Below are 67277 nucleotides of genomic sequence, written 5' to 3'. Positions count from 1 at the left end.
GCTACAAGATAATTTTTCTTCTTGGATGATAAATGATCTTGTTTAACATCCTATTTCTTTCTCTACAGGCTTTTCAGCTGCAGTTATCCCTTTATTAATGTAATTTGCTTTAAAGAGACCTGACACAAAAGTAAAAAATGCTGTAAATGAAGCTCTGCAGACATTAAGTCTCAGTGTTTTTCCCCTCTAGGGTTCTTAAGGAAAACAAATTAAAGATGATGCATGGCTGATAATTAAACAAAAAGATGGAGCATGTAGAATGACATTTTTATTTTATTTTCAGGCCTACAGAACATTGGTAATGCAATTTTTAAGAGTAAAACTAATTTTGACCTTTTCTAATTAACTACACCGTCTGATCTGGTTGAAGTCATACCTTAGTTAAAAACAATTAAAAATATTTGTGTTTTAATACTAATATATTCCCATCTGTGATCCAATTATTGTTGATTCTCTGTTAATATAGTCACGGTTTGTCTGGCGCTTGTGTCAGAGCCGCAAAGCTGTTCATGCTTGAGCAGTTTTGTTTATTTCTATCTTTTTTTTAAAAACAATTGGCAAGCTTGTCCCTAAAGAAAATACTTTTATAAGATTAACAGTTAAAGGTACATTTGTCCATTTTAACCTATTTAAAAATCCTTTTTATCCTGCATACAGGCAGCTGATTTCCTCCATCCCTTTAATGTTGTTTAGGCATGGTCTTTAGATTTAAACTGATAATTTTAAAATAATTAATTAGGCATTTGGCGCCTGTAAAATTTACTTAAACAGCAGCTGCTCTAGTGGGAAAAGCAGCCATTTTTAGAAAAGACCCCCCTCCTTGAATAAAATTAAATATGCAGTAAGTAAATTAAAAGAACATAACTTATTATTTAGAGTAAGAAGCCTAAATGAGTGTGCACTCCCACAGTTTCTCCAGACTCTTTCAGGCTTTTCTCCAGGCTCAGGAGGAAGATTAAGAGTATGAGGGTGAGATTCATGAATCCTCAAATGTCCACAAGTGTTTGACTTGAATATAAATATCTTGAATATTATTTCTTTTCCCCATCGTCTATCATCATAACCCCCCTCTGCTGCCATTATGTCCTGAGCAGGTATTTTTTTTTTTTTTAAACTTGTCCTGTCCAACAGCTGGGCAGACAGATGAGAGCTGAGGGCCTCTTGTGTTGGACATATTTTACTTTAACAAGAGGGGTTATTAATCTTCAGACAAACCAAAGGTATGTCTGAATAAACCCCTTTTGTAATTGAGGCCAAACTTTATTAATTTCAATCATGTTTGAAAATCTTTGGTGTTGGACCGGACAGAAAAGGAAAGAGGGGAAGAAGAGAGAGGGACGTTAGAGAGAGGGGGGGGGCTAGGAGGGTGATGATAGGAGGGGAAGGGGGGATAAGACCATGAAGCAGCATAAAGCAACAAGTTTACTGGTTGTTAATCATTATGGTAAGGTTCAAATGTAGTACAAAAGGGGCGGGGCCTGTCCACACACACACTCAAATGTTATAAACACACCTGCTAGCTGCAAAAATGTCCACCTGTCAACATGTACACAAAACAGGTAGTGTTCACACGCATACTTATGCCTTAAAACCAACTAGTGTGAAATATTTCAGTCATTCAATCATGCATGTTAGTGCAAAGGTGAGCTAACACCTGTGCTCAGGTGAGTGTTTATGTTCTTCTAAAATGGATGGTGGAACGTGAAAAGAAGGAGGGAGAGTGCCCAGCCATCCCCACCCCTAAGACCCCCACCGCTGCAGCAGCGGCAGCCGGAATCCCCCCAACGCCACATGGGAACCGGCAGGGAACAACCGCCGCCCGGGCGACCAAGCCCGCCACCCAGGCCAGGGCCAGCAGGACCGCCGCAAGGCCCCCAGAGCCAGAGAGCAGAGAGGCACGGAGGGAAAGAGAGCGCCGCCCCAGCCCAACCAGGAGAGCAGCCCCCCCGCCGCGCCGGGAGAGCCCAACGCAGGGCCCCACCGGAGAAGGACGCCCACAGCCCCAAACGAGCACCCCACCACCACCCAGGAGTTCCGGGCATCCCCCCGCCCCAACCCCAGGTACGAGCCAGGACCCCCCAAGGGAGACCCGCTCCGCACTCCAGGCAGCCATCCGCCCGTCCCGCAGTTGGTCCAGGGAGGAGCAAGGCAGGGGCCCGCCGCCCCCGCCCAGGAGGGGGGAACCCCGGGGAAAAAAGAGGGCCCACAAGGGGTGAGCAGGTTGACTGAAAATGTTAAATTATGACCCTGACTCTTGTAGGCCCACACTGAGATGTAGACAACCTGGGGAACTGGTAGTAAAATAAGGTAATTAAAAGTTATTTTGACCTTATCTGGAAAAAAAAAAAAAACTAATGGTGTAGAAACAGAAACTTTGCATATAGTACTTTCAAATCACAACTCCAGCATTTATGCAAAAAAAAAAATTAAAGTCACACTAAGTGTAACAACATTCACTGGTTTAAATTTGGCAGATTCAAAACCAGTTTCTTAACGGCCTATCACACAGACGCTACTTACAATTTGTGCACATATTGCACAGATGAAAACTGGTCATGTGTGAATATGTGGAAAAAGTGAAAAAAGTTATGGTTCTTTACGTGACATTTTAACAGAGGTGTCGCGAATGAACCACGTTAAAAGCACAGAAGACGTACAAATAAACCACGCGAACACGTAAACCTGCAATTCATTGAATTTCTTTACTTTGACATTCAGAGTACTGGGCAGGAATCACATCGTGTCAGCACCATGGTCAGCACCATGCGGGCACTCACGATCCTTTGTTTGAACTACTCTCTTGCCACGCAACAGTTCTAAGTATGCTGCTAGGGACCAGCGGAGGCAGCCCGCCGAGACGGGGGACCCCCGGTGGGAACCACAGCTTGAGAAAGGCCCAGTTTGTGTCCACAGTCGCATCCGCGTTCAGCTCCTGCACCCGCCTTCCACATGGCGCCGGACACCCACACTTCGTACGGACTGCTGGAGGGGTGAAAGATTTTATTTTTATATTTTTATACCCGTCACACAATGCGGCAATTGTGCATGAACCATGCGTGATTATTGTGCTGTTTAGATGCAGATTTGAAGTTTTTGTCATTGTAATTCTTTCACAATTGTCAATTTATTTGCAAAATTGTTTAAAAGATTAAAAAAATATGCAAGTGACCATATCATACTGGGATGTTGCCCAAAAAAGTTAAAAGTGTCATCATATATGAAAAACATTATAATATATACCATCTGTATTTAAAAATAAAAACTATGTAAAATCATAAATAAGTAATTGAAATAAGTAGGTACGTTATTAGATATTCATCAAAAGCTATTAGAAACTGTTATGTTTCACAGTGAGAATATAATTTGATATCAGGTTTTCTCTTCAGAAAACCCAGCTGGAGGATGTGCGCAATATTGCCCGTCTTCACAAACTAAAAAGTCATTCAAGTTCTGTAAGCTGCATGGGAGGCCTTTTTTCCAGATGAGCAGCCATTCACAGGCGCACATCATTTTCTGGGATTTTTTGGCCCATTGCTTTTAATCAACATAAATTCCAATCACAATATGGTGTCAGTCCGCACAACATGGGGAAAATTTTAAATGCATGGAATGCATGTTCAAGGTCAGTAACACCCTTGTTGGAGATCACTTGTTCAAAAAAACGTATAAAAAATTGTAGTCTCTAAGTGTTTGGTAGGTTTTAGACAAAATTAATAGTCAGGCAAGCTTTTAAACCCTGTGATGAAAATATGTCTCTGCTTCCAGTTCTCACTTTTATTTTGAGCATTCACACTGATTTAATGATGGCTTTAATTACTCTGAAGTAACTCTTTTCACACGTATTCCTGCATTCCATCATCAAAACAAAAAGGACCACAGCTTTCTTTTTTTAATTAGTATGTGTATGAGAGTTCTTGTAGTCTTCAGGCACAACTGTATAGAATCTGCAGCTGTGTTGTACCAAGCCCCCACCCTCTGTTCTAAAATTTGATGCAAACCAGGAAGTTTCAAATGTTGCAGTTCCTCAAAAGACCACTAGAGGGAGGTTTCAGGAGGGAGCTTTTCTATTGTGGCTCTAATCCTTAAAATAAACATTCAGAATGTGCATTCTGGTTTCTGGAGCTTTTGGTTCTTTATTGCTTTAATTATCATTTTTAACAGTTAGGGGAAGCTTATTTTGATTTAATTAGATGTTAAAATTGCGCATATTAAGCAGTGTTTTTTTTTAAATTAACCGACGGGAAAACACAACAGACCTTTAAACTTAAATTTATCTTGCCAAGATGCTGTTTTCTGAACAATGAGTTGAGCAAAATAAATCCCTGTCAATGCTCTTCCCTCTTCAGGTGTCAGAATCCAACAGGTGTCGTCAGAAATTTTCCATCTACTTCATAAATGTCTATATACAGTATTTTCCTGTCTACATCTGCAGCGAATGATTCTATATTTATTTAGTTTGAGACTTTCTGAAACACATCAGCTATGAGGCTAAAACACAGACAGGCAAAGGCTCTAAGATTCAGGTATGGGTTTATCAGTGTTGGGCAGTCAGCCATTCTGCAAGTTGTACCACCTAAAAATATGTGAGAGTTCTGTAATGTTTAACATAGATACACTTGACTAAGAGAGCCAGAATATAAAAAAGAATCCAGGAAATGACAATGCATGACTTTATTTGTATAATGGCTTGATGATAAGAGATTAACTAACTGAACTGAACAACTAAAAGTTGTCTTTTTACTGACTGTATGCTCATTAGAGTGAGTTCTTTCTCAAAAAAAGAAGAAAAGACAAGATATTTTCTGTATGATGAGAATACCAGTTTAGATGTTTATGTTAACTGCTCATCTTTTTGTCACTAAGCAACATGTTGATATTCACAGAAAGGTTTACAAAGTAGCATACTGCTTTTCCTTCATTAGAAAGTTACATTTACCCTTTGGTAACCCCCAAATTTGATTGCTACAACAGGTTTAAGCAGAGGCTAAAAAAAAAACATACTCTGTTGGACTGGAAGATCTTGAGGCTCACAAGCATGTAAGGAATGTCTGTGACATGATTCCAGACATATTACTGTGAGACGCCAAACTAACCATGAGATATATATATAAAAAAAAAGTAAAGTCAACCAAAGTTTGCAAAAATTACATTTCTTAAGTTTACATTTTCAAAATGAACTTCAATCTTCAGGAAACCAAACTTTTCTTTTGGCTCCCTTTGTATCACGGCTGAGTGCTCTGATCATGTTTCTGTTTCCTCATAAACGCCTCGTGCTGCTTCCATAATCACAAGAATGAAGACTCTGTGGGAGCTTCGTTAGTGCACATAGTCTTTATGGTAGCAGTTGCTCTCACAAAAATAGATCTTAAAGTTTCAACACTTATACGATGATGGTCTTGGATTGACTAACAACTATCCTGTGGGTCTTGGCATTGTGAATGGTATTATTCTGGAACAATTAGATCCACCCTAAGTCCACTTGCTGATTTAGGCCTACATTACTTTTTTTCAATGTATACCCAAGCACACAAGCAATCTCCACCATGTTTGAATGTTTTGTGCAGGTTCACATAGCTGGGAAGTTGCCTATGTTACCTCAACATTAACTTTAATTCTGTGTTCACATGTTTGATCACTTGCAGTAAAACTAATACAAATTAAGCCCTTTAAAATAACTATTTAAATACATTTTATTTCAGTCAAATGAAACTAATTGTACTACTTTCTACTTGGGGCTTGTTCTTGATTTTAATCAATTCCTTTTATTTTTTAGACATCATGCCCTCTCATTGTTTTTAATCACCATGTAACCATTTATTTTTCTATTTACTTATTACATTTAAAAATAAATATATTTTTTGCACATACTGGTACTTCGTTGTGTCTGAACAGAGAAATCAGTCTTCACCGTGTCAAAACAGAGCCCAGTACAGATAAAAGGAAGAGATGTGCTGCACTGCATGTGGTAAATGGTGGTTACACCAGATAATGACTGGTTTTCTGAGTCCCCCGACCCCCTTGGTAAAAAATAAATAAATAATAGTCTCGATCCAGAGTCGCCTTTCATTGTGGCCACCTCCATGCTTTCCATGCTTTCTCCAGTTCTTCTCTGAGTCCCTGGTATTTCTCCAGTTTCTCATGTTCCTTCTTCCTGATGTTCTCATTGCTTGGCACTGCCACATCCACCACAACGGCTTTCCTCTGTTCTTTATCCACCACTACAATGTCTGGTTGGTTTGCCATTAACATCCTATCAGTCTGGATCTGGAAGTCCCACAGGATCTTTGCCCTCTCATTCTCTACCACCTTTGGAGGTGTTTCCCATTTTGATCTTGGGGTTTCCAGTTCATATTCTGCACACATGTTCCTGTATATTATTCCAGCCACTTGATTATGATGTTCCATGTATGCTTTCCCTGCTACCATCTTACACCCTGCAGTTATGTGCTGGATTGTTTCAGGCGCCTCTTGGCACAGCCTACACCTAGGGTCTTGTCTGGTGTGGTAGATCTGAGCCTCTATGGTGCTGGGTCTCTGGTGCTCAGGGCTTGTTCCTGAGCTGCCAGGATGAGTGCTTCAGTGCTGTCCTGTAGTCCAGCCCTTTCTAGCCATTGGTAGGACTTCTTGATATCAGCCACTTCAGTTATGGTCCGGTGGTACATCCCATGCAGGGGTTTGTCCTCCCATGAGAATCTGTCCTCCAGCACTGCATCCTCTGCTCTCCATTGTCTGAGACATTCACTGAACACACTGTCAGTTGGGGCCTTGAGCTTGATGTATTCATGCATCTTTGATGTTTCATCCTGGATAGTGGCTTCCACGCTCAGTAGTCCTCGGCCTCCTTCCTTGCGGCTAGCATACAGTCTCAGGGTGCTGGATGTGGGATGGAACCCTCCATGCATGGTGAGGAGCTTTCGTGCCTTAACATCCGTGGTCTGTCTCTCTTTTTTTTGGGGAATCTTATTTTTCCTGCAGGGTATCTGATAACTGGCAGTGCGTAGCTGTTTATTGCCCGGGTCTTGTTCTTGCCATTGAGCTGGCTTCTCAGGACTTGCCTAACCCGTTGGAGGTATTTGGCTGTTGCAACTTTCCTTGTTGCCTGCTCTAGGTTGCCATTTGCCTGTGAAGTTCCAAGATACTTGTAACTGTCCTCAATGTCTGCTATTGTTCTTTCTTGGAGTGTATATATATATATATATATATATATATATATATATATATATATATATATATATATATATATATATATATATAAAACATATCCAACTTAAATGAATTACTTCAATTGTTAACAAGTAGTTGAGTTAAATGTATTCAACCTAATTTCTTATGTCTATAATAAAGGGTTTTAGAACTCAAATTTCCATATTTATGTAAGTAAGTAAGTAAGTAATTTTTATTTATATAGCGCCTTTCACAGATAAACTCACAAAGCGCTGAACAATAAACAATATACAATCCAGTAAAGACAGAAAAACAATCAATTAGATATAGTGTAAAGCAAAACTAAATTGACAAAAAATAAACATAGAATAAAAGTAACAATAAAACCAGTCAGCTAAAAGCATTTTTGAATAAAAGTGTCTTCAGTTGACTTTTAAAAGAATCGACGGTGTCGGCCACACGAAGGGACAGAGGGAGGGCATTCCAGAGTCTGGGGGCTATTCCCTGGAATGACCGGTCACCTCTGGTTTTATACTTGGTCTTAAAAATCTTTAAAAGATTTTGATCTGAGGATCGGAGGGCACGGCTGGAAGCGTAGGGACAGAGCAAGTCTGATAAGTATTTTGGGGTCTGTCCATTTAAAGCTCTATAGGTTAAAACTAGAATTTTAAAATCAATACACCACTTGATTGGGAGCCAGTGCAAGGAGGATGAAATGGGGGTAATGTGTGCCCTTTTGTCTGATCCTGATTTATCAAACTAAATATCATATTTTTACAATTCAGTTAAATGTTTTTCCATCTTAATTTATTGTACTTCTCTCTGAGGAGGCTACAGATATTCTCCTTTTTATAATAATAAAATACATGATTCATGTAAATTTGCACCAGGAAACTTCCTTGGAACTTCATTTCATCTGACACTGACAGACAGTAGGGGTGCTAAATAACCTTATCATCATCTCCCTCCCTCTCACTCATGGTACAGAAAGAATTAAACATAGTAGGACAAAATAACTTGGCAAAACACATTAAAACAGCTTGACAACAAAACACATTTGGACAAAAACTCACACTTAAACCCAAATCTGTCCAGACAGGCAAAGGGAATGGTATCCCACAATTCCTTGCACTGCCAGTCTGACAGAAGCACTAAAGTTACAACTACTTAATTGAATTAATTTGAATAAAATTAAAATAACTGTCTGATAATACATGTTATTTTTAAATTGACTGAACTCCAAAAAATGTTTTATCTTAACTGAAGCAAGTAATTAAGTTAGATCAATGTGATAAAGTTTATCTTTCCAACATCCATACGTGGTCTTATCACCCTCTCACGGTGGAAAAAGTATTATCTGAGCTTCTTCATCCACTAAATTATCTTCAAATGGACACGCCATGCTCCTTCACCTCTGTGAAAACAACTAACCTTCAACTAAACCTAAAGCTACATTTGTTTAATGTGTGTTTGTTGAAAAAAAACACGCTTTTCTACTGTGATCTGAAACTCATTCCTGACTTAAACTGGAAAAAAATGTACACCTTACACTTTAAAGACCTCAGTTCCCATGCTCCATAAAATTTTATAACTTTCAGACAAAGACCAAATGGACTTAAGCCTTCTTGAGAGGTAACAAGGAAATGCAATTTAAGGATTTGTGAAGTTGCATCACTATACCACAATGATTTTACCCACTCTTAAGCACTTATCTATCTATAAAACTGTTTTTTAAGGCAATGCTTGATATCCATCTTTTTAGAACAACCTAAGCTTATTTTTTATAGATATCATTTTGATTATACAACAGAATAATTCCACAATGAACATAAAACTGTCCTAAAACTCAATTGTGAGTTAGTAAATTTGGACATATTTTTAACTGCAAAAATCACAACACTTAAGATCAAATAGCTTGTATGCTGAATAACAGAAATTACAGGTGTTGAGACAAAAAATGGTATAAATTCACAAACAAAGCCAAGACAAGGTCAAAACTATGGGAAATTGTCTACTCTAGAAAAAACAAGGTGAAGCTCCACTCAATGTTTCAAGGATGTATTTAAAATTCTTTGTTTTAAACGCAAAATTTCAAAGCTGAAAGATTTGTTAAACTTTTATGTTAAATTGTGAATGAAAACTCTACTAATGGGGAGGGCTGGTGTCATTCTTCATTGTAAAAAGCCAATTTGATTGATAAACGAACCAATGATTTCAGGGACTCCTTAGGTTTTAGGAAAGACCTTTATTAACAGGTAGATTATACAGATTGTCAAATCATGAACTGTGTTAATTTTGTCCCGATTATACAAGTATAATTTTAATAGAGTTTACTTACTTACTAATCTTTCATCGTGTTGGAACCGGTTGGAATCTCCTTTTTTCCAGCTTATCCTGTGATTTCACAAAAACATATATAATTATATCCTACAATGTAACGTTGGTGTGTGCAGAGAATGTCTCCTCTTCATTCCTTTTTCCTTGTGGCTTTTCTACAAAATTAGGAAAATTAGGAAAAATTACAGTCCTTTTTGCAAAGGGTTCCAACAAGCACCAACCTTTTTGTCTACTATGTGACAGCCATTGTAAAAAACATTTACCGGTAACTTTTTTCGTAACGAAATATGAAAATATCACATTATAATTTATTCCAAGGTTATGTTCTTGGAAGATGCAAATTGATACCATCAGTAATAACAGGTTTGGTCTTTTGACGTGGCTTGTTAAAAAGTCAAATATTTCAGAAAATTGACCTGCTTTTTTATAACTATTATTTGGTCAGAAAACAACATTGTTATTTACAAGTAAATGCCCAAAAAAATCCCCCTTTTTATTTTTATTTTATTTTATTATTTTTTTTATTTTAACTGGTGGTTTGGAGAATCATGTTAAACATTTTCGCAGATTGTAGAATCACAAATTACATTCATTTTTCTTCCATTGTTTTACAAGTTTCTCTTAAATCTAGTTTTTTGTTAACCTGTTAACTACAAATTTTTAATTGTGGTAAAAAGCATTTTTTTGTCTTTCTTTTCAGGCTACCTTTTTGCTTGACTCTTGCGTGATTTCACATGACCTTATAGAAGTCTGCTGTAACATGTGATCTCAGGGTATGCAGAGAATGTTCTCATGTTTTTGTTATCTACAAGTTTTTCTGCACACGCTTGATGAGAGTTGAAACAACCTTTTTCCTTTTGCTTCCTCCTTTTTTCTTTTTCAGATCAGCATCACTCCCTCAGGGATCACATGCATCATCACTTGATTTGCTTAGAAAGTCAGGCACAAAAGAGTCCTTGTGATCTCATGGCTGGAGAGGATTTGTCTGCTGTTGATCAGAGCAGAGAGATTCTTGTATTATTTACTGTATACTGATTGTCTCAGGATGACGGAGAACGTCTGAGTTTGTGTTTAGGCTTTTAGTACATTAGTTCTGCAAATACACCTTATTTAAGATGAGGAAAAAAAGGTTTTCTGGGCTTTATGACATAAAACTGTGCTGAGTATTTTAATCATACATCTTATATAGTTAAAAATACTTTTGGTGCTGGGTTTTTATTCCTTAAATGCCTTTTTGCTACAAAAGTAACACTAAATTCCCAAAGAAAAGAAAGCTGGATGTTTTAACCTTTTCACCACAAGATTCCTTACTGACAGGGGAAGTTATAGCTTTTAGACTTAAAAAATAACTAAATGTCTTTAAGAAGCAAAAAAAGAAATCCACTTACCTTTTATGTAGAGATGAAAGACTTTGGTATGAAACGGCACCTAGAAACACTTTTTTTTTCAATGAAGCAAGAAACTAAACTTTGGGGAAAATAATAGTCATCTTAATAAAATAAGATGAATGAAATAAGATGTTTTTAAAACCTTTTGAAAAAGGGGTTAAGTTAAATTTGGATCGTGCTAATGAGAGTGGAGTCTAAAAAAAGCCTGTATCAAATATTTTATAAATGTTCATGATGCAGTAGAATACGGATCCTCTGGGAACCCCTCCAACGACCCCAATAAAGAAGTCTATGGGGAAGATAAACCCAAAGACCCGGTCAGAGCAGACTGGGATTAGACTGCAGTAGAAACTTAAAGCAGGCAAAGGGCAGACATTGTGTGGCAATGCCTCCTCCTTTAATCTTTTCTGGGCTCCCATTGTAGATAGGCTCTGACCCCATCTTGTTGTTTGATGTGTCACATTACAACAATGGAGAGGAAATAGTGAGGAGATTGAGGTAAGTGGGTAAGTGCAGTGAGGTAAAGAAACGTCTGGAGAACTCACTACTTCTGGGTCTGGGGAAGGTATTAACAATTCTGTTAATAAAAACAAGGCATTATCACTAAATATATCCTTTTCATTCAAAGTGACCCTATTACATTTTCTATGATTGCCAACTCTAATTCATATCCATCCTCTTTCAATTCTATCTTCTTTAAGCACAACTAGAACATCAGAATTGTCTCACCCTAAAGACAGTTCTCTTAATCCCAACCTGACCTTTTTCTACTGTGAAACAGCCTCATACGTTCATAGCCTCAGGCATTTTTAACACACCAAAGACAATAAACTTCGTTATGACCACTGCGCTATTGTTCCTGGTCTCCTTTCACCTTTATCAGATACGCTTCAACAGCACTGCAGTCTCATCCCTACAAGCTTAAGTTGCTCAACGCTTCCTGATTCCACACTCCATATTGCTTCTGTCTGGCCACAGCTTCAGGACTGCCTGAGGATTTTCTGTGGTGGAAAGAAAGCTCCTTATTATTGGAGTTGTGTCTTCGTAATCATGTTCTTCATAAATATAATATATATATACATGGTGAAAATCTTACCTCGTTGATGCCCCTAGATATTTATACAAGGAGTGGGTTGCTTCATATGTTGATTTTTTATTTGTATCTAGGTCAGCTGTACAATCAGAATAACAAAAGATTAAAATCAACATTAATATTCATAAATGCAAACAAAGACCTGTGTTAATTTAAACTCCACAATCTTATCATCAACTTCAGAGACTGTCAGTTTTATCTTATTGTGCAAACTTGTGAGCACAAACCAATCCATTATTAATTAGCCGTGACACCCCATTTGACCCTGTAATAGAAAGGAGATTTTAATTGATTTTTTATTTAAATCAGAGATTGTCAACATGTAGTTTTGGCACTTCAACAGCATTGATCCACTAATAAAATTTACCAGCTCAAAGGAACTGGATGTGAAACTTTAACACAATTCTAAAATCAACAAGTAATCTGTAATTTTCAACAAAACATGAACAACAATCATTTAAACAATCTTTTCAGTTATTCATACGGACTCTAATTTTTTTTTAATTGTATTCATTCAATACATTCCCTTTTATTTGAGTAGGCACAATCATACCTAATTTAGAAGGAGATGCAGGAAAACTTAATCAGTAATTTGTTGCATCATTTTTTTTGTTGTTTTTGACAGCCTCTGGCTGTTTTAATCAGAAGTTCATTCTTTGCCTGTGATTTGGTGCTGAATTGGTGGTTCTTAGCAGCCTTTGGTGCACTATATCTTCTCGTCTTAGGAGAAGCTTGTGTCCAGCTTGCGCGTAATATTCTAACTGCTCATGCACTCCATCTTTCATAAATGCCGTTTCCTTAATTACACGTTGTCAGTGTTTTTAAAGGCGCGCAGCTTTCCTCGCTTCATCAATGTCATGTGAAATACTATGTGAGGCTCTGTGTGAAGAGGGAAAACCAGGCCTGATGCATAAAATTGTCAAGACTTGATTGAGTTTTACAGATAAACTGTGGCAAAAAAGGTAGTCAGACTGTCAAATTAAATCCTCTTCTGCAATAAAATACTTCCTTATTCAAACCTGCAATTACCTTTATTCCATGGTCCGGGTAAAGACTCGATTCTGATTGGCTGCTGGGTGTGTGTTAAAAAGTGATAACTGCACGTCCCAAAAAGAAGTTCCGGTCACCTATCTTAAATCTTCTGTATCACTGCCCCGGCTTCTTTAAAACAACTTTTAGCTTCATCAACTGGAACAAAAAACAACCAGTAAGAGGTGAACTTTCTCTCTGAACTGATGCTTTATCTAACCCATTGGGACTATCGCTTTATATCGCCGAATCTTGACTGCAGCGGTGGTGCAGCGCCTTGTCAAGTTACCGTGACAAGGCGCCGCACTACGTAACAAATAGTCCACTTTTTGTGAAAAAGCAATCCAAATCAGGAAAAAAACAAGAATTAAGGACTAAAAACTGGTTAATATTTATGTCTTTTGTAAGTGACCATGGTATAAGCGGGTTATTGGCCTTCAAAGTTTGCAGTATCACTTTTTATACCATGGTCCGGGTGAATACTCAATCCTGATTGGCTGGTGGGTGTGCGTTAAAAAGTGATAACAGCACGCCCCAAAAAGAGATTCCGTTCACCAATCACAAATCTTCTGTATCACTGGCCCGGCTTCTTTAAAACAACCTTTGGCTTCACCATCTGGCAAAAACAACCAGTAAGAGGGGAACTTTCTCTCTGAACTGATGCTTTATTTAACCCATCGGGACGATCAGCATATATATTTATCGCTTTATATCGCCGAATCTTGACTACAGCGGTGGTGCGGTGCCATGTCACGTTACCGTGACAACGCGCCGCACCACGTAACAAATAGTCCACTTTTCGGGAAAAAAGCGAACCAAATCGGGAAAAAAACAAGAAGTAAGGACTAAAAACTGGTTAATAATTTTTTTTTTTAAGTGACCACGGTATGAGCTGGTTATTGGCCTTCGAGGTGTGCATTTTCACTTTTTTAACGCACTTCGCGGAAGAAACCGTTCAGGCTTCCACGGGTGCATTAAAAAGTGATAATGCACACTTCGTCAGCCATTAACCCCTTTCTTATACTATGGTCCGGGTGAATACTGGATTCTGATTGGCTGCTGGATATGCAGCAAAAAGTGATAACCGCACACCCCAGAAAGGGGTGTCCGGTCACCTATCTCAAATCTTCTGTATCACTACGCTGGCTTCTTTAAAACAACCTCCCCTTCTCCCCCCCTCCCGGGCTGCCTGGGTCCGGGTGTCGGGGGGGCTCTTGGCCTGGGGGTCTCTCCTCCCCTCTCCTGGTCTGGCTGATCTGTCTGGGTAGGATCTGGTTCATTTTATGAACACACAGTTCACATCGGCAGCATGCATGTATCTCGACCCCCACGTGCACGTGCACACTGCCACACTGCTCCCTGTCTGCTTCATCCCTCCTCCTAATCCACAGTGTATTGATGGACAGATATTTTCCGCTCATCCTCGTGTCAGATTTTCACCTTTGATGTAATATTTGTCTTTCCAGCAGATCTGGTATAATTGTTACAGCTTAAAATAATAACTTATTCAAATCAGTACTTGTATCTCCCCTCTCTTCCTTTTACTCTCTTCCACCCCCCCCCCCCCCTCACATTTTTCCCCTCTCCCTCCCCACACACACTTAATGTAACAAATAAATAAAAAATAATACAGCAAAAAGGGGTTTATACAAATCTACACTCTGGTTTCTAGCTATATAACCTCTTTTTGTGATAGTAAAACCTGTCCAACACTAAAGGCCTAAAAAAAAACCCAGAAAAAACCTTTAGCTTCATAATCTGGACAAAAACAACCAGTAAGATGTGAACTTTCTCTCTGAACTGATGCTTTATTTAACTCATCTTGACGATCAGCATAAATATTGCTTTCCCTTGCTACTGCAGTTGAAGTCAGCTGGCTAAGCGGTGCTATGTCACGTTACCGTGACAACGTGCCGCACCATGTCCCAAATAGTCTGCTTTTTGTACAAAAAAATAAGAAGCAATCCAATCTGTAAAAACAACAAAAAAATAAAGTACTAAAAACTTGTGGAATATCGATTTCTTTTGTAGGTGACCTTGGTATAGGCTGGATAATGCCCTTCGAAATTTGCATAGTCAGAAATTAACGCACTACGCGGAAGCAACCCCACGGTGTGGGTCAATTTCTGATAATGCACACTTCATCAGCCAATATCCCTTATATAACTGCCTATGATTATAGACTTATTTCATGCGCATTTTTCTTTTAACACCCATAAATATTTACTCTCATTCCTGTGATATCTCCCCTTATGGAAATTGTTTCTCCTCACAGATTAAGGTAAAAGATATCATAGCACATAGCTATAGAAAGAGATTGTGTCATGGTTGATTTTACTCCAACACAGTATTGCTAAAATCATGTAAAAACTAAACACAAAAAGAATAAAAAAGTCTGAGTCCAGCGTGCCATGCTGCTCAATTTTACATGCTCTCTATCATTTTCAGCCCTGTAGGAATTCTTATTGTATGTTTAATATCTATTACTAAAAGATTTATCACAGATTTAATCATGTATTCTAGGCTAAATAATTTATATGGATTTTTTTGAATGTACATTTAATGTATCTAAACAGCTTGGTTTACATTCTGAGTTCACGCTGCTGAGCTGCTAATGACATCTGGAACACTTGAAGCTGGAGTTTTCATGCAAACAGCGCATTGATTGCAGCTGTGAACAGTATGTGTGGAATCAGTAAAATTTGATTAGGATTTCCTGACATACAGTTCAAGCTGTCTGGCTGAGAACTGGGTAAAAAAAAATTTCACTTGTAGATTCTCCGTGAAATCAGGAAAACAACACATTAAAGCCAATTTTGCAAAGTGCTCCAGCAAGCAACAACCTTTTTAGCATTCTACTGTGACACCCTTTGAAAAAAACATTTAAATTCTTTTGAAAAAATGTTTTTTAAATGTCACAAAATTTGCCCGTTAGTCTTTAGTAATGACAGGTTTGGTCATAATCATTTTCAACTTGGTTTATCCATACATTTTTGAAGGAATTTGATTGATAAACAAGTTAGATGATGAAAAACAATATTGCTATTAATAAGTAAGTGCAGACAAATCTTCCCTTTAGTTGAATTTTTTTACATTTTCTCAGTGCACAGCCAAAATTCTCTCTGAGAACTTTTCAAAACCCCACCTATTGTTACAAAATTTCAAATCAGCATTTTTTTTAAAACTGGTAATATAAGAGGAGCAAACAAGCCAGAGACTTGCTTATCCAATTAAGCCATTTTCTAACTTAAAATTCACTCTAATTCACTCCCCCTTCAATTTTTAAGTCAAATGTTGGTGTAGCTACTGAGAGGCAAGTGGGGCAGGTGCCCCCAACAAAAACCTTTGCCCTCCTACTTGCCCCCAAATTTTTGAGTCAGTATTAGTCAAAAATTGAGTCAAAAATTAAGAAATCATCAATGCAAACTTCTATGGGCATTGCAAATGCTTGAGGAAGCAATAAATAAAAAAAACAGTTTGAAATACACACTCTGCTGTTCTTGTTTGCCACCCTTTGAAAGTCTTCTGCCCCCCTCCTGCTCGCCTTGCAAAACGTTTTAGCTATTGTAATAGCTAACTATTACAATGGCAACATTTATAAAAGAAATCTCTTCTAGTACAGCTGTCATGTTTTTTTAATATTGCCTTAGAGGTTAAAATAAATCAATTTAAAACAAGCAACAAGTCTGTTTCTTCCTGTTCCAAAAGTGAAACATGTAAGATAGAAGTCAATTTTAATCATTTAAGGGTACTTGTTGAACCACGCCTGGCTCTAGTACACACACATATACAGTACAGACCAAATTCAAATGAATGGGAAGGTGTGTCCAAACTTTCATTTGAACGATCCTTCTGACTTTTTGGGTTTTAAGCAGGACGTGTCAGAAAAGTTACCTTCAAATGAATGGGAATTCCCTGCAGATTTTTCTCAACTAGTATAGGGCCGAACTGTTTCCACAAGCACAGAAAAACAACGCAAAAAGATTTTTTTTTTAAATCTTGCATTTTTAGGGATCCTGGTAAAATTACTTTTTCCAAACAATTTTTCTTATTTTATTTTATTTTATTTTTATCATTTTTATGATTTTTTTAGCAAAAACAAGTTCCTGGTATTTCTCCATTTTCTCACGTTCCTTCTTCCTGATGTTTCCTTCGCTTGGTACTGCCACATCCACCACAACGGCTTACCTCTGTTCTTCATCCAGTACTACAATGTGTGGTTGGTTTGCCACTACAACTCTGTCAGTCTGGATCTGGAATTCCCACAGGATCTTTGCACTCAAAGATCCTGTGGGACTATATATAAAATTTAGAGTTTTCTGTTCTAGAACCTGAGATTTTCTCAATGGTTGCCACAGTAACTCACTCAATGAACCCATCATGTTTGCCCGCCGACATGTTTTTCCAACAGGCTCTGCTTTTTGTGTCTTTCCTGTCAAGTCTGCTGGAGCTGTTGGACAGTTTCATTTCTGCATTTACATAATTCACATCGACGCCATGGTCAGAGAAAATTAATTTTGATGCACTTTTATCAAAAGATATTGTCTGACATTTCATGTCCTTTCACTGTTTATGATGTTGACAGAAAATGTATGCAGCTTTAAGTCTGAATAAACGATCAGACCATGAAATTGCTGTCTTTATCTGATGAATTTCCTATCAAACCTTCCATTTTTTTTGTTTTTCTGACATTCTGATCCATTATCTGAACCTCTGTGTTCTGAGCCTTGATTTTACTTATTTCTTTCTTGGGGTTTTCAAGAAATGAAATAGGAGTAAATAAATGTGTAATGTAAAAGATTAACATAAGTTTTTTTCAAATCAATTTTTCCTCAGAAATTGTTATCAAATGACAATAATTAACATGTACTAAAGTATCTCCTGTTCTATCAAATGATGGTTGAAGCACCTCATGTTATCAGCATGTGAAAAATACACAACTTCTTTTCTACAGATGTGTTGTAATCAGAGGGGAGCAGCATCTGTGAGAACACAGAGACCCTCATCAAGGGACCCCAGTTTGATCCTGAAACATTGTTTCGGGATCAAACCGAGGACCTAAAAATGGTTCCTCACGCTGTTAGAGAATTTATCGAAAGCCACAAAAAGTAAAAGTAAACAATTGACTTTTCTGATTCTCAAAAATTTGATTATTTTTAAAGGAAAAGTTTGGAAATTCCTGTTCTTCTGTGATAAAAATCATTTTTGTTCATTTGTTGCCATGATAAAAGGTTGAATCTGAGCTCCACTGATGATGGTGTTCCCTTTCTTTCTGTTTGGGTTATTCATATTAATATGAATATTATTATTTCATATCATATTATCCATAAAATGGAATAGGGTCTTGTTGTTTTCACGGAAAATACATTTGTAATTGTGTTCAATCTTAAATCTCACGATTTAATAGTTTGGTGGCAGCCAATAAATGAGTAATATGTTTTCTTAGTTCAGTGCATTGGTCTCTTAATCCTGGTTGAGAAGTAGTGTTACTTAAAGAATAACCTCTTTCCTCTTTACTGAGTCCGACTCTGTGGTGTTCTGTCCACAGACTTCCTTCTGTGAAGTTATGCCTAGTTTCTGGACTCTTTGCTCAGCTATGCAATAAGAAAGAGGATTAACGGAGCCGAGCAGCAGGAATTTGGCCTTTCATCCATCACCTGGTTCCCTCAAAGAAAATACTCTTCCTCTCTTTCCTTTCTTTCTTTCTTTCTTCTACCCTCTTTCCAGCATGACCCTGCTGTCAGAGGACCAGTCTGCCAGGCCCCAGCCCTGTCTGCTGTCAGAACCTGACAAACACATCAGCACTTCTTTAGACCAGTACAGACCAGACTACACTAAAGAGGACTACATGGACAGTGTGGAGACCTCAGTGTTTGGGACTGTGGAGCCCCCTCGACGTTCTCGTGGTCGCCTGATCCTCCACAGTATGGTTATGTTTGGTCGGGAGTTCTGCTATGCGGTGGAAGCGGCATTTGTCACACCGGTGCTTCTCAGCGTAGGTCTCCCCCGCAGTCTGTACAGCCTGGTGTGGCTGATCAGCCCCATCCTGGGCTTTCTGCTTCAGCCCATCATCGGCTCAGCAAGTGACTACTGCCGGTCTTCCTGGGGCAGGAGGAGGCCCTACATCCTGGTCCTCGGTATCCTCATGCTGGTGGGGCTCAGCATGTTTCTCAATGGAGATGCAGTGGTCTCAGGTGAGGAACATTTTGCATATTTTGTAGAGACTTTAGATTTAGCCAGAGTCAATATACTAGTGTTTTTTCCAACCCCTAGCACAAACTAAGTTTTTGTTAGCTGGCAAATATATTTAAAAATATATATGTATATATATATATATATATTGGCACTTTAATCTTTTAAAAAAATATTGTGAACTTGTCAAGCATCTAAAGAAAAACATAAGAAATTCGTTTGTAGGTGTAACACAACAGATGTGAAATTCATTTCTGTTTGAATTTAAATGCTAACTTTGAAGGAGGCAGAACACGGAGGAGAAAGTAATGTTCAGTGTGAGGCAGGGTGCCATGTAACATTTAAGATTTCTGGATTCACTCTGTGAGACTCTGGCAGGCTCCAGTCTGTAGCATGAGAAGGTGATTATGAAATCCAATTGGAAAAAAAACATTTTTGATCATCTTTATTTCTAACAAAAGTTGGAACCTGTTATGTTTTCGCTCGTCTTTGATTGGCACTCATTTTTAGTCAATATTTAAGCGTTATTGCCATCTATATGCTTAAATTAAGTCTTACAGAGATTTAACACTGGGTGTGGTTACAAATTACAAAGCATTAAATGCACTAAATTGTTGTTTAAGCATAATTTTTGGGTTTGAAATTTAAGATACTTAAAAAAGAAGAAGAAATTCTTGACATTTCTTTCAGTCCTCAAATGAACTGTTTTCTTCTTCCAACTTTTAGAAGATAAGCTGATTATCCAGCAAATCTGTGCTTCTCAAGCTTGTAGTAAAGGCCTCAGAAATCATGTGACCCAATGTTTTGCATTACTATAACCACCCTCAGTTTCAGGAGGAGCAGCTTCACATCCAAACAATACGAGTTTTCTCTCCGTTTGACGACTGCTCAAAGCATTTTCTTTTAAACTAAAATGCTAAAACGTCGGGCTGCACGGTGGCGCAGTGGTTAGCGCTCTTGCCTCACAGCAAGAAGGCCCCCGGTTCAAGTCCCGGCTGGGGGACATGAAAAACACAACATCAATGGGGGACCTTTCTGTGTGGAGTTTGCATGTTCTCCCCATGCATGCGTGGGTTTTCTCCGGGATCTCCGGCTTCCTCCCACCGTCCAAAAACATGCTTCATAGGTTAATTGGCAACTCTAAATTGTCCATAGGTGTGAGTGTGAGAGTGAATGGGTGTGTGATTGAGGATATTCTACCCTGCGACAGACTGGCGACCAGTCCAGGGTATCCCTTGCCTACGCCCAAGTGGCCGGGATAGGCTCCGGCAACCCCGTGACCCCGAAAGGGAATAAACAGTCAAGAAGATGAATGAATGAATGAATGCTAAAACATCTTCTGTCCTCCACAAAATTAACTTGCAGCTCCAAAATACTTTTATCAGCAAAACGCTTTGTGAACTCACAATTACATTTTCTCAGGTTCGTGCCAGCCTTTATTTCATCTTCTAAGGCAAACAATGATGAGAATTCATGCTCTTGTTCAGACAAGCTTCACAATATAATTGCTGCATGTCAGACAGCCTTGAAGTGTCCTCCTGACATGCTCTAAGTACCTTTCACTGCATCCTGTTACTCTGCAATTCTTGCCTTTGATGTGTATTAGGACCAAATAAACCAGCAAAATGTTTTGCTGTTATGTGATAAGAAAAGCTACTGAGAGATGAAGGAGAGGTGTAGGGGAGGAAGAGGGGCTGACAGAGTAAAGGGAATAAAATAAATCTGACTCCCAAAGTTTGAGGTCAGTCACTTCAAACACACAGTATCCCAATTCCTAAATTAAAGAAGGCTCATTTTCAACATCAAAGCCTAAGTAAATCAGTTCACTGAGTTCCTAAATGGCAACATTTTAGACATGGACTGCCCTATATCTGGTAATGCTCTAAAAACAAAGCTATTGGCTCCTGTGCAAAAATAAAACATTCATTAAAAAATCATTTGTCCCTTCTCGAAAGGACATCCATGTCAGTGAAAAGAAATTCTTTCCAAAGTAAGTCTGCTTTATCAGCACAGAGCGCTTTTTATTTTAATTATTCAAGTAACCCAGATTCAGACTTCATCAACTCTCCTTTTGATGTGAAGTTTCATTGTGCTTACATGTGAAGACATTGATGGATTTTAACTTGTTCAGTGTCATTTTCTGGAAATCTTCAAACATTCAAGAGGCTCTAGGTCAAATTGACCAACAGTTTAGTGCTGCTATTACATGTTACCCTACAAAATAGCGCTTTAAGGCCTGTACACACCCGGACGAATATCGCCCGCGATGTTCGCCGACGTTTAACGCCTCGTGACTAAACAAAGGGCACCAATGTGAGTGTGCACACCGACGCGAAAAAACGCGACGCATCAAATCGTCACTTTTTAAAAAACGCCTCGGGTTCGTTTTTTTGGTTTGACGCGCTGCGTCGAAAACTATACGACCAATGAGAATGGCGCTTTTGCACACGTGTCTGGAGCTTCTGAAGTTACAGTAAAACACTACTTGGGGGCGCTCAAACACAAAACTGCCTTGCTGAGCACACATACCAGCGAAGAAGATAACGCCAAGTAGCGTCTACACTGCCGCGAAGAAATAATGACGGACATTCTAAAATATCCCCGAACCAAGCACCAGGTGGAGCAACTAGTGCTTGAAATATTCATGTTTTCTTTGTACGATTCTGACAAGCGCGTAAATACTTGCTCTCTTCTTCTGAGTGACAAGCGACTTTAAGAAGCGTAAAGTTGTGCAGCGCCACCTTGTGTACAGGAGTATTTCTGTTTTACATTAAGCGCCATCTAATGTCAGGGAATGAATTTGCATGTTCGCTCGGCTCATCGTCAGCGAAAATCGCCTGGGTGTGAACACAAAAAACACCTGGCGAATATTCGTCCCGGTGTGTACGGGCCTTTAAGATGTCTCCAGAAATGTAAAGGTTTCAATTTACATTTGAAAGGGTGTCCTCAAGTGGAGCTGGATGAATTAAGGAGAGTTACCTGGTGTCAGCTCTAGTGAAGCTCTGACAGGGCTTTTAATCTAAGTGTGTTATGCTCCACTGGTGTGTAAATTTCATCATGACAGGAAACAAACACTGCTTTCTACAAGTACCCGTCAGTTTAACTGTGCTAGTGTTGGCTGCTGGCAAGAGTCTCAACATAAACAATCTGAAGAAACCGGTTCAGGAATTGTAAACCTATTGGATTAAGGAGTTAAAAGAGCTAAATGTAGGAAGATTGAATAGAGGGTTGACTGTAAAAACATTAGTTTACTAAAAAAAATAAATCTGGATGGTGTAATCGCCTATAATACCTCCATGTTTTTTTGTTTTGTTTTTTTATAGTCCAAGTGAATTCATCACCGGCTAAAGTATCCTTTTCTCTGATGCTGAGCTTAGGCCCCAGTTGTCATGACAATTGTCAGAATGAGTTTTTTTGTTCACATATATAAATGACTTTATTTTTATTTTAGTTCATTTTGTAATGGAATTTGCTTGAAATGTTTTACAAAGGTTTTTGTAAAGTCAAAGAACTGTTAATTATGCGGGTGACTGTTATAGAGAGGAATTCTATGTCTTACCATTCAGTGCACCTGAGAACCCGCTGTTCCTATGTCTGTCATCATGCAGTGGAATGTCAGAAGGCAGACGTTACACATGGTGTGTAGGAACAGGAATGTGGTTTTTTTTTTCAGTGTAACTGTCTGGTGTCCCTGCGTGAACATGCCACTCGTCCATTCCATTGGCAGAGTTGCAGAGGTGCTGGTGACAGACGTTTCTGTGTTTAGGGCTGTGGAAAAGCTCAAAAATATGTTCCTGAAAGTAGTTGAAGTGTACCCTGATGGGAGGACTGCCAGAAAAATATACATAAAAAAAGACTTTTTATGTTCCAGACCAATAACAACATCCATCTTTGCTCAGAAGAAATTGACATTGCATTTTACTGATTAATGTAGCAAGTTGGGTTGATTTTAAAGCATGTTTCTGCAACACAACATGAGTAATCTATATATTTTGCAGAGCTCGTCAGTGACAGGTCATCCAGAAGTACGTGGGCCATCGTGGTGGTCATGTTTGGGGTTGTGCTGTTCGACTTTGCTGCAGATTTCATCGACGGGCCAATCAAGGCCTACCTGTTTGATGTGTGCTCATACCAAGACAAGGAAAGAGGTCTACATTATCACGCTTTATTCACAGGTGCGTACTACACATGCTGTCCCTGTCCTAATGTCTAATTTGCCTTCAGTTTAATTAGGTAATTCCCACATTACCCACAGGTCATAGTGACCTGACCTTTTTACTTTATTCAACACACATAACAGCTATTGTGGCAGTTCAGGGCATCCATGGCAGGGACTCATTATAACAGATGTCTGTTATGAATGAGTAGGTGGAGCACAACAGATGTGAAATTGTGTCAATGCTTTCATAAAGTGAGCTGCTATCTTTTCTCAGTAAAACTGTGAACGAAGTGTCTGGGTACACACAGATAATTTCCTGGTAAACAATAAGGGATTCAGTGGGCAGTCTGGAAGGTAAACATGTTGACTTTGTAAATCCACTGATTAATGCTGCACTTTCGCTGCAGATTGATGGTTACTTTGACTTGAACGCTAAACAGAGGCAAGGGTCCTAGACAAGAAACTTTACTTTATTTGCTAGTTAAAAGTTTGCAGTTGGGGCACAGACTATGAAAGTAAATATGTTCTAAAAAGAACGCACTTGTAGATTTGATGTAAGAACTTGTAATATAGAATGTGAGAACTTGCACACCAAAAAAGTGCATCTGTGTGTAAAAATCTTCTGCTGCAAAGGTTGACAAACTAAATTACAACTGACAAATTCTCATTTGCATGTGTTCATTTAGAGTTACCAATTCAAATCTGTGATTACAACTGCTCAAATGCGCTTCTGCTTGTGCTCAAATCGGCTGGCGCAAATCACAAGTGCGCTACAACTGCGCTCTGAATTCTGACACATTCCTTGCGAGAAACTTGTGTCAAAACTGATCTGTGTCCGACAATGGAAGTAGGGGGGGAGGGAGGGTTAGAGGAGGCGGAGTCAACCAATCAGAGTGCAGCACTCAGAGGATTTGGTAAAGTTAGAAAGGTCTTCACAGATTCGGACTTCCTGCTTCAATAACTCTTCTGATAAACGTTGAAACGTGACAAAGTATCTCAATCATTTTGTATTAACACAGAGAGTGAACTACAAATGCGTTTCTAAAGTAAAAGTAGAAGACCCTTGTACGTGTATCTCCTTAGCTGACTTACCAAACCATTACACATTGGTGGGTTCCTGAATAAAAAATCTGAATACTTGCTTTTTTGAGGAATTTTTAGGGATCTCTTTATGTTTGTTTGTTGGTGTTTTTTTAGGCCACGAGCACGGTGAGTCAGATTAATGCCTTGTCAGCATGTAATAATGGTTACACCAGAAACTTGCCCAACATCTGAGGTAGATACAGCAGGGGTTATTTTGCTAAATCAAAACTCTCAGAAAGCACAATGGCTGACAGTAGTTTGTTCAGTTGATTTCTCATCGATTTTCCACACACCGCTTTTGTATTTTTCTCAGAAGAAGAAAGAGCACCGACTCCGTAAATCAGTAGAAATACATGGCATTTTTTAGGCTATTTTTTATCCAAATGTGGAATGTTCTCTTTTGGTTGCTAAGATAAAGAGTTATTTGTGAAGACACGTTCGTGCTTTAAGATGCTTTAAGTGGGAGTTGGTATGCAATTAAAAATATGTCTTCTTTGAGATAAAATGAAGATCAGCCATTTTTATTTTTAATGTGTAATATAATGACCTAAAGAAGTTGTCTTAAAAAAGCTTGACAATGGTATTAAAAAATTATGATAGTCTCACCTATGAATGATCCGATTGTTAAAGTGTTACACCTTACAAGGTTGTGTTTATTGCTATCTTGGAGTTTGTTTCAAAAGCTTTTTCTGCATTGTAAGGGGTTTAAAAAAAGCAATGCACTATCTATGTGTGGCATCTTATTAAGAGCTCTGCGTGACACACATCTAAACACTAGTTCACATTCTTTCTAGTGGATGCTTGCATATCTTTATCATGATGGTGACTTGCCATGCATGAACTTTTGAAATTAAAGAAGCGCCTTTTTTTTTCCTGTCACGACTTCCAACTGGGAGTGGAACTAACCACTTTTTCTGCTGTTAATGGATTATGAATGGTTTGTCGGATCAAAAGCGTGAGTTGTTATTACTTTTCTCAGGGAGCAACTGGTGTTGCATTCAGTGACTTGACTGCAAGCTGTGTATGAGTCAACTAAACAGGTTCAATCTGCAAAAAACTGTGGAGGATTAGAATTACCTAACTTCCACAATTACTTTCTTGCAAATAGATTACAATACATCTTAAAATGGTTAAAAAATAATCCAGAAACCAACTCATGGTTAGACTTGGAACAGGCGTTATGTGGAAAGATCAACCTGTCAGATCTTCCATTTATTAGTCAAATAGTTAAAAAAACAGGATTGTTTCAAAAGTATTAATATAAATGCCACTTTAACAGCCTGGTGGGAATTTCTCAAAATATCAAAATCATCAATTCAACCGTGCAAAATGACACCCATCTGGAACAACCCAGACATCCTCATAAACAAAAAAATTATCCACTTCCCAGCTTGGCAAGCAGGGGGCATAAAACAACTAGAGCACATAATTATTGATAGAAGATTCATAACTCCCCAGGAACTTCAAGACAAACATGGAATATATAACTTCTTGGAATATCAGCAACTTAAATCAATTATTACTAAAAAGTTTAAATACAGAGACAACGATTTAAAGCTACCAGATGTAGTTACCACTCTGATCAATTTCTCAATGAATAAAACTCTCTCCAAAATATACAAACTTTTATGTAATTTAGATAACAATATTTCACTTCCGACAACAAAATGGGATGCGGATTTGAGCATCAGCACAGATGAAGGTTTTTGGTCAGAACTTTGTCTAAACACCTTTAAAATGACAAAAAGTCCAAATCTGCAGCTAATCCATTTCAAAACTCTTCACAGAATTTACTACACTGGACAGAGGATGTTCAAGATGGGTCTCAGTAACTCAGACATTTGTCAGCACTGTGACAGTAATCTACCCGACAATTACATGCATGCACTATGGTTCTGCACGCCTGTCCAGGCTCTCTGGCAGCAGGTATGTGCCGATCTATCAGTCTGGCTTAAGGTTTCAATCACAGCTTCACCGTCACTTTGTGTGCTTGGTGACATGAGTGCCATCGATGTAGAAGGAGGATTAGGCTCTATCATTTTCATAACTCTTTGCATTGCTAAAAAAACTATTTTAATAAATTGGAAAAGCAAAAAAAATATAAATATAAGTCAACACAGAAATCTGCTGCTTGATCATATCAGCTTGGAAAAAATGTCAGCCCAAAGTTCAAGTAACTTTGAAAGAATTCGGTCTCTCTGGTCTCCCATAGCTAACTCCGTGACTTAGGGGGTGGGGGGGGCATGGTCGTCGCTGCTCCTTGCCCTTCTGCCGTGGGCCGGGGTGGGGGTCGGGGCCTCCGGTGCCTGGCCGGGGGTGGTGGGGGCTCCGTTGGTCGGGGGGTCGGGTCCGGCCCCTGGGTGGGGCGGCCTGGGGCGCTGCGTGGTCCTCTGGGCTTGGGTGTGGGGGTGCGTGGTGGGGGGGTGGGGTGGGGGTCTGGCTTGGCTTGGGGGGGTGGTCCCTTTGCCTGTGCTGGGGGGGGTTGGCGGGGGGCGCTGCTCGGGGGGGGGGGGGGGCAGCGGCGCTGGATGGGCTTCCCGTCTACACCTGGGGCTGGGATCGGCCCTTCCCTGGCTCTGGGGCGGGACGGGACAACCCTCTTGGGGCCCCCGGTCGCTCTGGGTGTCATCCGCTTCGGCTGCGGGGTCTGGGGGTGGGGTGGGGTGGGGGTCTTGTCGGCCCTGTCCTGTGGGGGGGCATTCTGGGGGAGGGGGGGGGGGGGACTATTGGTACGGGGCAGGGGGGGTTGATGGGTCGGGGTCTCCGCTGAGGCCATCGGCGGTTTCCCCGGCCGGTTGGCTGCCTCGGTCCCGTCGAGGCCTGACCAGAGCTCTTCTAGGGCCGGCGTTTGGGGGTGGGGGCCTGGGCTTGCTCCGGGGGGGGCCGGCGCTTTCTGGCTCCCCTCTCTCTGTGTGAGGGTGGTGGTGCTGGGCCTGGGGTGTCTGCGCCTCCGGGGGTGGGGCCCCGGGGCTGGGTGGGCCTGGCCCCCTTGCTGGGGGGGGGGGCGGGGGACAGCTGTGTGACCACCGGGGGACAGTCTATCATCTGTCCCCAACTTACCCCCTTCCTCATATAACCTCATAATAGGGTGAGGGGGTGGGGGGCTTAGCCTGCGATGAGCCTTGGGGGGGGGGGGTTTACTAGGCAGTGGCCCCCCTCCTGTGGTTGCCGTATGGAGTGGGCCCCCCCTCTTTCGGTTTTATTTGCACCTTAGACATGTAGGGCCCTTGGTAGGGGGGGTGCTTGGACATCACTGCCAGCAAGCAGCGGATGTCCTCCTAGCACCCTACCCGCCAATTTTAACCGCACCTTAGACATTTAGGGCCCCTTGGTGGGGAGGGTGAGGGGACGTCACTGTGAGTAATCAGGAGATGTCCCCTTAGTGCCCTACCCGCCAATTTTAACCGCACCCCCCTTAGTTCACACACCCCTCCCCCCTCAATATATACATCCCAACATAAACACACACACATGCACACACACACTCTCTCAAACACACATACACGCACACACATTTTGCAAGGAAGGTGGGACCTAGGACCATCTGTCCCCTGCCTCTTCCCTGGTGGGGGGTACGGGCCCCTTTGCAACGGCGGCTGTGTCCCCGGGGTGCCGGCTTCCTGGGCCCGGCGATGCTCTCTCCGCGCGGTGGGGGGGTTCACATTACATCTGAGCCGGGGGTGTTCGTGTCCCTGGGGGGTGGGTTCTGGTCCTTGCTCCTGAGTGCTGGGCCCCGCCAAATTTCCAACTGTGGCCGAGCCTGGTCGGGCCATATTTACAACACCCCTTGTGGGCCCTCTTTTTTCCCCGGGGTTCCCCCCTCCTGGGCGGGGGCGGCGGGCCCCTGCCTCGCTCCTCCCTGGACCAACCGTGGGCCGGGCGGATGGCTGCCTGGAGTGCGGAGTGGGTCTCCCTTGGGGGGTCCTGGCTCGTACCTGGGGTTGGGGCGGGGGGATGCCCGGAACTCCTGGGTGGTGGTGGGGTGCTCGTCTGGGGCTGTGGGTGTCCTTCTCCGGTGGGGCCCTGCGTTGGGTTCTCCCGGCGCGGCGGGGGGGCTGCTCTCCTGGTTGGGCTGGGGCGGCGCCCTCTTTCCCTCCGTGCCTCCCTGCTCTCTGGCTCTGGGGGCCTTGCGGCGGCCCTGCTGGCCCTGGCCTGGGTGGCGGGCTTGGTCGCCCGGGCGGCGGTTGTTCCCTGCCGGTTCCCGTGTGGCGTTGGGGGGATTCCGGCTGCCGCTGCTGGTGCGGTGGGGGTCTTGGGGTGGGGATGGCTGGGCACTCTCCCTCCTTCTTTTCACGTTCCACCATCCATTTTAGAAGAACATAAACACTCACCTGAGCACAGGTGTTAGCTCAACAGACTGAATGACTGAAATATTTCACACTAGTTGGTTTTAAGGCATAAGTATGCGTGTGAACACTATCTGTTTTGTGTACATGTCGACAGGTGGACATTTTTGCAACTAACAGGTGTTTATAACATTTGAGTGTGTGTGTGGACAGGCTCCGCCCTTTTTTTTTTGTTTTTTTTTTACATTTAAACCTTACCATATTGATTAACAACCAGTAAACTTGTTGCTTTATGCTGCTTCATGGTCTTATCCCCCTTCCCCTCCTATTATCACCCCCTACCCCCCCTCTCTCTAACGTCCCTCTCTCTTCTTCCCCTCTTTCCTTTTCCGTCCGGTCCAACACCAAAGATTTTCAGACATGTTTGAAATTAATAAAGTTTGGCCTCAATTACAAAAGGGGTTTATTCAGACATACCTTTGGTTTGTCTGAAGATTAATAACCCCTCTTGTTAAAGTAAAATATGTCCAACCCAAGAGGCCCTCAGCTCTCACCTGTCTGCCTAGCTGTTGGACAGGACAAGTTAAACAAAAAAAAAAAAAAAAACAGGTTCATACCTACATTTTTGCTGTTAACTGGGGTTATTGGTTTGAAACAGCAGTCTATTTTCCGGTTGAAGTGAGAAGAGAAACTCATAATTGTGTTAAATTGGCTGGAACTTTCTTCATGTCCTGAATATTTGCACATTACTTTAACCAGGATATGAGTCATTTTTATCTGACATGTCTTCACACCAGGATCACATTTGCAGCACTCTTTTTGGGCATTGCAGGGAACATGTAAAGTGCATTTGTGTTCCTCCCTTTAGTTGTTGGTTTGACTCAAACAAATTTTATGCCTTTCCCTACTCTGCTAATCTCTGCTAAGGCAGAAACATTGACTCACCTGAAACAACTGTAGTTATTCTCTTGACTGAGGTCAGTTAAAGGCTTAATAGCAACCCAAATTTGAATTTAACTGCTTGAAGGGATTCAATATCATTTTAATGGTACCGTATTTTCTGCACTATGATGCTATACCGCGCACACCAGGTACATACATACAATACAATACATGCACAAGAACTTGCTGAATGCAGAATCTATGAGGTGTATTAGCATAGCAACATAGCATGTTCACACTGGACTGTTGTTACCTGATACTAATGCATGTGTCATGGTTTGGGTTTCTTTATATTAGTTTTTTGCTTCCATTATGTCACTGTCATAATTTGAGTTCTGCTTCCTGTTTTATTTTAAAAGGTTTCCTGTTTTGTCATGCTTTTGAGTTTTTCTTTCCTGGTCCCAATCTCTCCTGATCAAGTTCACCTGTGTCTTGTCTATCCTGTCTGTATTTAAGTCTTGTCTCTGCCTTCCTCTTGTGCTAGTTGAATAAATCCCTTGCTCTGGAACTATATGCCTCCCGTCTCTGCATTTTGGAGCCTTCCCGCTCATCAGCCCTCCCTACCTGACAAAATGGTCCAGCCATATTTCTTCCTGGACCCAGCAGAGCGGGACATGCAGCTTCTGGAGGCCTACTGCTTAGAAGCAGAGAGGACCAGGTCGTATTGGTCTTTTGACCTACTCAAATTCTCCGCTCCTGCTATGGAGGGGGGTCGTCCAGAGGTGGTCCGGGACGCACCACAGCCTGTTCCGGTGGTGGTCCCGGATGCACCACAGCCTGTTCCAGGGGTGTTCCTGGACGCACCCCTACTCGCCCCTTCTTCCCGGGGATGGGGGGATGGGGGGGGGGGGGTACTTGCCCCTGCTTCCCAGGGGGGGTGCCGGAAGCTCCCCAACTCGCCCCTGCTTCCAAGGGGGTGCCGGATGCACTCTGGCTGACCCACCGGAGCTCGACGACGGGCCCGACCCGCCAGAGCTCGACGACTGGCCCGACCCGCCAGCCGACTCCATGCCTGATCCACCAGCCGTCAGCTGGCAGAACCCAGACTTAGCTAAGCTCGCCCCAGACTTTATGCCAGACCCTCCTCGTCTGCCTAGCCGCGCGGCCTCTGGACCTGCCACGCAGGTCTACACACCCTCCTTGCCGTCCTCCAGACTCATCGTCTCAATCTCGCTGGTGTGCCCAGCCCGGCCTCCATGGACTCTGTTGCCTATCAAAGTTCGTCTCACGGGCCCCCTCCTCCTTGGTTGACTTTTGAAAACCTCGGTGCGGTTCCTTGATGGGGGTACTGTCATGGTTTGGGTTTCTTTGTCTTCTTTGATTTGAGTTCTGCTTCCTTTTTTATTTTGAAAGGTTTCCCGTTTTGTTATGCTTTTGAGTTTTACTTCTCAATCTCTCCTGATCAAGTTCACCTGTGTCCTGTATGGATTTAAGTCTTGTCTCTGCCTTCCTCTTGTGCTGATCCGTCAACGTCTCTTCCTTGACTCCCTTGTGTTCATGCTGTGCCCACAGTGAGTTTAGTTTTGTTTTCCTGCTCTGCAGCGTTTTTTGTTAGTTGAATAAATCCCTTGCCCTGGAACTGTGTGCCTCCCGTCTCTGCATTTTGGGTCCTTCACGTTCATCAGCCCTCCCTACCTGACAGCATGTACTCATTCTTGAAAGAGGCTTGGTGCAAAATGTGGCACAAATCTCACAAATTTTGCCACCAACTCCGGTAAGTTGTCTACTTTGGCAAAAATTACTACAAAGACTGTTTAGAATGGGATTTCATCCATTGGGCAAACTGATTGTAAAGCAAACAACCCGCTTCTTTGTATTTCAAGTCTTGTAGACACTTATGCATCATGAGCTATTTGGAATTTCTTCTGCAATAGTAAATGTCACTACACACCAAATCAATAAAAGCTAAAATTCTAAATTCCTGTTTGTTTGGACTTCAAATATGCTGCAGAAAATACTTTGTTTTGTTTGGATTTCTGCAGGTAAAATAGAACTGTTTCTCTTGATTTCTGTTTTTGATCAAGTTTAATATTTGTGTGTAAAACAACAATGGAAATTGATTGCATATTGTGTGTCTTACAAATTCAACAAAATAATCGTTTTTTTCTGATATGCCACATAGGATGCTTCTTAGCCTCACACAAATGTCCAAAAGAAGGCCTTAAATAAATGGCTAAAAATAAACAGAATGAAGCAAACAGTCTTTTTCAGATTTTCTGGGGATTATATGATGTCTTTGGTGCGAGTGTCAGCCTTTCATTCAGCTGCCAGCCGGCACCGGGTGGTGTGAATATGCTAAGGCTGTAATCCAGCCCTGAGCTATAGTCATGTGCTGCAGTCATGGGTATGAGCTGAGAAAAACGCAGGCCAGGCACATGACTTTGTTGATGCTCCTGCCACTGCTGGCATTTAGGATAAAAGAGCAAGAATATTGAGTTTCACCATGATTTTTCATTTCCCCCCTTTTTTACCACACACGTTTCTCCAAGTGCAGTGTGATTTTTGAAGAGGCGGTGAACCTTTTTAATTCCCCTCCTAATTAAATTCTAACAGGCCACATTAATTTCTGCAGATAAGCAATTCTCCACAGCAACAGGTCGAGCCAGCAGAACCCAAACACACAAGGCTGGGTTGCATTAAAATCCCTGTTAGGCAGTCATAAAAACGCACATACCCCATAAATATTTGTTTCTGCCTTGTGATTCCTTTTTCGGCATATATACAATATGTTTAAAACTGAAAATACAAGTGAATGTGTGCATTTAATATAATTTCCACACTTTTAAAGTACAAAATGTCTGTGGATTCTTTTTAATAATAATGTTATGGTAGGGGACTGAGTTGGACTGGGTTTCAGAGTTCATTGAACGCATCAAGCAGAGATGCTAGTTGGCCCTCAGTTCTGTTGCTCAGCCTGTAGTTGGGTAGTTTGGACCAATGGGGTTCAGCTTTGGGCCAAATATGGGGAATAGGAGGGCTGGTGCGTGAGCGGGGGAATACAAAGTTGGGGGGAAGCACTCTCGGCAGGAAAGATTTAGTAGTTGCTGAATATGTTGCACTGCGTTGGTACTAACCAGAATAAAGAACCCTAAAAGAGGTTAAGTCTCCGTGCCTCAGTGTGGGAAAGGGACACCACTTCATGCTGTTGGTAATAAATGATGAGTATTTCTTACCATTAATGCGACTTCTGGTGCTGCATGGTGGTTTTGCTGATGGTCTTGTCTGGTTGATACGTGGTGAGTTAAGCTTCATGCAGGCGTTGAGACTTTCTTCCATTAAACGTGATCGTTGTACGTAATGTTCTTTAGATGTTAGACAGACTGCTCACATGCATATGTACAGCCAAACATTGTGGGATGTACCAGTTTTTAGCAACAGTTCTGTATTTTTTGTTGATTTAGCTTAAGAAGTTTCATACTGTAACTCATCCGATAAATAGTGTAAACTTTAATTGTTTTTCACTTACATTTAGTTGAGTGTCCCAACAAAAACTTCAGGATTCTCTTAAGAGTTTTAGTTTTTGTTTATATTCCCAAAGCGTGTCTGAATATTCCAAACTAAAAGAAAAAGACAATGTTTTGACCTGCGTAATAAACAATTTTTTTTAATCTGTATTTTAACTAAAGTCTTTCCTTTTCCTTCTTTGTTGATACTCCATTCAGGATTTTCCAAGGCAAATCATGCCTGTGATTAGGTTTCCTTTTAACAGCGATCCAACCCTCTTTATTTACCTGGATTTAGGATTAACACAAGAAAACAAACTAAAAAGGCCCCATGTGGTTTTAGAACCTTACTACGGAGCCTGATGGAACATAACAAAACTTTATTGATCCTAAGCAGGGAAATGTAGTCATTTATTCCCAGGAGTTTCCAATCCAAGGAAAAACTAGGTCAAGCCTTGTTTAGCTTTCTAGATAAGATGAGATCTGCCTTGTTCGGAGAGGCACAACTGGTAACTTTTTTTTGTTTGCATAATTTTTTAAATGCATATAATTTACACAAGATAAAAAAAAAAATATGGGTCACATGATTTTTTGTGTAGGCTTAGGATAAATTCACATCATCTCACATGACTCTGTTTTGAAGTGCTCCTTCACACAAGACCTTTTTTCTGTCTCCTCAGACTGCGCACACTGACGTCTGTGTTGTCACGTGTTGGAATTTAAATGTTGCTTTTTTAGCACGTAAAGCTTCAGAAAGCAGGTTGGATCATTAAACTCTCATTTCTAATAGTTTGCTGGAGGCTGTTTGTGATTATTATGGCAGGAAACATATTTTATGGAGAGAATATGAAACTACTTCAGTGTAAGTGGTACTTGATTGTTTGTTTGCAGAATTTCATTGGCACATCTAATAACTTTATGCTACTGTTGGTGCTATTTCCACTGCTGTCTCCCACTAAGGAGCATATCCATCTTGTAGGCAGGCTGCTGCAGGAGCAGTCAAACTCCTCAAGGGGTTGTTGCTCAACCTTTCAGTTGCTGAAATGAAGAAAAATGGCCTCATTTCATTTGACCGAGGCTGTTTAAAGGAGTGCAAATAGAGAAGTTCACCAGAGACTCTGCAAGTCAACGAACCGATCAGTACTTGTTTATACTGACAAACTGAAGTGTGTGACAAGAGGTCGTGTTTCTTTAGGCTTTACTTTTGTGGGAGTTTTTTTTTGAGAAGTTGTATACCACAAAATCCAAAAAGAGGATTTTTAATATGAGTTTAGCCAATAACTTCAACATTTGCACATCCAATACTTTTTTATAAGGCATGTTTGAGGTTTTCAAGGTAGTTTGTAAATATGTAATCATGAGTTTTTTTATTTAATTTCGACACAAGCCATTTTTCAGAAATATAAGTGGATTTTATAGATTTTTTTTTCACCGATGCTGGAACACGAGGTTGTGGTTAAAAAACAGTCCTGTTTGTATTTTTACCAAACTAATAAAGTCATAAAATGTCCAGTCCCATCATGGGAAAAAAAAATTTTTTTTCCTGCCAAACGACTAAATGTGATTGATTAAACTGGTTTTATATGAACATAACTGTCAAAAGCATGGGAAAATAAGCAGTTATCTCTGCTTGGGGACTCTTGGTCCACAGAGTACCGGTATACTGCGTAACAGATCCATGCCAGGGGCAATAACATTACTCTAATGGGACAAATAAAAAAAAAAGCAGGTTGTCTTGGCAATAACAAGATGTTTAAGATGTTTAACCCCACATGCCACAGGTTTTGTTCATCACAGAGCTCTGAATTTAAAATTAAAGGCCCACTCCAATGAAAATCATGTTTTTATGTGTTATTGTTTTTGTTGCACGTTTGTCATGATAAATTACAAGAAAATTAAGCTTAATATTACATTTCTGAGTGTTTATTTATTCAAATCATTGTGAATCAGGAGCAGATGAAAAAGCTGTAGTTGGAAAAAGCTCCTCTGCTCTGTTCTGATGCATCATCTTGTAGATGCCTAGATCCATGTATGTCTTTGTTTTCCTCGTCTGAGCTGGAATGTGGATCAAAACAGCTGGATAGCTCCAATATTTATCACCATTTTTTGTTACACTGGTAATTTTAAGTCAGAGGGTGCAAAGGGCTGTTAGCTAGCGGAGAGAACTTAAACAGATAGATGTTGGGAAATGGGGGCAGGCTTACTCCACGCCAACCGTCCCACCCATAACTCTGAGGTAAATTTCTAATGAACTACTGCCGTTCTGCAGAAACTGTGTCCAAGAATGTGATTTTTTTTGTTTATTTATTTTATTTTTTTAAATTTTGGCTAAAAATGGCATAATCATAACTAAAAGACCATTGGGAACACTTTTAAAATAGCTCAAAAGTTGTGTTTTATTCCATTGCTGCCTTTTAGTCCAGGTGTTTGTTTATTTTTTCCACTAATACCTAAATTTAAAATCCGTACTACCTGTACGGAACAAAAGTGTACCTTGTCATTTTGTTTTATTAGCTAGCCCTCAAATTGGACACAACTGTCATAAAGTACTACTTGGTTGAACATTGACCTTTATTCACTCTGATGTACAATAAAACAGCTAATGGTATAAAAAGTGGCATCCATCAAGGTTCAGTTTTATTTTGGCAGTTAAGCATCATGTTCTTTTGTCACCATTTACTTTCCCCTTATCTTTACATCTTATTACATTTTTACATTTTACCTGCTTTGAAAAGTAAATCTCCCACATCCATCCTAGCATGTTCTTAACATGACACAGATGAAAAAACTGTAAATTGCAACTCAACAATTGGATGTGACATCATATAACAATTCTAAAGAAAATATCCGTCCATTCTTATCACTATAATATGTGCCATAAGAAGTCAGCATCCTCACTGACTGATTATAAACAAGTCTATGCTATAGGGCTAAGACTAAACACAGTATTTACACTGTAAATATGCTCAAGCAATAATTAAAAAAAATACATTAAGAAAATGTTGTGATTAAATAGACATATTTATATGTATTATAAATAGATGAGGATACATTTAAGTCATATATACAGTACATACTTGTCAGACTTGCTGCTCTATCACCATGATTATTGAACAAACTCAATTAGGTTTTTCATTGCATCCTTCACATATTGCTTCTTCTTTATTATACACAAATACTCAATTGAATTGTTTTGTGTTTATTGTTCTTAAAGAACACTTTAAAATTAATACGTTTTGTACAAGGTTGAGAAAAAATGATGGAGAAAAAGTTTTGAAATTCACAGCACAGTAAAATGGATGATGTGCGTATGAGAGAGTTTATAAACACATTTTTTTAGGAAGACTGGTTTGTTAATGAAGCCCCATGGCTGCTGATGCAATTTTGGTGAGGGAAGAGAGATAATGAGTTCTTTACCCACAAAAAAACTGCTTAGTGAGTAAAGAAAACCAGGCAAATCCTGTCAAAACCTATTTCACTGAACACCATAATTTAACAGTTTTATTACTTTTTCATGAACACAGAAAAGATTAGTTTTAAATCCATGAAGACCACAAGAAAAACATGATGCAAATCAACCGATATCGTCTTTTTATCATTTACTTCAGGCCCTTACTTGTTTAAAAAATAGTTTTTAATGCTAGAAATTGCAAGCATGCTTTAAACTAAACACACAAATGTTTTGAGTTGATGTCATATCAAATCTAATAACAGCCAGATATAGAAAAACAAAAATGCTTTTATTGGATTCTATCTTATCTCGCCTTTTCTTTTGTTAGATGTGGGGATAAAACCAAACCCTTTCTGATCTTATTGGAGCTGCAGTTGTTAATGGCAGAACAACAGAGTAAATCAAAATTCCTGATAGGTTACATTTGTTTTGTTTATTGATTGTGCAACTTATCTGATCGGCTAGCTCAATCTGATTGCAGCTCTAAAGGAAACAAATGATTGTTTCTGATCTAAAAACCCTCAGAATTTCCACTCTCCACCTGATTTGTTTCTTTAATCTGATTCAGTAAACAGTGTGTTTCTCTTTTTAAGTCAATAAACCTGCCAAGACAAATCCAACTTTAAATTACTGTAGGCTAGCGTTTATGTTTAACAATGCCCTCAAATAAAGATGTCTAATTGTTTTTTGCTTATTTTTTGCCTTATACTTTTATTTTGCTTATTTTAGTTTTTTGTGCAACAATTCTTTTTTTTCTTTTGTTTTCAGTCTGTGTGTCCCTCCTGGACCTTTTCGGCTGTTTTTGATTGTTACGCTAGCATTAAAATATCAACATCTCTATTTCCACACATTCTTCTTTTTATCCAGTGCACCTAATGCGGAGTTATGATGCAGAATGTATCGCTGAATCAATAAGCGGCTCCCTCAAAGTCAGGGAATAAAAATCACAACCACAGAGCTATTCACAGACTAAAAGTATTCATTATTTTGTGTGTTGATGCTACACTTTGACAAAAAGTATTTTGCTGGTGCTCAAATCTGTGCCGCTTCAAAATGATTTTGTTCACATGGTAACAGGAAATCATTTAAGGATAATTTCTTAACTACAATAAATGATACTTGCAGACGATGGTATTCTGACACAACAGTTCACCAGCTGCTGCTGCAGGGTAAATGCAGATTTCACTGCGAAGTACGGAAAGGTCAGCAGTCTGCAATCAGGTGTGGTAATATTTTCACCTGACCTTACCTAAGACATAAATAAAATATCGGTCTTCTTCATGGCTTCTCTATGACATTTTATTCTAATATATCATGTAGTTATAAAGAAATTCTTTGTCACGGAGTTTGACAGGTTTCTCTTGAACTTTTGGTTCCTGCAAGGAATTATTACAGTTCGGTCAGTTTTAAAGGACATCCAAATTTATGTGTCTTCTGCGTTTTGAATCATTTCTATTTTTCCAAATAAAAAGCGGATTTAGAGAAGAGCCACAGCTTTGAGACAAGTCCAGGATGACTTTTCACATCACATCGGCATCTTTTTGTTTTCAATTTGTTTACTTCCCTCATATGGCTAAAAAGGAGTAGACTGACACTTTTCAGATGTATTTTCTTCCTTTCTGCTCTTCAGGACTGGGCGGAGCTTGTGGTTACCTGGTTGGAGCAATGGACTGGGGTCACTCTGTATTGGGGCGCCTCCTGGGCTCTGAGTACCAAGTGATCTACTTCTTCTCTGCACTCACTTGGGGCGTCTTTCTCATCGTGCACCTCTTCAGTATTCCAGAGAAACCTCTGGCCAAAGTGCCATCTGAATCCTCAGCTTCCAGTGCGCTCCGTTTATTAGGCCCCCACAGCAATGGCTACGGAGCACTGGGGAAGGAGCCTGTCTCTCCTGTCATCCCAACATCCAGCCCTGAGATCAGGCCAAGGTCCTACTCGGCGATTGGAGAAAGACCAAGATCTTTCTCTGCTCTCGGTGAAGCCAACTCTGTGACTTCAAGTGCCAAACAGCCAATTAAGGAGGTAAGTGAAGAGAAGGGGTTCAACTATTTTTAAGTCTCACTCTTATTATCTTTTGATATATTTTAAATGTGTTCCCATGATTATGCCGTTTTTAGCCAAAATCCAAAAATTTGTGTCGATTTCTAGGACATAGTTTCTACAGAGCGACAGTAGTTCATTAGAAATTAGCCTCTGAGATTTGGGCAGGACAGTTGGTGCAGAGCATCCCCATCCTCACTTCCCATCATCCACCCATTTACATTCTGTCCCACTAGCTTACAGCCCCTCACCCCACCTACCTAACATTACTGGTGCAACAAAAATGGCAAGCACTATTGGAGATATCCAGCCTCAGTTGTGAGCTTAGATGAGGAAAATAAAGACCTTAATCGATCTAGGTGTCTGCAAGTGGATGCAACAGATAAGAGCTTGTGGCCTGCTGATTGTAGTTTCTACATCAAGGCTAAGCTTTTTTCAATCTGCATTTTTCGGATTCACAACAATTTGAATAAAGAAATACTCATAAATGCAGTTTTAATCTTAATTTATTTAATACATGTCCTCCATCATGATAAAAAATGCCACAAGAACATGTTAAAAACACCAAAAACAGGATTTTAATCAACACTCCCTAACTCTAAGTCCTGAGAAACACTTTTAAGATTTGAGTATGAAATACAAAAGTTTACTTTATAGAGGCAGATTGATAAGATATTGCAGAAATATATTATCTGCAAAATAAAGTTTATGCAAAATGATTCAATCAATACACCAGAAGTTCCCTATCACCCCTATATCTCTATAGTAATTCAATAACACAGAAAGTTTGCATCCACCTATCTTTAGTTTAATTAAGTAAGCGTGCACTCAGGCTGCTTCTCACTTTGCAAAAATTTCATGTTTCTGTTTGATGACACACCAAAGAAATTTGTGATCCGTCAGGAAATGGCCATAACAGTTTCATTAGGAGGTTCAGCTGGATTGGGGTGAGACAGACCTCGAGGAAAGTTGAAGTCATTCCAGTCACTTTGGTTTGATCTGCAAGTTAATCTCCTAAAGCTTTAAGGTGCATTTTAGCAAACTACCCTCCAGCAAGATGAATCATCCTCCAGAAAAAAGATTTTACTGCTGCAAAAAGGGAATCTTCCTAATTCCAGAGAGCCTGATTAACCACAGACTTCATGCATCATTCTATATTTCACTGTGTAGGATCCTCTTTCTTTTCCCTGCACATCATGTTATATTTTTGCTGTTGCTTTGTCTCATTGGGATCCACTGTGAAATCCAGGAATACCACATTCCATCCCAATTCTTTAGCTTCATCTCTTTCACTGGGCTAAGAAACAAGCCTGAAGACTTGGAGTACTTTGAAAGAGTGCCTGCTTTTGATTGCTGTATTTTGTGCTTCACACTGCTGACTCTGAACCACAGAAAGCTTTTAAAAGTATCATTGCTCAAAAGTATCATTGCTCTTCTCTAGAGCTTAAAAATATGTACGTTTGGTGACATTTCTTGCACAACTTAACTTCAAATTGACCTTATTTTTACATTATTTCCAATGGAAAAAATATCTTTATTTTTTAATACCGGTAATCAATTTTGCTTTAAACCTTTGCAACCCGATGAGAGATGGATGTCAACTTCTCAGAACTGTCTTTTTGGTTAAAGTGTTATTATAAACTGTTTGATGTTGTTTATTGTGTAAAGACTCCATAAAACCTCATGATTTTAGGTTTTCCCTCCAGATGAAAGACGACGATCAATGCTGTTTGCCTGTCGGTGCTTTAATGTTGTGATTTGTAGGCTGTGCACGCTGCTTTGTCTGAGCTGTTTGTACTAACAATGGCGGCTGTTACCAGAGCCATTAGAGAGGTTCAATTATGACATGTGAATAGTAGGAGGAAAGGAAGGCATTTGTATAAAAGCAATTAAAGAATCTAATGTGATTGAACTTATCTTATATTTTCTGTTTGTCATTGTTCCTGCTTCTTGATCTAATCCCCTCAAATTCTTTGTACTCAAACCACTAATTTATTCTAATTAAACTTTTTTTCTATAAGTCTACCCTCTAAAGTGGTGCCAGAAGGAAAACAATTAGAGTGCCAGTTCCCTGCCTGTGTTGCAGTGGGTAAAACTGACTTGTGTGTAACTGCAGGACCAGAAGAAGATGACGTTCAGGTCTTTGATGAAAGCTATCTTCAACATGCCAAACCACTACCGCTTCCTGTGCATCAGCCACCTGCTGGGATGGGCAGCTTTTCTCTGCAACATGCTCTTCTTCACTGACTTCATGGGACAGGTATTGATTTGTGTCCTAGAATGTGAAATCAAAGTTTTTTCTTTTTCTTTTTAAAAAAAACAAGTGAACATTATTGTGGTCTTTTTTAAGTACAGGTTGTCAATTTTGAGGTTTTTCTTTCCCAACATTATTTCTAGCATACTTTATTTTTAGCATAAACCAAAGAGACAAACACATTTGACATGTAAAAATAGTTTTATATAAGATTAGGGTGTTAACAGGGAAATTGCCTATTTTTCTGTGTTCTAGCTCTTTGTAACATATTTTTCCACATAACAAACTGTTTGGATAATTACATAAAATTCAATTTGACCAAATGTCCACTAGTTTAATAAAATAACTTTTAACTTTAACTTTAAATAACTTTTTTAAATCCCTACTAAAAGGACATTTTTCCTGCCTGTAAAGCTTTTCAAGTGCATTTAATGGTTTCGTTTCAAGCATTCAAAAGTTTAAAAAAAATAGATCACCCTATTTTCAACAGAAGCTAAAGCTGTCCTTGATGTTGTAAATGAGAAAGTAATGATTTTTCATTGCTAACACTTAGAAACATGATCAAATGAGTTCCTTGAGGAAAAGAAAAGTTATATACCGGTAATCTAGTTCTTCCTTTAAAGTGTGGGCTGTACGGACCTTCCTTGCATTCATTCACACCATTCATATGGGTTTAATTACTCTTTAAATAGGACTCAATGACTTTGAAAGAAGTTTGGAAAGTCAAGAGAAAATAAAAAATAAAAAGTAGAGTTGTCTTCAGCAACCATTTGAAATGGTCCTTGTGTTTGGTCAAAATCAATAATTTAATGCTCAGGTTCTAATTCAATATTGCACAAATGTAACAAAAACATGTTAAGGTTGTTGGGATTTCATTTCCTTCTTTTCTTTTGTGATCTGTTCTTTGCTTTAGTTTGGGCCAAAAGTTTGTAAAGAATAACATCTGGTAGCAAAATCATATCAACCATGTAGGACGACAAATTGTAAATGGTCAGAGATCTGTATCATTTAATGAGTTACAAACCCTACATGGGCTGAGGTGTACAGAATTGTGTTACTTACCTGAAAATTAAATCTCAAGGTATTAAGTGAGTGGAGAAAAAGATATTGATGGTAGAAAAAATAACAGCTGGCAGTGGAAAAGCCTCTCAACTTCATAAGATGCTGTGCACACAAAGACAAAACCATACTATAACCAGAATGTAATAGAAACACAACATTTGTGCTCCTATCACTGCCTCAGAGTAGGAAGCAGCACCACAGAGCTGTATAGGAAAATGTAAATGTTTCAGGTAGAGACAACTTAAAGTAATGCATATATTTAGTTTTACTTGTTCACTTGATAGAGAAGAAAAGTAAAAAGTGTGCAGGCCCGGAACATTTTGCACAATCAATAGGACTCTGTGTTTAATTCAACAGGGTTCACAGAAAGATTGCCAACTTTCAACAGCCCAAAGCAATTTATAGAAAAATCAACAACTAAATGAGATTGTCAAACACAGCATGTTATAAAAAAGTTGTAGAGCTTTCAAAGTACATTGGGCATTGTACATAAAGCATTTGTCAGTTATGCATAGAGTACTTACTGTACTTTTGTTGTTCAAAATACTTATGATTCAGTCAGACAACTCCTGCAGTAGAAAAACTTTATTTTCCATAATTTTTAGTTTGGCATAATTTTTTTAGTTTGGCTTAAGCCTCCATTCAGATACAATAAAACAAGATCTCCATTGAAAACTTTGGGTATGAAACTAACCCTAACGGAGCTCACAGGTGGAAGCCGGGGAGGAGGGTGGGGCAACAAACGCAGCGCTCGCTAAAATGGATGACCGAAGGCGTAAAGCATGCATCTGGTTCTTTAAGTAGGTCACAGAATAGGTGAGTTAATTGGGCTGAACTGTCCCTGGGGAGGTGTAAACAGGTAAGCGCACTGCTGAGCTGCCTGCCGGAAATTCTTCAAATATGCATCTGAAAATATGCATCTGTTCTTCGAACGCACAAAAATGCGAGGTATTAGCTTGGTTTTTATTTTTCTTTAATAAATCAACATCTAAAAAGTATTGCATCTTTTTCGACATGTGTAGAATTGCACAAGCTGTCAAATTTTAGAAGTATACAATTAGCAGTCATGTTGAAATTTTTTAAAGTTTTATTTATTTATCCCATTTTTACAGTTTTAATGTCAGACATGAATTTTTTTCAACAACTAAGTTTTTGAGGAAGCACTTTCTCAAAAAAACTTCCACCAATGGCATCATCTGTCAAAAGTCTGAGCTCTAGGACTGTCTTTCAATTTCGAAGAAAAGAAACAATCATCAAACATAACAAAGATCATACTATAAAAACAGATTCCATAAGCAGGGGAGTTATTTTCCTGGTTAGTGTTAAGTACGTCAAAGCACAGTGATTAAAAGTTAAATGTTCAATGTCTATTGAATTACCCATAGATGTTAAATGTTTTGCAGCTGATTGTTTTCTTTGTTATGAGCCTCGGAGATGTAGAGATGTCGCATCTTATTTTGAAAAAATGTAGATAAAAAAATAATCCCATAATTAAAAAGTGATGGAATTAAGGTTGTAATGCGAGGCCGTGTAATTATGACAGGGTGACAGAGTGAGAATAACAAGATTGCTGAGGGTGAAGAGCAGCACCCTGCCGCATGTAGATGTTTTCCAGCTCATTAATCTACTCATACGTAGGGGGTACTTTGGGGGTGATGGCGTTTGGGTATGGTCTGCTTGTAGTTTGATTTGCTCTGCAGTGCCACGGCCAGCAGGTCCATCAAAGGGCAAAGATGGACTGAAGTGATATCCAGCGCCGTAATCAGAAAAAAAAAAGAAGCAGCACAAGTTAAAAGCTCCCATTACAGATGTCGGCAAACATATTTACAAGGATGAATCAACCCAGAAGTTTAACGCAAATTCTTCCTCTTCTTCTTGCAGATTGTTTATAGGGGAAATCCTTATGCAGAACACAACTCCACGGCTTACGTCACGTATGAGAGAGGAGTTGAAGTTGGCTGCTGGGGACTGTGTATTAATGCAGTTTCCTCTGCTCTCTACTCGTGTGAGTGTCAGTGTGACCGTGTCTGAGTGCGTAATTCTTTCTGCAGCCACTGTCCGACAACATCCTGACACATGACAGCCCCACAAGCTTGTGAGGGGAAAAATGATAACAGAAGGCAATCAGTGCTTCCCTGTATTCTGAATTAAGTTTGCCGGTTGCAGCCACTCATTAGCAGGCTCATCGACAACAATGTTTTCCCAGAGGCGAGCTGAGCCCAGCTTGTATGTGCTCTCCAGACTAAAAGTATGGTGTTCAGCAGCAATCTGTGTTCAAAATAACAATTTTGAAAGGGAGGTGGATAGTGCACACAATCCCAAATACAGCTTAAAAATAATGGTTTAGCATAAACAGAGGCTTTGAAATTGGGTCAATTTATGACAAGGAGACTGAGAAAATAGTTTCAATCGGCGTTTATTTTCTGTTTCATTGCTCACAAAATAACCTATGTAATCACACACTATGTTAGCTGTCGCAAACCGTATGCACACTGTGAGTCATAAAGCCAAAGCAATCACCGCATAATCCACCATTCACACACAACCAACACACCTCATGTGGCTTTGTTGATTCTCAGGTAATTGTAACTATCTGTGATGCCCGTGTGTATGTATGTGTGTTTTCAGACGTGCAGCGCTTCCTCCTTCCGTACATTGGCCTGAAGGGATTATACTTCATGGGCTACTTTGTGTTCGGCATGGGTACCAGTCTAATTGGCCTCTTCCCAGAGGTCATAGCCACACTCATCCTCTGCAGCGTGTTTGGCGTCATGTCTAGCACGCTCTACACAATCCCGTTCAACCTAATTGCTGAGTATCAGCGGGAGGAAGAGGTACACACTTTAGAGTTTTTAGTTGCTGCCAACAGGCTCTTCAGCTTTCTTATTTCTGATTATAATGTATCGGTTTCCTTTTTTCTCTTTTCAAATTTCATGCTTTCATAAAGGATAGAAATCTTAACAGTACATGCATCAATGATAATTTTTGTGTTGGTTCAATATTCATGAATCAGATCTTTTTGAACTTCACATATTGGGAGCAGAAGGTAGAGCATCTGTAGCTGTTTCCATACCTGCTTTGATGGCTTTTATTAAACCTAGACATTGGTGCATTTCAGCGTCTGTAAAGCTACGTTCACACCAACCTCTGTAATGCACGTTCAAGCGACCCCTTACAATGAAGTCTACTTAAACACGCGTGTTTCAGGCTTCCGTGTTCAAAACTTTTGCGTTGAAGCATCGACACACAAGTTTTAAAGAAAGTTTTTGGGATCTACATGCAAAACATTGGGCAAATGAATATGCTGAAAATTAAACCAATTGAACTTTGACCAATCAGGGACTTGGATTTGGTTGTAACATATGGATGTTTACAGAAGTGCCAACCGTTTGAAAATAAATCATTGCGGTTTGTTCCTGGTTGGAATTATACGACACCAAGTTTTTCATTTACTGGAATAGAGTTGAGAAAGCAAAGAAAAACATTTGTCAGATTTGCACAGGCTTTGACACTTTGCACCAAGCCTCTTCTAACTGCAGGTACATGTGCTAAAGTCAGGTAGCGACAGTTCAGTGGGACCACTATATGCCGCACGTTCCATGTGCATCTCACATGCCCGGTGTGAATGTAGCATAACAATCCAGACGTGTACATATAATTTTAGGCATGCTCAGTTCTTGCGCTGTTAGGATTAGCTTTGCAACACAATGCCGGCTGGAAAACAAATTGCGTGCTCTTTTAACAATTTCCAGCTCTGACTCTGTTTTTTCCCCCACTTTGAAATTTTGTTTCTGTTTTTATTCCATAATGGCCAAAATGACTACCTGCTTTATTTTCAGGAACAAGTAAAGCTGCAGGGAGGCAATGAATGCCCTCGAGGCACCGGGATGGACTGTGCTGCACTCACTTGTATGGTCCAGCTGGCTCAAATCATTGTGGGGGCGGGACTCGGGGCTCTGGTCAACGCGGCAGGAAGTGTCATCGTGGTGGTTCTATCAGCTTCCTCTATCTCCCTCATAGGCTGCATCTTCATTGCTCTCTTTATCAGATATGTGGAATGATATTTCTTTTAAAGTGAACTGTGCTGCTTTATTAAATAAAGAGTCTTTAATATATCATTTGAAGGACTATGAGAAATCTTATTGTACTTATGTGACAGTTAGACTAATGGCTGACTTTAATCAAGTTTTATTGTTTTATTTTTGTTTTGTTTCATTTAGAATAATTTAGCATTTCAGTGAAAAACAGTTTCTACTTGCCGTGCGAATATTGTTAAATGGATTGTAAAGAATGACATACACAGGTTTCTGACAGCTATAACTTACTGAGATGTCTCTCGTCTGAGCTGACATAGTTTTGTATTCCCAACCATTGACTGTATATGAGAACTGGACCAAGTGAGTGTGACATTTAGGAGCGCAAAAACATCTGCAACTGTGGATACTTTATATATTTTTATTTAGGAAAATAACCAGAAAATTGTTTACTTCTGACTCCAACAAAATAAAGTCAATTCAGTCGCCGTTTTTTCGTGATACGGATGCCACCATGTTTTAACCAGCGACGTCTTTGACGACTTTGATTTTCTTATCAAAGTAAACACCAATATAATTACATTTATTGACCTCTTAAAGAAACTTCTAGGCAAACAAACTTTGAAAATAGAGCAGAAAAGTAAGAAATTCCTAACATGCAACAGATGGCTTTTTGTAGCCTTTGGAAAAAAAGAGATTGTCTGATATAGCACTTGATAAAACAATACTGTGCGCAACCAAAGGGTTCTGGATGCTGCAGCTTCCTGAACTGTAGTTAAAAACGCTTCAGCAGTTTATATTGTTGGTCTCTCTACACATTAAATAAATGCACATCTTTCACAGGACACAACACTCATGTTGGAGGAAGCATTACAGAGATTGAAATTGAAAGCAAGGTGGAAGACGAAAAAAAAAACTTTTAAGGTGATGGAGATTCAGTTAACATCCTTTGCTGAAATCACAATTCTTGATCATGGATTTAAAAGCCTGATGTCAGCTACAGCTGTTTTGTTTCTGTTGAACATGCTTGTGCAAATGGATGTGCCAGTAAAAGACATCAAAATTACATTAGAATTACAAAATAGCAATAGAACAGTTAGAATCTTGATTACACTTTAATACCTCCACAGAACAATTGGTGAAATGTTACAAAAATCAAACAGAGCCGGTTATAGCTGAGCAGGAATCAACTCAATTGTTCAAAATATGCTGCACTAAAATGCTTTAACTGTGACAAATTACCAAAAAAACATTGCTTAAGTTGATGTATCCTTTTCTCTTACATAAAATAGGCGGAAAGTTGGCTGGACATGAATCGATCTTCCTAAATCACCTCAACCCAATCACAGTCTTTTTCTTCTGTTTTTTTGTTGTTATCTCTCTTTTATTTAATAATAAATTACATTGTTTCCTGTGAAGTGTAAAGGGTGTAACAGCTTCAAAAAGCTGCATTTGACTTTAAAGTAGACACAGGCACAGCTGACGTTTAATCTCCAGCTTGCATTGTTAATAGAGTAAACATATTTTTTATTTGGGGAAGGACCCTTTTTTAAATTTAAATATTTATTATTATTTATTAGATCTATGGAATGCCACATGGGACAATTAGACAGTTCATGGTGGTGTAGTGGTTGCCTCACAGCAAGGAGGCTCTGGTTTGAATCCCAGCTGGGATTTTTCAGTGTGGAATTTATGTGTTTTCTCTGTGCACGCTCAAATTTTCTTCTCCAGCTTCCTCTTACAGCCCAAAAACATGCTTCTTGGGTTATTGGTGATTGTCCCATGGGTGTGGCCCTGCAAAGACTGGCGAACCATGCAAGGTGTACCCCACCTTTACCTGTCACTAGCTGGTTTGTCTCTAGCAATCCCATGACCCTGCTCAGAATAAAGCAGGTATTGGAAATGGATGGATGGATGGACGGGACAGTTGGACAGTAATATATATTTTTAAAACAATACAGAATTTAAAACTTTTCTTAATTATAAAAAGTTTAAACTTGACAAATTAGCTCAAGTCTTTTATCACACTCACTACACATCAGTACTGTAACGTGGTTTTTATTTTGTGATGAGAAAAAAAATAAGCAAAACGTATTGATTATGGCCAATTTTCTGGCACATAAATGTTTGTTTTAATCAGAAACCATCACATCAACAGAGTCTCTAAAATAATTTGTATGATAAAGGCATGTCACGCACAAAATAACCTATAGTTGCTTCCCCTAAAAGCTACAGTTTCCCTCAGAATAGAGTTTTAAACATGCACCGTTGCCTTCGGGGTGTAGATTGCAACAGTTGTATCAAAGTTTGTTTAGTGTCCAACTGGGAGCCCATCAGTGTTTGTCTCCTCGCTTAGTCTTTGGGGGCATCATCCAACATTTGAGGCCTTCAGGTTTTGCCAGCAGCTAGCTGGACATCATGCAGCAAACATTTTAGGCCAGAGCTAATTCTTTATACATTGTTATTGTTCAAATATAAATAGCCAGAATTATCCTGCAGCTTCAAACCAGATTGCTTCATGCTGGAAAACATGGAAAACAACGTAACCAATGATTTTTTTAAGAAGTCTAAAAAATGCAAAATATTACTGATTGATTATAAAAAATATTCAAACTTAGTTTAAAATATAATATATGTGCTGGGTGTTTCTGTGGCAAATCTCATCACAGCAACAGATCAAACTTTGTAGTCCTAACAAGTTAAAAAAAACATTTTTTTTAAATGGCAGAAATTAGATTATTGATGGATGCAGAGAACTAATGTTAAAGAATGTTAAAACATTTTTTTAGAGACACAATATGACCTTTTGAATTGGTTGATCTGATTATTACTGAATAAAAACATTATATGATAATAACCCTTAAATTTAACAAGCATTTTTAAAATAAGGTAATGGGGGTGTGGGCTGCACAGTAGTTTAAAGACCCTGGTTCATACCCCACCTGGAGTTTGCATGGGTTTTCTCCGGGCACTCCGGCTTCCTCCCACAGACCAAACAAAAACTTGCTTCAGAGGTTGATTGATTACTCTAAATTATCCCAATGTGTGTGTGTGTGTGTGTGTGTGTGTGTGTGTGTGTGTGTGCGTGTGTGTGTGTGTGTGTAAGTTATTGTGTGGCCCTGAGACAAAATAAAGGCCAGCCTGCCTAAACCCAACAGAGGCTGGGATGCTGGAATAGGCACCAGCGGCCACATGACCCTGAAAGCAATCCAGCGGGTTTGGGAAACGGATGAATGGATAATGAAGGATGCAATAGAGGGGAAACATTTTTGCATTGAGTTGAAAAAGTGCACTAACCAACTCATAATTTGGAACAAATTGTAATAATTTACAGTCTAGTAAAAAGATGTATTTAAGATTTTCCGATTAAAGATGGATTTTAATTAAAAACACTTCATGAGAACCTAAACTTAAAAAAAAAATCAAAGAATTTCCTCCAACAATTAATTTCTTAACTACAAAACATATGGCACAGTCTAATTTCCTCTTTTCTAAGAAAACATTCAGCTTTCTGTTAAGAGGACTACTGTAGGTTAATAACACTTTCAAAAGTATGTGTAAAAAATGAGCTTCCCTCTGCAGTATCAAGGATGCAGAAGTCCGATTTAGTATTCATTTCAAACCATCCAATTATATGCTCACAGGCAATAAAAATGATTTTCTTTTCCATAATATATACCCTTCAATGCCGAAAGCAATTATTTTCATGTAAAAATATGTAGTGTTGATGAACAAGCATGACATTTTAGCTATTTAATCATTGCCTGGGAGAAGTTTTGGGGTTTCTCTTCATCTCAAGAGTGAATTCTTGTTTTTGCAGCCACTTGAGGTTCACTGAAATTTACAGCTAAAGTCAGGTTAGAAATTGGAATGTTGTTTTTAGACTCCTCTGACGATACTTTATGTCTCGTCTTATAAAAGAACAAAAGCAAAACTGTGTTCAAATAGAAAAAATATTATTTTAATTTATTTAAAAGTCAGTCATTACAGTCAAGCTAAAGTTGTTTCATCTAAAATTCAGAGGAGGTGATGTGGGTCTTCAAACCGACAGAAGCACCCAATAATTCCTTGTTATCTTGCTGTGTTTGGGGGATAAAAGCACGACACAAGTGCACAAAAGTAAATACTTTAACGGAAAAACAGATTATAGAACTAGTCTTTTTGTCCTTATTTTTTTTTTAGATCAGAAAAGCAACACATTTTGCCCCCGTTTAAACTTAGGTTAGCAGGAATGCACATCTTATCACACATAGCTATGACTTATTTAGCAAAAAAGAAAGCATATTAAATGGAATCTTTAGTGGCAAATACTCAACTTGAATTAACAAAATTGTTGTAGGTCATTCAAGGAGACCGAACAAGACTTGTTTAGCTTTTGTGGTACATCTGTTGCTGCAGTGTTTCTAAAATCTGTGTTTCTGAGTATGACTTCTTTGCAACAATTGCTCCTCAGCCATCCTCCTTGAAATAAACGTTTCGATTTGGCACGCTCCCTCTGGTAGACACTCCAAACTTCTTCTTTCAGAAAATCTGGTGAAGTGACACGGTCACGAAAATGAAGTGCAGCAGGATACTGGAGGGTTGGTTACTTCAGCATTCACCTGGTGAAATTCTTAATTGAGCCTGTTGTGCTGCTTAGATCCATTATTAGTCAGCTGTGAAGGATAGCAGAGTTGTTTTCCTCTCTCCTAAAGGACATTTAAACCACCAGCGCTGCATGTTTTATTTTTAGCCGGACAAACATGTGGTTGTTTAATTTTGGATTGTTCATGCTACATTGCAGAGAGAAAACTGTGAAATAAAACTTATTAGAAAGCTTAATTTGAACAAACCGCTTCTTAAATTTGGAAGTATTTCAAATGACCATTTTGCAGAGTCTCCTGCAAAAATGAAACTGTATGAATCTATGTGTAATCTGAGGGCTGCTTTGTGTTTTTAGACTCAATATGAACAGAAGCCACAGTTGTGTAGCAACATATTATCCTTTCTGTGTTTCCAAAGCCATATTTTGTATATAAAATCATTTATATTCATGAACAGCAATGTGGATGCGGCATACTTTTTTCAGGATTTATAAATATTCTTGCATATTTACTGCAGTTAAGTTTGGACCAAAACAAATCTAAACTCTGCATCTTGTCAGATCTCACCTGCCTTATTTCTTCCATGGGATTTGTTATGTAATGAAAGGATGCCTTCACGGCCCGTGTGAATCGCATGGAGAATTCGCCTCTGTTTGGCTGCAGGGCAAATTCGCTCTTATTCTTTGGAATCGCTTGTTCCAAAGTTTTTTCAAAAAAACACATATTAATATTAAACTACATTTTGAATGTTAAAAAATGAAACAAAGAAGAAACCGGAAAAGATAGGTACTATGGGACATCGCTGATATGATGGTGACTTTTGTCCATCATTTCAAGGCATCACTAAAACATATTAAAACAGATAGGAGGCAAAAATATGAGAAAAACAAAAAGAGGCTAGCATTTAATATAATGTTTTTGAACAGCTAAACATACTTGATGCAGATTTATGTTCATTTATTCACATAACATTTTATTTACACATTTTTACATCAAATAATTCTACAAACTTTCACTTTTTACTTTTTAAAACATCAATTGTTTTATTTTATGTTTTTATTCTTTTCGGGATTTATTTATTCACAAATTCAGTGTTTTTTAACCTTTTTTGAGCCACGGCACACTTTAACCTTGTCAAAAATCCCGCGGCACACTAGCATCAATCATTTAAAAAAAAAAGGAGAAACTCATAGTCTGTATTGATCTACAGCCCCTTCGCAATCTCACATGCATTTTTGTGATAATTGTGGCAGAAAAAGCTGGAAGTTGCAGCTGTTTTTTCTAAAAGATGTAATAAAAGTTAGGTTAGAAGATTTAAAAACTGTTTGATATGTGTTTTTTGTGGTTTCAAGACGTCAAAGGAAGACTCATTGTGCGCTGAGACGCTGTCACTTTAACCCAATGCATCATGGGAGATGTAGTGCAAACAGCCGCCGAACGCAGACAGACTCGCTTCTCTGACCTTCAGGGTTTTGTTCACTTTTTCCACAGTCTGATACCGGATTATGTGGAAAGCTACACGGCTAAATATGAGCTTTAGCTTGTATTTTTGTTGGAACTGAGCGACTTTGAGCAGAATTGGAACAAGGAGGACTTTAACCACTTCTGATTGGTCAGACTGATGACGTGTGATTAAGCCTCCAAGAATGATTGGCGGAGACAGTTAAAGGGGGGACTTTTCCGAAAACAGCTGACCCCACGGCTAAATCGTGGTACCGTCATTCTTATCAAAATGCCTTTAATAGAATCAAATAAACACAAAGAAAAAAGTTTCATATTCCTAACTACTCAGTGTTTTATCAGGGCCTGTTTGGATGAACAAAGAGCTGATATCCTGGAGATGGAAAATGTTTTTAGATCAGTTAATGAGGGCAATTTCCTACGGCACACCAGTGTGTCGCGGCACACCGGTCGAAAAACACTGCACTAATTTATTTTGCAGTTGAGGTCACTCTCCTCTGTTTTCTTTTAGCTGTATTATCATTAATTTCTCACTTGGTTCTACAATTCAAGTACATTTCCAGCAGAGCCGCCTTAAGGCAACCAGGACTTCCCAAGCCCACATCAGGACCATTCCACCACTGTGCATGACAGATGTCATGAGGTGTTACTCTTGCTTGAAATGTGTTCACCAAATACATCTCAGGGTATTGGTTTGAAGAGGTTACTTGTTTGTCTGATTGGTGTGAAGAATACTATTTTGAATTGTCTTTTCAGGTAATCGTGTTCTTTTTTGTGAACTTTATAGTAAATTAGGACCTTCTTTCTGGCATGTTTAATATTTACAGTATATCTAACTTCAAGATGTGTTCTTTCTGTCACTGTTAGACAACTGTCTTCAAAGTATAAATAATAATTTTTGCATAATGAATTTAGTTTTTTTTCCTGACGGATGAAAATAAAAGAATCCCTTTTCCCTGGAGGAGAAGTGATGATATCCAATTAACCAGGCACATTTGAATGGCAGCACATGACATTTACCTACCCCTTATGTCAAGAAGAAATTTGGAATTTCTCATTTTGCACACTGCATTTGTGGTTTGGCCTAGTTTTACATAATAAACAATGACATGGTTTAATATATAATGTTTTGTTTGACTATTTTATGTTTTTTCCCCCCTCAAATGAAGGTACTTTGTTCACATTCTAATTCATACATGAAAAAAGTTGTCATAAAATAGGTTGTAACTTGAATAGCTGTTGGAGATGGAGCGGCTGGCACTTCCTCTTGTTCTGCTGTGAGTCTCCACTGGGATTTCAATTAGATTTGAAAAAAAAAAGGACAAAAGGTAGATGGATATCCTGATTTGAGCAAATGGCAAACTGAGTAAAGCATCTGCTTCATTTATTATATATGACTTAGCGTGATGTAAAAGAAAATAAAGGATTGCTAGTTTCAACATCCCTCTTCTGACACACTGAAAGCACACTTACTTTATGGAGACCAGCAGGATGCAGAAAATATTTTCTTTATAAAGACAAACGGCAATTATTAAATAAATCCCTTGAAGAAAGAGTGACAATTAATCGTAATTCTAATCCTTATTTGTTATTACTGTCATGAGGCAAATAAAAGTACAGGGTTTTGCAAACAGCTTCAAAAATGTTTAATTTCATAACATTGATTTGCAGCTTAGTCTTGATTGTTATATTGTGTTGACCAAAAAAAAAAAGAAAGGATTTTTACATCTGATATTCCTTTAAGCTAAGATGAACAGAATGCAGAAGAAAATTTAGGAAATACATAAAATTATAAAGATCACTTTTTTGTAAATACATTTTTTTTGATTTTGGTCTAAAATGTTTCTTGTTCACATAGTGGTAATAGTGGTAAGGTTCAGTCATAAACTTTAGTGTACAATAGAAATCATGTTTTCCTAAAAAAAAAAAAAGGTTGGTGTAATCTTTGTGATTGAACACCACCCTATGTTTCTTAGGGATAGCAGCATGGTTATCCTTCTTTGCTCCTCATGACAGAGCATCTCTCTGTGTCTGCTTTTGGGCTTTGTACTCAAAAAGATCAGCGCCACACTGACATTTCAAAGCTGTCCCTTTTGTCGACTTGTATCACTTCCATGTTGACGACGACAGCCACAGTAACTTTCAAAGTTCCCCCAGAACGTGCAACCTAAAAGATTTGAAAGCAAAAACAAACATTATCTCAAATCCCTTTCTATTCAATTTCCACCAAATCAAAGGATCTTCTTCAGCAGTGTGGGAGAAATATTAGGATTTTTGCATATCTCTCTTGGGGAACACTTGCATCTGAATTTCTAATCCTGATTTTTATTCCGTTTTTTTTTTTTTGCCCTCAGATGGGAATTTACCGGCAGATGAAACACTCACCCCGTGTGCTAGAGTGGGGTGTGTTAGACCGTGCCTCAGTCGAGAACAACATAACAGGTCGCTCAGCTTTACTCGGTTAATAGCCAGGTCCTGTGGCCATTAGCTGATAATTTCTGATAGGATTACTCTGTTTGCATCTGCAGAAATAGTCATTTTGCTTTGAACATAATAATTAAATAATTCAGGAAGTTAAATATTTTTGTAGTTTTATTGTCTCAATTCACAATCATGAGAATTTTTGCATGACTTCCCCTTTGTTTCATCTCAGCAGGACCTCAAATGATGACAGAAGGATGCGCTGCAGGACTCCAAATAGTTTTTTTTCTTTTTGACAAGATGCATTAAATCTCTTAGGCATCTTAAGGAAATCTGAACAGTTAAATAGACTATTAGTATCATTTAAAATAAAAGATCCATAGTGTTAATGCAGCTGATTGTTCTCATTTGACAGTTTGCTTGGATGTGGTGATTACTGGTCCATTAGAAGTAATTGAAGTATTTTTGACGAATAGATGACTTATACATAAAAGAAAGCATATCATCTGAATCTGAACACTTGCAGCTCCATCTCTGGTGTTTATTATCTTTTTTTTCTTACATGAATATATGTATATATATATATATATATATATATATATTTATGAGAAAGAAAAAAACCGTATTTCTTGTGATATAACCAAATCATTCAGATTTTTACTCCACTGCATGCCTTATATTATTCATGCACTTCTGTTTTGCTTTAAATGTAAAGAATTCAAGCAAAAGCTAAAATATTCATTGCAGATTTGTTCTCTCTAATGGGTTTTGTGAAGATGAAATAAAATACCTGAAAGCATTTGATTCGTTCAGATTTTGATTAAATGTATTGTTGTTTATGCAAGTTTTCTTTTTATTTCTTACATTTTTCATTCAGGGTTTTAATTGAAGTGAGGTTATTTTTGCTCTAATACTAGTAGTAGGTAGAAATTGTTAAATTTCTCTTTATGTGGAGTATCCACCTTCAATTTATGTGTTTTGAGTTAGCTTTTATTGTAGGTTATAGTCAGAAGATGCAACATATGATGCTATCATTCATCATGAAGTATTTTTCTTTACAGGTCATTACATTTTTCTGGACTAACACCTCAGTTTTGAACTAAACGTTCTTCATCAGAGATCCCTGATACTCAGTACCATGCAGGGAGGTTCTTTTGATCCATTTTGATTCAGTGGAGCATGGGGAAACTGCGGCACTTCAGTGATGGATGTCATTCAAAACCTCACAGTTTGCTGAACGCACTTGGAGTCTGTTCTTCAGGCTGACCTGGATCACTCAGAATGTTCACAGACACATTTTACTGCCACATAAGACATTTTTGACACGGTTGAATGAACATTAAAAACAATCTTTCCAGTGAAATGCTGCTGCTCCTGGAGAGCAAACATGATTCAGGAGGAATAAACTGTTTGGCAAAACTTTTCAAGCTGCGATGGTTTATGCGCATGGATACAGAAATCTCCCATGATTACGTTGCGCTATGCGGCGGGTCTCGTCTGTCATTGTAAATGACGGCCCCAGGGGGGAAAAAACCACAGGCGGCGTGGCTGGCGCGTTTATTGGGACCAGCACCTGCCCTTGATCGTCCATCTCTGGCTTTGTAGTGGCTGTAATGGGTCTGATGGTGGTCAGGGTTGGAGACGCCATGCGCCAGAACAAAATTTTCAACGCTTTCCGGAACTCACGCCGCATCAGGCAGTACAGGATGGGGTTCAGACAGCTGTTGGAGTGGGCCAAACACACGGACACGGGGAACACATACACCTGCATGGTGTAGTAGTCATACGTGAAGGGAACCACGTTGAGTTTGATGAGGATACCCCAGGCAGTCAGCGCTTGATTGGGCAGCCAGCAGAGGAAAAACGACAGAACTACGATGGTGACAGACCTGGTGACTTTGGCGCGCCGTTTGGCGCTGGAAGTGTTTATGTTTTTGGAAGTAATGAAGCGTAAAAGCAGCAGGTAACAGGCTGAGATGATTGCCAGGGGCACCACGAAACCCAGCAGCACTTTTTGGGAGTGGTAGAGTCCCAGCCAGAACTGCGCGGTTCCATTGGCTTCGGGGAATTTAACGAGGCACAGGTCCTCCCCGGAAACCGTGGCGGTGGTGGAGAAAACGGCATGCGGCAGCGCGGCGGAGACAGCGGCGAACCAGATGATGAGGCTGATGCAGCGCGCGGAGCAGCAGTGCGTCCGCCGCCGCCTGCCCTTCAGCGCAGAGGCTAGGGACCAGTATCGCGCCACGCTCATGGCCGTCAGGAAGAAAACGCTGGCGTACATGTTCATGGCTGTCACATAAGAGACGATCTTACACATGGCTTTGCCGAAAGGCCAGGTGAAGTCCAGAGCGTTCTCCACAGCCCAAAACGGCAGCGTCAGGACGAACTGAAAGTCAGTCAGCGCCAAACAAGTTACGAAAAGGTTGATGGAGGATTTTCTCCACACGTGCTTCGTCTTCATTAAGTACAAAACTAGTAAGTTCCCAACCAGACCCAGTGCGCAAACCAGAGAGTAAATGGCAGAAATTGTAATCCTCACAACAGCCGCTCCGTCTCCTACAAAATCCGATCTGCCAAAGTCACTCTGAGAGCTGTTGGAGCTGTTGAAACCGCTCAAGTTGGAGGCGGCAGAACGGACTGTCCCGCCCGAACCTTCCTCGTTAGGGTCGGTAAATTCCCCCGACATATTATCTCTTCCTTCGGAGAGTGTCCAGCAGAGTCATGCCCTAAAACAAAACAATCCTTGATTACGCTCCATGCGTAAAAATCTCCAACGGCGCTCAGGCGATCATTTACAAACATTCAGACATGGCACCAGCGTGGGGATCAAAACGTCGAAATTGGATAGAGCAGATGTTGTTTGAGACAGTTTGGATCATCGGGTTGTCACGTTACTCTGTGAGTCTCCGTGCGTGTCATGTCTCAAAGTGTGGAAAAGGCGTCCTGACGCAGCGCCAGCGGTGCGCAAACCGGCGCTGTCCTTGGTTCTGATTAAACGTGGGAGCAAAACGAAAAAAATATCAGTTTCAAAACGTGTTACTTGCAGGCAAAAGCCCTGAAAATCGAAGAAAAACTGAGTGACACATGAATCACAAATTATAAATCAGCTGTGTGTCTTGAACAGGCACGCTTTCTCTCTTTCTCCCTCTTTCCACCCCCTTGCTATCCATTCCCTCTCCTTTCTCCATCTCTCTCTGGTTTATGTCTCACACAGCTACACAGTTTAGTCTATTTTGGACTTGCATTACAAAATGCAGTCTATTGACGCTTTACCAAACCCGATGCAACTCCTTTTTGGAGCCCTTGAAAGTTGGACATGAGTGGGGTGCAGTAAGGAAAAACTGAATGTGAGGATTTTTACTAATTTTTATGTCATCATTTGTTCTTTTGATATAATAAAACAACACGTTTTACTATAAATGCTGCAGTACAATAGGCAGAAAATACACACACAAACCATCTACAAATGTTACTAACTTAAAACTTGTAGCTTAACTACTTAAGTAAACTTACTTTGTAAAAGGTTTTTCAGCCATTTGTTATTTACGGTTTCACTTGTACAAAATGTACTTACGTGTTTCTTTGTAATTATAAATTATTTTAAACTCTGAGAAAGAATTTTAAAAAATGCTTTCAAAATCTCTACTTCAATATGATTGGTTGTAGCTGTTCGCTTGGAAGATGACTTGTCTTTAGATTTAAAAAAATATATATATACTTTCAAAAAATCAGTCCAATAAGGCACCAACATAAAATCTACTTGTTATGACAATTTTCCAACTGTACTCAACTCAACTCAACTCAACTCAACTTTATTTATAAAGCACTTTAAACAGAACAAGGTTCACCAAAGTGCTGAACAATACAAAAATTAATAAAAGCACATAAAAATATAAAGCATAAAACACATAAAATAGGTCCGGATCCCAACTCAGTTAAAAGCCAAAGTGAAAAAATATGTTTTAAGAGCAGATTTAAAAATACTGAGTGAGTTTATCTGTCTGAGGTACAGGGGCAATTCGTTCCAGATTTTTGGTCCGAAGACTGAGAAGGCTCGGTCACCTCTCAGTTTTCTCCTGGTCTTCGAGACGACCAGCTGTGTCTGATTTGTTGACCTAAGGGAGCGGGGGGGATTGTACACCTGAATCAGGTCAGACAAATATTTTGGGGCGAGTCCATGGAGACATTTAAAAACAAATAGGAGAATTTTAAAATCAATGCGTAAGCGAACTGGGAGCCAGTGAAGAGATGCTAAAATGGGAGTGATATGTTCTTGTTTCCGTGTACCAGTTAGAAGACGGGCAGCTGCATTTTGGACTAACTGCAAACGAGCAAGTAATTTCTGGGAAAGCCCAACATAGAGAGCATTACAGTAGTCCAAACGTGTTGAAATAAAAGCATGGATTAAAATCTCAAAGTCATGGCGGGAGAGGAGAGGTTTAACCTTGGCCAGTTGTCTCAGGTGAAAAAAACTGGATTTCACCACTAAGTTTATATGAGCATTAAAAGTTAAATTGCTATCCAGTTTCACACCTAGACTTGTTGCTGTCTGTTTCAGGTGATCATTTAAAACGCCTAAGTCGACATGTGCCTTAGAGACATCACTTGGACCAAATAGCAGAACCTCTGTTTTTTCCTGGTTTAAGTGCAGGAAGTTACATGACATCCATGTCTTAATGTCATCAAGACATTCTAGTAACTGGTGAGCAGAATATGCTTCTTCCTGTTTTAACGGTATGTAAATCTGACTGTCGTCAGCATAGAGGTGGAATGAAATCCCGTGTTTGCGGAGAATAGACCCAAGTGGAAGCAGGTACAATGAAAAAAGAAGAGGCCCCAGAACAGAGCCCTGAGGTACACCACATGTGAAAGTTGCTCTACGGGATTCTGCACGTCCAAGACGGACACAGAAGCTCCTCTCATTTAAATAAGATCTGAACCATTCTAAAGCACTACCTCGAAGACCCACCCAGCTTTCCAGGCGAGACAAAAGGATTTGGTGGTCAACTGTGTCGAATGCAGCTGCCAGATCGAGCAGAACCAAAACAACATGGTGACCGGCATCCGTTGCTAGAAAAATGTCATTTGAAACCCTCAATAGCGCAGACTCGGTACTGTGACGGGGTTTAAATCCTGACTGAAACACCTCAAGGATGCTGTTCTCCTCTAAAAACGTTGTTAACTGGCAGTACACAATTTTCTCCAAAACCTTCGAAAGGAAGGGGAGCTTAGAAATTGGTCTAAAGTTTGACAAAATGGAGGAGTCCAGGCCAGGCTTTTTAATAAGTGGTGTTACTACTGCATGTTTGAAGCACGAAGGCACACTCCCATGAATTAAACTGCCGTTAATTAAATCGAGAACATAGGGAGCCAGAGTGGGAAACACTTCTTTAAAAAGACGAGGTGGAACTGGATCATTGGGAGATCCTGATGGCTTCATCTGACTAATTAATTTTTCCAAGTAAGACAGACTGACATGCTCAAACCGGTGGAGAACAGTAGAACATGAGGTGGAGACGGAGTGACTGAAAGAGGGGGGGCTAATGAGGGTCCTAATGTTCTTGATTTTATCAATAAAAAAGGTCATAAACATCTCACAAACCTCAGTTGAGTTCTCAAGAGAGACAGGTTGTGGAACATTTAAAACAGAGTTAATGGTTTTAAATAAAACCTGAGGATTGTGCTGGTTGCTTGCAATGATGTCTGAAAAATGTTTAGTTTTAGCAGCCTTCATGGTCTTTTGATAAGATCGCCAGCTGCCTCTCAACAACTGGAAGGAAACTTGCAGCCGGTCTTTCTTCCATTTCCGCTCGGCTCTCCTGCACTCTCGCCTGACGGCACGAGTGGTCTCATCTAACCAGGGCTCAGACCTCAACCTGGAGAGCCTTGTTTTTAGTGGAACTACACTGTCTAAAACAGTTTGACAGGTTGAATACAAGCAGGATGACATGTTCTCAACATCTGAATTGCAGCTCTGATGTTCTGGTAAAATGATGGTAGAGTTAAAAGCTGCAGAGAATTGTGCGGCCGTATGGGAGTTAATAGTGCGACTGCATAAAAAAGGGGCTGGAAATTTAACTGTGTGACATGGCAGCTGTACATTAAACAAAACAGGCATGTGGTCAGAAAACAAAGCATCACAGATTTCAAGGTCGAAAGTTGTTAAGCCATGGGTTAGAATTAAGTCAAGTGTGTGACCCTGTTCTTGCGTAGGGGCAGACACAAGTTGAACAAGATTAAAAGAGTTGATAAGATTCAAAAAGTCTCTGGCCGGTGCTTTATCAGGACAGCAGACATGAATATTAAAATCCCCAACTATCAAAATTCTGTCATATTTTGGCATTATTCCAGCCAAGAACACAGCGAAATCATCAATGAAGTCCTTGTTGTATTTTGGCGGCCTGTATATAACAGCACAAAACATTGAGAGAGCAGGGTCTAGTTTAAAGACGCTTGCCTCAAAACTAGAGTAGGTCTTTGTTAAAGTCACCTGTTTACAGTTGTAGCTGGTCCTGTAGACGGTGGCCACACCCCCTCCTCGACCTGACGATCTAGGAGCGCTTAAATATGAGCAATCCGGTGGTAAAAGTTCAGTGAAAGCGCTACTGTCGTCTCCAGAGATCCAAGTTTCAGTTACATAAAGGAAATCCAGTCGATGGGTGACGAAGAAATCCTTTAGGATGAAGGTTTTGTTGGCTAGCGATCTAGCGTTCACGAGCGCCATCCTAGCCGGGATTGGAGTGCCCTTCATTGGCAGAGCGCGAGGAAGCTGCCGCAGGTTGTGGAGGCCTCTCCCCCGCTTGCGGAGGTACGGCAAGGTGGGTCGACGGCCCCGCAGCTCCACGTCCACGCCGACCAGAGAAACCAAACAGGGAGCGACCGGGTCCGTACAACGTACAGCTTTCAGTTTCACCAGTAAACCGCTACGTCTCCCTCGCCGCCTGCGCCGCCATCGCGGAAGCGGAGCACGATACAGGTGAGCTGGTATGCTTGAGAAAAGCGGGGGACAGCGCGATTCTTGCCCGGGGAATTTAAGTTGAAGCGGATTTTGAAACGGGTTTCTGAAGGGGGGACGTAGATTCAGAAGAGTTTGGCGATCGTAGATCAGCAACAAGTTGACATTCGTCACTAAAGTCAGTAAACAAAGCGCAAATACAAACAACACTCGTAGAGACAGAAGGCTAGCCAAGCACACCGGCGCCATCTTGACTCTCTTAGTTAGAGACCCCAATAGAAAGTCTGTACTGTTCAATGTGAGGTGGGAGGGCCGTGTGGATCAGAGTTTACTCCATCCAGTTTTACAATCCTGTGAAAATGGGAACTGGATGGGACAAGTCTGAAGTTTTTTTTGTTGGTTCACCCAATCTATGCACAAATTAGAGGTCTTATTATCAAAACAACTACGGAGCCGGTTTAGCTCATGCTGGTTTGCGGCGCCATCCGTCTGTGAAACCAGGGTTCAACTCCAGGCTGCTCCCTGCTCCCTTCTCTACTTCTGTGCTGGTCCCAAGCCCGGTTGCTTTGAGAGGTAAACATGGCAATGGTAAACATTGCCGTGTTTACCATGCGACTCGTTCGCTGTGGCGACCCCTGAAACAACAACATTATCAAAACAACTGATTAAAGTCGCACCCCCTATTATAGCAGTTTATATGAAAAAAGGCAGGGGAAAAATAATTATTTTTTGGCATAAATTGGGACTTTTTACATTATAGTTAATAAAGAATTACTTCCTTTTGTAACCTGTACCTCACTGATCTTTGTAGGGACTGCAACCCCCCTCCCCCCTCCATTTGTATTAAATTTGAATTTGATTTAAAGCCAAAAATATATCACACGACTGCATTATTTAAAAAAAATCCCTCTATTGAAATTGAAGTTGCAGTTATGTACCACTGCCAGTAAGAGGAGGACCAAACCAAATTTTTTTTAAACCAAAGAAACTGTTATTAAGGAACGTGAATTTTTAAACACTTAATTTAAAGACTTTATTACTTTGCTAAATTATTCTCTATACCAACAAATAATTAGTCTTTTCTTGGCAAAAAAAATATTATATTAATTTCAAATAATCAATGCATCCTGTATGTGTTTAAAAAAACTTTTTATGGATCTTTTAACTTTAATAAAGTGGATTTTCTTTTTGGAGTAGCTCTTCGTCTCTTCCCTGCAGTACAAGGATGTCAGATCATAGTTATCAGGTTAGTCGTGATCCTAAAAATAACTGGCGTCTTTTAATTTCTTGCTCCCAGGAAATGTGGTTCTGCCCCCTCAGCAAACATGACACAGAAACTTTCTACTAAAACGTGTCACTTTGAAGCTTAAGCAGACAGGGTTTCAGGGCTGCCTCCACTCTCAAAAACCTCAAGAATTACAGTACCGAAGGCTCAGACTGATCCAGCTCAGCACTGTGGCCCTGTGCTAAACTCCAGGGGATGAAAGTTCTCGACCTCAGACAAACACAGATGGAGTTCGTCTCTTGACTTTTCGTTTAATGCTATCTCGTTAATCATTTTTGCCATTCCAAAAATAGTAGAGTTGAGCTTTGGTTTCCAAAGAGAGAATCTGTTCATTAGAGTTCAAAAGAAAATAATGTTTTTCTGTAAATTGTTTGAAGCTTTGCAAGCATAACAGATTCTAAAAACAATTTTCGGGTCATTATAATAAGCATTGGTAAGATTTACCAAAAATATTTCTCTTTGAAGTATTATTCTCCAACAATTTGTCTGTCTTTATGTACACTTTAATACTTCTTGCTAATTAGAATTAGCTGGTATTAAAGAAAAAAATGGGTTCAAATCAGCCATTTGCATGTTTACTTCTGTGCTATATTGTTTGAATTCTTTATAGTTTCAAGAAAACAGTTTGTATTCTTGAGAGCAGTAAAAAAAAAAAAAAAAAAAAAAAAAAAAACAACAACAAACAGAAAAACCCTAAGTGGGCTGCAAATGGTGAAGGCTAGTGTAAAACTGTTCCCAGGTTGTATTTCAAGTTTGATTTTTCCTAATCACTTTAAATCAGTCTTCTCAAACTGACATATTTGTGTGAATATTTTTACACAAAGTCTATGAAAGTCCTTTACTTTTATCTCATAAGCAGTTTTTCCACTTTTTTCAGGTTGTCTTTTGTTTTTGTTTTTTAGAATTCCCATGACGTTATTAAAGCCACTTTTCTGTTGAAAAAGAGTCGCCGTCATCTTTTTGCTTCCTTTTGCTTAGCGAGTGCTATGCCTTGCTGCTGCTGCTGTGCTGCTGTGCTGCATGCCCTGTCATTCTGCTCACTTTGCAGGTACAGCAAATGATCTTCATCAGCACCTGCCAGGTATTTAAGTCACATGAGGCCTCAGGCAGGAATGGAGAAAGAGCAGGAAGGAGCCTGGCGATCAGTTGGGTTTGGATTGGAGCCATGCTGGTTGGTTTGTTTCTCTTTTGACCCACTTGGTTCTCAGCAGTCTTATATTACTGCCGGGTTTTGTTATTTTAGTTTGGGGTTGGCCCTTGGTAGTCTTTATTGCGGGCTTTGTTACTTTTCATTAGTAAGACTTTGTTAGGCAGCCTTAGCAGGGATCTGCTGACTCCCTGATTAATATTATGTTTGGCCAAGGCTCCAATCCCTTTCTTTTATTTTTTGTTGGAACCAGCACAGTAAGGATTTTTGATTTCATTTTGTTCTTGCTTTGCAGGACACATCAATTTTCTTTCTCTAATAAACCACATTCCTCGTCTTTCCGGTGTCCCTTTTTCATATGCTACGCCCCTTTGTGATCATCTCTCCTAGACTGTGGCTGGTTTGCCTGTTGGGGCCATAACACTGAACATAATTTAATTTCAGCTGTTTATTTCAAACTGCTTCGAAAAGGTATGAGAGGTGAGTCACAACATTTTTGTGAGCCTGGAAAATGCAATGATTTCTAAGAAAGGGAAACTTTTTGTTTTCTATTACAGTTTTGCATTTTCCTAACAATAAATACACTGAACAATAATATAAACTCTTTTGTTCTTGCTCCCATTTGTCATGAGGTGAACTCAAAGATCTCAAACATTTTCTACAAACGCAAAATATTAATTTCTCTTAAATCTTCACAAATCTGTCTAAACTGGTGACAGTGAGCACATCTCCTTTGAGATAATCCGTCCCACCTTACAGGTGTGCCTTATGAAGATGCGGGTCAGACAGCCTGATTATTGCACAGGAGCACCTTAAGGGTCGTACACACAGGGACAAATCTCGGCGCATGTTATTCGCCAGCGTTTTTCAACACGTTTTTTGTGATCACACCCAAGCGATTTTCGCTGACGATGAGCCGAGTGAACATGCAAATTCATTCCCTAACATTTGATGGCGCTTAATGTAAAACAGAAATACCCCTGTACACAAGGTGGCGCTGCGCAACTTTACGCTTCTTAAACTTGCTTTTCACTCAGAAAAAGAGAGCAAGTATTTATGCACTTGTCAGAATCATACAAAGAAAACATGAATATTTCAAGCACCAGTAGCTCTAGCTCCAGTTCCAGCGATGAAGAAATTCTTGTTCTGTTGAATGATGAAAGACGCCGATTTTGGGTACATCCCATAGTTACGAGAAGAGAAAAACATGGGGAGTTTTATCGACTGGTACAAGAGCTGAAAATGTATCATGAGCGTTTGAGGATATTTTAGAATGTCCGTCAGTGAGTGCATCTTCTTCGTTTTATTTCTTCGTGGCAGTGTAGACGCTACTTGGCGTATTTCTTCTTCGCCGTGACGTATGTGTGCTCAGCAAGACAGTTTTGTGTTTGAGCTCCTCCAAGTTGTGTTTTCTGTAACTTCAGAAGCTCCAGACACGTGTGCAAAAGCACCATTCTCATTGGTCATATAGTTTTTGACGCGGCGCGTCAAACCAAAAAAACGAACCCGAGGCGTTTTTTAAAAAGTGACGCTTTTACGCGTTTTTCGTGTCGGTGTGCACACTCACATTGGTGTCCTTTGTTTAGTCACGAGGCGTTAAACGTCGGTGAATATCGCGCGCGAAATTCGTCCCGGTGGGGACAGGGCTTTAGAATGGCCACAATAAAAGGCCATTCTTAAATGTGCTGTTTTGTTGCATGGGGGGACGGGGGTCTGGGGAATCAGAAAACAGATCAGTATCTGGTGCGACCACTATTGCCTCATTTGGGGCAACACATCTCCTTCGCATTATGTTGACCAGATTGTTGAATGGCCTGTGGTGGCGGTGGGGCTATGGTATGGGCAGGTGTAGTTATGGACAAAGAATGCGGATGTGACTTTTGAAGGCACAGAGATACCTTAACGAGATCCCGAGGCCCATTGTTATGGCATACATCCAAGAACATCACCACGATGTACGGCCCCATGTTGCAAGGATCTGTACACAATCCTTTTAAGCGGAAAACTGCCCAGTTTGTGCATAGCCAACACACTCATTGAAAACGTCACACATTGAGCATGATCAGGACACTCTGGATCGCTGTATATGACAGCCTGTTCCAAACCCTCACCAACAGAACAAAATGGCATGTTTCAGAGTGGCCTTTTATTGTGACCAGTCTAAGGCACACCTGTGCAATAATCATGCTGACTGATCAGCATCTTGATATGGCACACCTGTGAGGTGGGATGTATTGTTACAGCAAAGGAGAAATGCAGTCCTGTTTGTACATGCTCACAATTTCAAAATAAAAGTGCCACTTAAATCACAACCTAATCCTTGTCCTAACCAGTGGCAGTCACTAATGAACAAATATCAGATGGCAGTTGGGCTATTTGGGTCCTCCACACACCGCTTTATTCTTTTAAGTAGAGAAGTGCACTGCCAAATGTGGTATGTAAAAAATGCATGTCTTTTGCAGCACATCAAACCAAAAATCACAAATTTATGCTGTATTTCTTGGTCCACAGTGAGTGAGAAACTTGGTTATCCAGTCACTCACTGAGTGTTCAAAGGGTTACTGTAAGTCTCCAGACTCGCTCCAGACAATATATGAACAGCCTTAAGAGGATGAGTGAATAAAAGAAAGAACAAGAATCTTAACATGCAAAGAATCCCTAAATATCCACTGCATTGAAAATTTTATTTTTGGTGCTTTTAAAATGTTCTTACTGCGTTTTTCCAGGAGCAGACAAAGAATGGTATTTAAAGAAGTCTGTAGCAGTATCGGCGGGCCACTAGATCCTTGCTCCACTCCATTCCGATCCTACATCCTTGTAGTCAACCAGATCCATATTTGTCTTTGTTTTCCTCATCCAAGTTGGATAGCTACAATATTGATCACCATTTTTGTTTCACCAACAATGTTAGATTGGAGTTATGAGTGGCTGTAAGGCAGTGGGAGAGCATGTTAACAAAGGGATGATGGGAAATGAGAGCAGGCCTATTCCATGCAAACAGTCTCGCCCACAATTTTGAGGCAAATCTCTGATGACCTCCTGCATTTCTGTAGAACTAGAGACAAAGGTTTTTTGATTTTACCTGAAAACAGCACAATCATAATTAAAAGACCATCAGAATTAAAATATGTGCTTTTTTTTTAGAAAGAAAATCAAAATTAAAAAAAACTTTTTGTTTTGATGAAATAGTTTTGAAGAAACTGATATTTTGACATCTTCATCTCTATATAGTTACACCAAGCAGACGCAGTTCACTCAAGGGCATCTGATGAGCTTGATATATTTTAAAAGGAATCTGGAAATATTGGAAAATAAAAAAAGATTGTGGCAGCATATTAGAGTGAGCTACAGTAAAAAACAAACCCGTTTTTTTTGTCCATTTATGCTCCTATCTTCTTGGCTGGGTTCACAATTATCAGGACTACTTATCTTCTCAAACAGCAGGTGATCTCAAAGCAAACATTTTGT

General features: G+C 39.7%; 2 protein-coding genes and 1 long non-coding RNA gene across 3 annotated transcripts; 2 read left to right on the top strand and 1 right to left on the bottom strand.

Annotated features, from left to right (window-relative positions):
- The first annotated feature begins 10200 nt into the window (after positions 1-10200).
- LOC110016005 (uncharacterized) lies at positions 10201-11738 on the top strand. The gene is made up of 2 exons (XR_002291261.2): positions 10201-10274; positions 10385-11738. It is a non-coding gene; the product is annotated as an uncharacterized LOC110016005 (long non-coding RNA).
- Positions 11739-18560: 6822 nt separating this feature from the next.
- slc45a2 (solute carrier family 45 member 2) lies at positions 18561-46041 on the top strand. The gene is given in 7 exon segments (NM_001104758.1): positions 18561-19205; positions 23202-23378; positions 38198-38589; positions 40724-40867; positions 43805-43928; positions 44552-44757; positions 45763-46041. Coding segments are annotated over 7 exon segments (1731 nt in total). The 5' UTR covers positions 18561-18739; the 3' UTR covers positions 45985-46041.
- A 9660-nt stretch (positions 46042-55701) lies between these two features.
- On the bottom strand, positions 55702-57529 carry rxfp3 (relaxin family peptide receptor 3). Its single transcript, XM_011481717.4, is given in 2 exon segments — positions 55702-55956; positions 55959-57529. Coding segments are annotated over 2 exon segments (1215 nt in total). The 5' UTR covers positions 57109-57529; the 3' UTR covers positions 55702-55891.
- Between the last annotated feature and the right edge of the window lie 9748 nt (positions 57530-67277).

Source organism: Oryzias latipes, chromosome 12, assembly GCF_053564925.1.
Source record: "Oryzias latipes strain Hd-rR chromosome 12, Olatipes_Hd-rR_3.1".
Taxonomy (NCBI): domain Eukaryota; kingdom Metazoa; phylum Chordata; class Actinopteri; order Beloniformes; family Adrianichthyidae; genus Oryzias; species Oryzias latipes.
The sequence above is the reverse complement of the archived record's forward strand: the minus strand, read 5'-3'. Positions and strand labels throughout refer to the sequence as shown.